Source organism: Vanessa cardui, chromosome 7 (genome assembly GCF_905220365.1).
Source record: "Vanessa cardui chromosome 7, ilVanCard2.1, whole genome shotgun sequence".
In the NCBI taxonomy this organism is placed as follows: Eukaryota; Metazoa; Arthropoda; class Insecta; order Lepidoptera; family Nymphalidae; genus Vanessa; species Vanessa cardui.
The window spans coordinates 11785170-11846117 of NC_061129.1; the positions used below are offsets into that span (position 1 = coordinate 11785170).

Here is a 60948-nt window from a genome sequence, read left to right on the forward strand (position 1 = left end):
GTTCTATATGGTCTTGACTTAACCTGTATGTAGACAAGTAATTCATTACTTTATTTTTTTTAATCAATTCCGCGTATAAATATTTCAAACTTTGAATGTCTATCAAAAAACCAAGAAATCCCATTTTGCATTTTGCTCTCGTGACAGGAGTTTTATTGATACTTAATTTTATTCTATTTCCTCTAGTTCTTTTTACTTTATTGTAAATGTTAAGCGACTTTATGTAAACTTCTGCTTCATTCAGAAAGTTAAATATATCAGTTTCGTTTTCTTCACTAATTGGTCGTTTAAGTCCTTGTTTATAGGTGGTAGAATTAAAGATGTCAAATAAATTGTTAAACATTTCTATAAATTTTACAGTACCTTCAACATCTTTGAAAGAACTTCCAGTGAGCATGTCTGAGCATAAGATCAGCGCCTTTGCTACACTTCGACTCAATAATTGGGTTGCTAGGTTGACTTTCATAACTTGATTTCTAAAAAATATATGACGTACGGTCAATTTGTTTGCAAACTTGAAACCCTCTTTCTCTTGAAGTTTTTGCAATTTAACTAGGTACAGCCATGCAACGCGTTCACCGTTACTAAATAAAACCTTTTTTGACTCAAACGTATTCCTCACTAGTTTGAGCATATGACATGCATCAAATATAATAGCCACTTTTTTGTTTTTGACCGCCGGATGAGGAAATGTGGTTATTAAATTATCAATGTCATGAAAATTGCAACCTAGAATTTCAGCAGCCGCTACATTTGCTGAACAACCATCAAAAGTAAGAGCAACGATATCGACACCAACGTCATAACACTTTTTTATACACATTTGTATTAGGCTGGCACGTTGTTCAGCTCGTAGGCCGTTAATGAAAAAGAAACCTAATGGGATTTTCCAGTTTTCAGTATTCGATACTAGCATGAAAACGTAAACTTGGGTTGCTACTTCATCTTTTGGGCCTAAGCCTTCATTTACAAGTCCCAAAGTTTTACAACCATTCCAGGTTGTCCTTTGGCGTATTGCCATTTCATCGACTACTAAAGTTGCGATAACCTGATGCTGTGCAGATTTCTTACGGAGTTTTTCAAAAGCCTGTTGGGTGAATCCTGGGGTGAATTTATCTTTCTCATACCATTTGCCTATAGTTCGGGGATGCGGTAAGGTGTTTTTACATTTAGATCTAAGGTACTTATAGGCAGCCGGTGAATAATAATGTAAGGTCGCGCAGAATTTTTTCACAGACGGCGGAATTATTCTCCTTTTTTTTGCAATTGAAAGTAAGAAATCATTATTTGCTTCATCAGCCTTCTGTGTCAATTCATTAAAATTTACTTTGTTAAGATATTTGTTGTTTTTTAAAGACTTTACTAACTCTCGTAGAGAAGTATTTTTGGATTTTAAATACTTGTTTTGCTTCTTCAGCTTAATAATTTCTTTTCTGCATTTTTCTCTTTTGCTTTTTTCAATTTTCAATTTCTGTTTAAGATTAATTTTTCTTGGTGAGTCAAAAATAGAGTCTGTGTCTGACACGTATACTTCACGAAGGGGTGAACTAGGGGTAGTTTCTTCATTTAGGTCAGTGTTCAAATCTTGCAAAGTACGATGAAAAGCTGGTATAGCATGAATTTTAATTTTTCGTCGTCCCAGTGGTGTTAAAAAAATTTCATCTTCCTTGAAATGCGCGGAACAAACTCGACTAAATTTCGTAGGTAACCACGCCTCATCTCCCTGGTCTCGCTGTATTACCTTTATCCACTTTTCTTTCCAACGTATGTCTTGCGGAAATCTAAATAATAAAAACGTAATTTAAGAAAGGTATTTTCAATTATGTAAATTTTATTCTAGCACCAAATGAGTTACTCTTGACTGAACCACTGACTCATTGTTACGGTACGGTACGGTACGGTGCAATTTAAAAAAAATAATTTAATATAATATTTATTTATAAAACATAATTTAATATAATATTTATTTATAAAACATAATATGCCAACGCTACCACAGGATTGTCGCTGTTAATGTCCATTTATAGATGATCCCTTTCCAAACCGCTTCCGTAGTACTTCCGTGTATCTAGTAATATTAGTTAATAGAGTGGTACTGAGACAATAGTTTCATCTCTGTTAATTACATACATTATGCAATACTACTTTCTCTATCGCACATTTCTTTCAATTCGTCGTATTTTCTGACATCGGAATAAAATAAATTAAATATTAAAATAAATATAATTACTTACGAGTGAAATGTTACACCCTGGGCTTTATTAGTATTTCTAGAGTTGTGATTGCACTTTCGAAAGGCACATGACGGCATTTTGCCTTTTTTTTTGGATTATAATTAGCGCATTAATTATGAAGGATGACGTCTGTCTGTCACTGCATATAAATGAACACTGATTGCGAATGAGTTTGCTCACTCATTCGAGGATTGACACATTTTATAGCGGTTATACTATGGCAGGGGCGCATCTAACGATTTAAATCTTTGGTATAACCTATAATATTTTTAGTAAAGTAAGGTGAAGTCTATAAATGTCCAACTGCTTCACAAAGATTCTGTTGAGAAGGTTTGAAGCTGTTTTACCATGCTGATCCACAAGAGTGATGGGCTTATGTGTAGACGGATTTCAACCGACAGATGTGTATTTTTTATGTTTTCCTTCACCACTGAACACGAGATGTATTATAAACAAAATTAAATATCTATGTAAAAAACTTTGTTGCGTCTGTCCGCAATCTGCGGTTAAGACTGGTCTTTCAACCACTTAGACACTGCGGCTCATTAAAGACATTTTGATATTTTTAAATTAAAGTAGAAAAAAGGACTATTGACTTATAATAATAACTACTGACACAGCAGATGCTTGTTACGAGCGATCATAGTGAGTAATATAAGGGTAATGTTAATATATGCTGTATTAATATTCTCAAGTCTGGAAAACTTCGTTTCTTATTGTGTTCAAAACACAATGATACTAAGCAATGTAGATGAATTATAATACGATCTTTACTAAGGAGGTTTTTATCTAGTGTCACAAGTTATTTGTAACATTTGTAAAAATATTTTAAACGCTGTTACAAGTTATCACTTATTATTATATAATATTTCGCTGTTGTCCTTTTATAATGTATTTTCAACCGACTTCAAAAAGAAGGAGGTTATCAATTCGTCTGTATTTTTTATTTTTTTTTTATGTTTGTTACCTCGTAACTTTTTACTGCGTGGACCGATTTTGATAATTTTTTTTGTTTGAAAGGTAGTGCTTCCCGTGGGGTCCCATTTTAATTTTATTTTTTTCCGATGATGGTATCCGTATGAAAACGACATAAGTCTTAAATTTGCATTATGTATGTGCGCAATAAATAGGTGAATAACTCAAAATTGGTTGGCACAATTTTGATGATTCTTTTTTTATTATAAAGGATAAACTTTAAGGGTAGTTTGGTGAAAGTTTGGTAAGGTTCTGAGCATAGGATCCATGACCAATTAAGGGAACGGGAGGGAACGGAACAATTCTGAGGAGCACGTTAGCAATACTGGGTCGAATCTTTTATTTATGGGTTACTTGGATATTTGAATCACCTTCCGGAACGTGGTTATGTTCATGTGATTGTCATAATCGAATATTATAATCAACTAGCGACCCGCTCCGACTTCTCACGGGTGCAATACTGATACTAAATATACTAAAGAATTTGTTTATTTACGACATCACATTGCAAACTTCTAAAATTGTCAGTGTTTCTTTACTATATTGTTCATTTATTATATACATAAACCTTCCTCTTGAATTACACTATCTATTAAAAAAATCCTCATCCAAATCCGATGCATAGTTTTAAAGATATAGGGACAGAGATAGCGACTTTGTTTTATACTATGTATTGACGGAACTCCTAAACGGCTTACAGTTAGGGTGCGACTTGGGGCAGAATTTCTTACTGTCTTTAATCAAATTTTGTGTATATGATGTGATGTTATATGATGTACGACATAGCATACGAATAGCTCTTTTGTAAAGTTTTTTTACTGAGGTCGATTACAGCTCTTTCGAGGGTACCTTGTAGTTTATGCCGCATGACGTATTAAAGCCGCATTTTCGAAAGTCTATTTTTGCTTTATTCGAAAGTTTCTTTTGAAATTGTCCCCGAAGTAGTTTCTGATTAATATAAACGGCACGCTTAATCTATCCATATTAAGAAAAAAATGTTAGTCTACATCAGCTTCACTTAAAATCAAAAAATAAATAAAATTTTAACAAAAAGAAAAACCGACTTCAAACAAAACACTATTTTAAAACAAATAAAAATGTACTAAAAAGTAATAAAAATAATTGCACATTTAACATATTTTTGAGAGTCCTCCTAGGTAAAATGAAATGAAAAATATTAGACTACTTAAAAGTCGATTTACGATTATATAATGTAGTTATAATTATTGCTATATTTGGAGTCGGTGACAGCCAACCCTATACTATATCTATCAAAAAACAATACGAAAATACTTTAAGAAATATGTTTCTTACAAATTACCTTTTATTCGATATTATACTGGGTAAATCAAGACGCTCTTATCGCTTTTTTCTTTTGATTGTTGAAGCGTGTGCCCGTGGCTGACACCGGCTCCAAATATAACAATAACTACGTTATATAATCGTAAATCGACTTTTAAGTAGTCTAATATTTTTCATTTCATTTTACCTAGGAGGACTCTCAAAAATATGTTAAATATGCAATTATTTTTATTACTTTTTAGTACATTTTTATTTGTTTTAAAATAGTGTTTTGTTTGAAGTCGGTTTTTCTTTTTGTTAAAAATTTATTCAGTAGCAGTGTGTGTTACAAATAAAGTTATTGCAATTTAAATTTCTATGTGGATTATAAATACATAAAATATACATAATAGGAATTTCAAAAGATCGAGAATTAGTAAGTTATGTGTAGTATGTGTATTATATATTCATTAACATACATAAAACAAAGTTATATTTAAAAATAACAGCCATGTGACTAAATTATTTTAATAACCAGTAACATTTCAACTATTTTGCATCACTCGATGCGGATGTATGACTAAGTGTGTCTATAATTATAATAATAACTAACAAACGTCCCTTACTTTACCTGTACTGATTATATCAATGAATCAATCGACGAGCAGGGCTTTCAATACGCGATTTTATTGAATGTAAATCTTTGCTTTCTACGAAATTAAGTTTTTAACATTTTTTCCAAAATAATAGTATATCAAAATTACTATTGATCGTTTATACAGCCGTTTTTATAAAAAATATTATTTTTTAATAAAGATATATATATTTATTCGTTTATTATATTAATAAGAACGATTTAAATCTCGTTAAAGACATAATTAATTCGCACTGTTCAAACATTATTTGCATGCGGATTTCCATATTTGTGAATCAAATTATTGAATTAACAGAATTTTTATGTTATTGATGTTTAAACTATTTAAAACTACTTCACATTAAACACGGATATGTACTTGAATTATAGATTAAAAACTCTTATATATGTAGTTATTTTTATTTTAAAAATGTTGCATTGATTAGTAATATCCTTTGGATGTGAATTATACTAAAATATAAGTCTAATACGTAATTAATAAATCTGGAGTTCAAACCAGGTCGAAGCATTAAAATTATATATATATATATTTTCCCGTCAATAAATTGTTAGTAGCAACAAGTAGATTGGATGCTGACGGGGTTAGCCAACGTTCCTGCCAAGATACTCCCATATCTTGGCAAGAACGTTGGCAATGGTGATTCGTCTGAAATGACTCTTATCGAATTGCCATTTCACCTGATTATGAAAATAAGGAAATATAGAGTGTACTGTATCCCTATAGCACCTGGTCTGGAATTGGTAGCTTCACTTAATTGTAAAATGACGATTCAAAAGTGCTTATAAAAGCCTACTTGAATAAAGTTTATTTTGATTTTGATTTTGAATGTATGCATCACCTTTGGAGACAATATAAAAATTGTTTTAAATTGCCATAAAACCTTAAACTCTTTGCAAAATTGTCTGTCAATACGACCGTTTTTTAAAATTTATCACCATATTATGATCTCTATAGAAAATAGAGTCCTTTTAGAAGCCTCTATTTTAGAAGTAGGTGAAATTATTTTGGCATAACTTGATTTATTTTTAAATCAAAAATATAGCCTGACTATTACCGCTTGAACAATAAAGATGCGGTCTTGACACTCGCTTAACCTCAACCCGGTTCCTCATGGTATACAACAATACAACTCGTTATATTTATTGCATAAATCTGCATAACGGTCGTAAGTATCGTGACTAATCGTGGCACAAGCACGGACCGGCAGCCTTCTTGTTTTTTTGTCTGACAAAATTAATTGGCCTGCTTATGTGAAGATACATGCATAGATAATAAATACAAGGATGTTAGGTTGCCAACAAGTCTGGTGAAATCGAAAACAGGTGGCCAGATATTATTTTGTGTTTATCATTTGTATTTTATTGATGTGCAACATCTTCCTTCTCGCTTACATACAGTATGTGGATCTGATTTCGTGAAAACGGAAAGGAGTTTGTAACATGATGTCGGGGACCAATGAGCGTACTCTGAAAGAATAGGAGCAAAATAATTGAATTAAATAATGAATTATTTAAGATTTGCTATGATACTAATAAGAAGAATGTTTAAAAAAATTCTGCATCCTCAAAACTCCTAGGAATTATATTCTAAAGTCGGAGTTAATGAAAAGTCCGTAAAGTCATTTTATCATTTGACTTTTCTACTCAGGCTTGTAATTCTCTCTCTCTCTTTAAATTATATAATAAGACTCAGGACAAATGTCTGTGCGACAAAAGTCTGTGACGTGTGGACCATAAGACTATTTTTTTAAGAAATCAAACCACTTTATTACAAACTTTTATTAATCTTTTTGGTCAATTCTTACAAGCTGAATTAGAACCTGTTCAAGATGATCTTTACTGTTTATTTATTTTATTATATAATAAATACCTATTTATCATTTTATTTTTTTCAAGTTAATCGAAAATAATCTATATCTAACAATAAATAAAATTGATGGATCTATCTGCAATTTTAGGGTAACTGCTTATTTTCAAGTTAGCTTTTCATATGGCGAGTTAGCAGCAAAAAACCTTATGTTTTATTTTAGATGACGTGGTACCACCTCCTTAGACATGAGCACTGCTACTAAACTTGGGAACTAATATATTTTGTCTCTGGTGCCTGTAATTGCGCTACTTCGCACACCATTCAAACAGGAATAAAATTATATCAAGTTTTTGTGGTTTAGCAGTAGAATATAAGTTGACTGGGTGCACCTACCCAAGGCACTGTCTTCGACGGTATAATAGCAACAATGTCAAAATAGGGAAACATGTATATTAAATCAGCTCATCTAGATACTCATCAATGCCACTGAGTAAGTAAAAATGTAGCCCATAGTTAGCCACGCTGACCCAGTACGAGTTGGTGGTATAAGTTTGCTAACGAAAACTTCACAGTTATTAGGGATCGAAATTTGTTTACGATGTATCCTTCAATCATGAAATTAAAGAAAACACTATGAATGAATATTTATAATTTTAATATTTGATATATTTGTTATAAAAATTAATTATTAATAATCTTAAGAAAAATATTATAAAAATGATCTTAAGGTTTCGACAGAACAGAATTCTACGTTGGTTCAATTAGTTCATAATTTTCTGTGTATATAAAACGTAAAGAAATAAACAATTAAAAGAAAACCCTATGACGGTACGTAAAATCACTGAGAATACTACATTATGCAGTGAGGAACAAAAGTCATGGGAACTAAAGTTTACATTAGCAATATCATGGCTAACTAATTAATACCCATACTATTATATTATATTGCGTTTTGTTATATTTTTTTCTATGCTCAGTACGTAACCCAGACCAGATTTACCAAAGAAGTATACAAATACGGATACTTCTTTTTCTTCTTTTATTTCTTTATTAAAATATGATTAATAGAATTATTCATAATAATTCAATTAATCATATTCTGATATAATTTAAAGATTATATATTATGTAACATTTTTTTATAGAAAATTAAATCTGAAAGATGAAAATGCATAATATGGCCAAAGCTGTATTTAAAACAAGCGCGTTCAACTGTCTGAATAAATTGGTTCCACGTAATTTTTAAACATAATATTTTCATACTATTTCTTTTTTATTTGACATAAGTCGTAAGGTGATTTGTGAAAATGAATTTTCGCGAAAGCCCTGAAAAAAATTAGACAATTGTGGTATTGATTGGTAATATATAATTAGGATTTATTTAGATACGTAACGTACGTGTAGTTGTACCCCGGGAATTCCCAGGTATTGGAGAGCCAAGTAGTGCCACATAACCCCCACATACTGAGAGGTAATCGCCATTTTTTTTATTTCTAGCGACATAAAAAATGTACATAATAAATTATATTTAATTCTATAATTTCGAAACTCGGTGGCCTTTGCTGCGGGATGTGTAACACTTTAGTTTCTTAAGAAACTTTCTGGTTGTAAGATGGACGAGACCATATAGAGACAGAATTAACAGAAGAGTTTTGTGTCATTTTTGCACAATCAAATGTTTTGAGAAATTATTGAGAAATACTTATTTCATCATCGTATACACGGATTATTAGATTATCTGTATTTTGCGCAATTCATAATTAGACTTTACGAAAATTCGAAATACAAAATCCGTATATGGAAAAACGTCTCGGCTTTGCCGAGAAGCTTCGCGCGCCCCATCTCTAAGAAAACTCCCCCATTAAAAAACTAGTGGAATCCAGACCGCCTCTTCAGGAGGGCGTCACGGGTTCGCTAGCGCAGCTTGGACGGTTGACAAACCTTTGCTGGTCTCCAAGTTAGAGGGGTTTCCGGGGTACAGAGAGCCCTCATATTCCCGGCGAGGTTTAACGAGGGGAGAAGGTGCGCATAACGCTGACGATTTCTCCCAGGACTTAACAGAAGCACTCTGATCACGCGTTTGCTCGGCGACATCCTTCTGATAAATGATGATTTCGTACGAAGAGACCATCCCTATCCAGCACCTCACGTTGCAAAGCGTGGCGGCTATCACGCTCAGCAACCATCACTACTATCACCATCAGGGAATCAGGGAATCCCAAGTGGCACACGCCATCAGGGTGGTGATATTCAATTCGTGGTTGTCGGGCGTCAACTCCTGCCTCACTATCCAGTGCAGGTTAACCTGCCGGTACAACCATGTTCAGTACTTCCATATACAAATTATATTGCACTCGATTGTAATATCATTTCTAAAATAAATTTAATAATTATTTTTTAAATAAAATAAATTAAATGACATTGATGAATTTAATATGTACATACATGTATTATTATTACTATTCAGTTATCGTCTTGTTAAATAAGTAATCAAAGATGTATTTATGTATTTTATATTTTTACTCAACAGTCAAACTTAAAAACAAATATTTTACAAATATAATCGCCTGAAATGGGAGCATTTCTCCGTTGAAATAGACAAACCGATTCTCTCGATGAAAAAACACAGCAATATGATAAAGAAAGATCGACAAAACATTTCTTTTCACTTCATAATTATATTGAAAACACTCAAACAGGTTTAATGTCCAGGGATCTGTAAGATCTGTTAGATCAAACATATATAATATTTATGTGGACGTAGGATTTTTTACGACTTCTAAAGCCTATATTTAGCTTTAAGCGTTGTTTTTATATAATAGCTTTATTTGGTATTGAGATGTAGTTTATATAACTTATTACTATAGTCAGTCCACTACGACCCTTTCTACTGGATAGATTAAGTTTCAATACAATTATCTTGCAGTATCTAGATGTATGATAAAAGTATGTACGGAATTTGTTTATTAAAAAAAACTTTCAAATATTATAGTAACGTATATTCAAAGACATTTTGGCGCGTGGTCGGAGTCGGATAATCCGATAAATAATAAATAATTAACAATTAACCAATTACTCTTAAGGGCTCTGCATAGACTAGGGACACGTAGGCAGGCTAATCTTGTGAAATAAGGGTTTAAAATTTATAATTAATGAAATTATTAAAGAAAAATATTGTAATATAAAAAAATACACAGAAAGATGGACGGAAAGGCTAGGGATTAAAAGTTGATCTGGCTGGGGGCCTCGACTTCCTTTAAGTAGCCCTGTATCGTATGAAACTCTGAATGAATTATAATGAAACAACGCATCATGATCTTTGCTGCGAAAAGGCTATCTGTACACAACATTTAATTTCGCCTATGTCTGATACAACAAGCTTAAGAGACACAGTGTGAATTTGTTACAGTCGATTCATGACACTTATTAGATGAAAATAGAATATATTTTAAATCTTCGTAGTACTCTATTTAATAAGACAAGTGCATTCAAATATACAAATACAAAAGTTTGATATATATTTTAATTGAAATAAATTGAAGACTTCTTTTCGCTTTATATAAATAATTCGCGTATAAACTCGCGAGTGCTGCGCGTAAAACATAAGCAATACGTAACTTATGATTTGTGGATCTCCAATAAACTGGTTTTTATTATAAAATGGTTATAATTCACGAAACATAGTATTTACATATGATACGAGCTTAATTTGGTTACATCCTGTTTCGCATATATAAATTTTGTCTTTTTGGCACAGGTGCTTAAGTTTTATGGTTGCAAGAACACGCAATAATATCGATGTGATATCAAGCGATGCATGCTTAATTAAAATATTAAATTGCGTCATACAGTTCTTGCAATAGAAACACACATTATTTATTAATTTATAAGAAATATAAGTTACATAAAAAAGTAAAATGGAATGTTCTGGATAGTAATCAAGTAGTTATGTTATTGGATATGCTTTTTTTAGTAATTTTAGTATGATCGCATTTTTTTATTTGTGACGATTCGTGATTTAAGCCTACGCATGATGGATGAAGATCTGCCTTATACGTATCTACTGACGCGCATTACAGCTGCGTGGTGAAATATGGTGCAAATCATATCTTCAATAGAAGGGGGCCGTCTCTCTGAGGTATGCAAAGCGTACGCAATACTTATATGATATGAACTTACATACTGGTACTTTGTACTTTACTTCATGGTACACTTATCAGAAGTATTAATTCCAAACAACAGTACATAGTATTGTTGTGTTCCGGTTTGCAGGGTGAGTGAGTCACTGTAACTACAGGCAAGAGAGACGTAAAATCGTGGCTCCAAAGGTCGGTGGCCATCAGTGGTGTAAGGTGTAGGTAATATTTCTTGCATTGTCATTGTTTATGGGCAGTGGTGACTTACCAGATCGCCCGTTTACACGTCCGCTTGATTCATACAAAAAAAACAGTCAACAACAATATAGATCTTTTAAACTGTATGGGCTTATTCTACAAAAGTATCATAAGTTACGGAGTACGTAGAGTAAGTTAAGGAGAGAAAAATGTTCTCGAAGGGCGATATTCAATTATCATTATTAGAGCTTTTAACCTGTTACCTTATAGAGATGTTATCTTTCTTACTTAGCACTATTTATTTCTGTTTTGACTATTCTCGACTAGTCTTTTTGTCACACTGACTTACTGTTGTTTATCAATTTATATAACACATACATAAACTTAAATTATAAAATGTATAATAACTATATCTCTTGAGCAGCACTTTCCGGTGAATGATCAATCATTGCTAGTACGGGGACTCAAACTAATGTTTCATACTTTGTTTTCATCCTTTTTACTAAATTAATTTGGTACCAAACGCTCATTAGATATTCTACTGCAAAACAGCAACACTAAGGCACAGAGAACATAACAGGCATAATTTGACTTTGTAAAATATAATCACGGACAACTTCGACGTCTGTGTATCGGTCCAGGTTCGACTTGCATGTCTGAGTACCAAAGCCGTCAGCTCGACAAACACATCTCCTTGGTGTTAAATAGCTTTTCAGCGAGTGCTATAAGTGAAAATATTATGAGCAAATCACTTGGTAAGGCTTTGTCCAATCATTCCCATCAAAAAAGTTGTTTGCCCGTCTGGATATCACCCACTGATTATATATTCTACCGCCAAAAAGTAAAACTCTGATTTTGGCTTGACTAAATTACATCCTTATTGTACTGCGAAGCTACTGCTACACTCGCTTCGGTTAACTTGTTGATACTGAACTGGTATTATTGGTAAAGCAGGTGCTTCGCACATGGACTAGAGTATAAAATAAAGACAGTAGCTATGCTCTATTATTATATCTGTCTATCAAATGAATATATTAATATTTAAAATCTGGCGCCAAACAGTAGTACTTAGTATAATATTGCTTAGGATTGCTATGATACGTTTGCAGAGTAAGTAAGTCCAACAATAGCACTAGGTACACAACATCTTATTTCTCAAGGTCGATGGTGCATTGGCAATGTGACCAGTTTCGATCAGGTAGCCGCGTAAAAAAAGACAAATTTAAAAAAAGTTAAAAGTTTAAAAAAAGATACATCAATTGGGGTTTATATACATTGATATCGCAGTCCAATTTAGGATCACGAATACGTCTTCTCGTTCTTAAAGTGTTATTTGTTATCTCAGTTGTTCTCACAGCGCAGTTGAATCTTATTCCTTGAATTTACGAATTTAAAAGTGCTTGAATTTAAGAAAAACAAAAGATTTGTTGTTATGTTTTGATAGAATACATTAATAATATAATTATTTCTGCGTCTTATAACTCAACACCCAATCTATTAAAAAGCTATAAAACTATTTATTGCAAATCTGATTGATTTTAGACGTATAATTTATTAAAATGATTTCTTGCTTAATGGTTATTACAAAAACGTGTCCGTTATTTTGTAATAATTTAGTAACGAATACACTATTATTACTCGGTACGAGCGTTTGTTCAATGAATATAATGTCGTCACTTATAATTAATTGTTGCCTTAAATGCGGATCTACGATTCTACGTATCGTCTTGGTCATCGCCAGGGCCTCGGACGAGCATCAGTCACAAAATAAGATGTGATGCGGATGTGTAAATGCTAATAAATCTTTCGATTAAAATGTTTATCGTGTCGTTAATCTAATTATGTAGTCTAACGGTCACACGTGTCGCAGAAAGAATTTAGAATAGTCGAGGAATGTAAACATTGGCTGCGGATATATGTGAAGCCTTTGCGGTCAGTGGTGCCATCTAGCGGAAAATCCATACATTTTATCAATCGATAACTTGTAAGTTTTACAGGTAGTCAGAACTTATTACTTAAATTAAATTATGCACATAACAAAACCCCACAAATAAATTGCAGGATACTTATTTATATAACTTATATAAATATTTATGTGTGGACAAGATCTATTAAGATTTTTATTTCGAAGTGATAGCTTAACTTTAACTTAACTAATTTAATTATGTTTCCTAATTACAATAGATGGCGTTATGAGTGTTGGTTAATCAGCTAATATATTTATCTTAAGCTAATTATTTTCTTTATTATCACTAGTAAATCGTAAACTTAACATTATTTTAATATGATAATAGCTCTACATTAATTAACTTCAAATTATATACGTTAAGGCTTTTTTTTATTTTTAAGGTTGTATCAAACATGGCGGCGCAGGCGGTCGGCCGGTCGGTAAAGCAGTCGCCCCGGTCCGGTGCCGACAGGCGACACGCAAGCGCTACAGGTAGGTTAACATTCACGGTCTGTCGCATTTGGTGGTCCTGTGCGCTCTCCGTCGCGGCTCCAGCATCGAAACCGTACGTTAACGATAAAATGTCCGAGGATTTGTGACTGGTGATCGTGGGTGTTTCAACCGTGTGCTCTGTTTATCAAGTGATTGTGATATGACGACGGGCGCTGGCATTTGATCGTGCGACTCAGTGGATCTTAACGGTAAATTTTGTTAACCGACACTATGACCTGTCGCTGTTTACTCTGCGGTCAGGTGATTGAAGTCCATATATTACAGCGGTGCTGACTTCGACGAGAGGAATGTTTCATTATTTAACGAATTTCATGATTAGCTTTATAGAAAAAGCAAGCGTCGGTGCCTTCCACGTAGTATGTAGCGGTGTTTACACGTGAATTATGACACCGATAGCTGATGCGCGTGAGGCTGTAACTCGTAAGTCAATAGTGGATTTCTCGTGTAATGTGAGATATATCATAATAGCGAAATATCGAGTTGAATTCGTAATTTACCGTTGCCATGGAAAGTTTAGAACGCATGTGAGTTAAAACTTCACGTTCTAAAATTTCACTCGTCTAAGAATCCTATTAGAATTTAATTGACTTATTCTAGAACGTTAATGAAACAATTTTACATCCATATATCATTCTATAATGACTAAAACATCACAATATCTCTAATTAGTTGAGAACACTTGGAGAGAATATCTATACCGAGAACTTGTAACTTAAACTTTTACAACATTGATATTCGCGGCGGTGTGACTCAGCTCAACATTTTTAAATAATATAAAATAATGATTTTAGTATTGTAGCTGTGAATATTCATTAATATGTTTTAATATAGTAGACGTATTTTGGTTCCTTTTGCTGCAACATGATTTGTTTATTGGTTATAAGATCTAGAGTTTAGTACATTATGCATATGATGTTCAATCGAATAGAACCATTGCATACATACGATACAAACAATCTATGAAAACATATCAAACGTTCGACAGATTATATCCGATACCCGTGCGAAGCTTGTGTTTGCAACGCACAATCAACCATCGATGTTTATAAAGTAACGAGAGCATACAAATTATTCATTCACGTATCTTTTCATCTAGATGACAACGAATTAAAACGAACAGAGTAATAATCCAAATTTCGTTGTTAACATACTCGTATCAACTTGTGCTACATTCAAAACGGTTTATACAAAATAACACTGTTTCCCTTGCTATTCGTAAATTTAGTTTCTCGTTAAACTCGTTATTTCTATATTTGGTTGAAATTGCCGGTAGCTATAGTTGTAATATAGGTATTTTGTTTGGGGCTCCCGGGAAACAAACCCTAAAACCCTATGACCGTCATCGTTACGGATCGTTGAATATTGTTTTGTAACACGCATGTGTCGTGTCTGCCTTGCTCCGCTCGTAAGATACCTGCATGTGTATAGATAGGTTGGGCTAATATATCAGATTTCATAAAGATCGGTGCAGTAGTCTAGTTTTGTTGAGATGCCTTACATTAGATACATAAAAAACAAAGTTCAATCATTTTATTAATAAGTAAAAATAACAAAAAAAGTAAAAGTAACAGCATGTAAATTTCCCACTGCTGGGCTAATGGCCTCCTCTCCCATTAAGGAGAGGGCTTAGAACATATTCCACCACGCTGTTCCTATGAGGGTTGGTGGAATGCACATGTGGCAGAATTTCAATGAAATTAGACACATGCAGGTTTTCACACTATGTTTTCCTTCACCGCTGAGCACGATATGAATTATAAACACAAATTAAGTACATATATATTTATATATATAGTGGTGCTTGCCTGGGTTTGAACCCGAAATCATCGGTTAAGATGCACGTGTTCTAAACACTCGGCCATTTCGGCTCTCTTTTTTAATAACAAGCTTAATATTAATAATGTATACATTTTTTTTTATTAGGTACAAAGCTCGTATCGATACGATAATATCGCTATAAATCTTTTATCGTCTGATGATAGTAAAGTATGATTTAATCGCTCTTGTTGAACGGAAGAGTGGTCACTGTTCGTAAAAAATTATGAACACTTTTGTTTCATTATAGGTATTTTTTTTTATTATTCACGTAGGTAATTGTTTTAATTTTTTTTGTTATCTTATGTTTTGAAAACAATTTTAAATATATTGCATTTGCATTATGAAATATTATTTAAGGGTAGAGACATACCGTTTAATAAATGATAACGCATTCCCATATAAAAGATATCAACGCGTCAACGTTTCTTACATCGATTTTGTTAGTAAATTATAACTGTATATAATAGTTTCGCGTAATTTTGGAAAAGCCCGATATTTAATAATAAAACTGTTTACTTACGAAATAGAATAAAAACGAATGGTAATCAAAACGTAAAGTGATCTCAGCTGGTTCATGTTTCTATATTTGCACATACATCTATGTATGTGTACTAATATTATAAACACGAAAGTAACTCTTTTGTCTGTCTGTGTTTCTTTTTCCAGATCAAATGACTGAACCGATTTTCATGAAATTTAGTATGTAACAAATTTGAACCGCAAAGAAGGACATAAGGTACGTGTTTTATTTTTATCTAACGAACAAACCCCTAACATACGAGTGAAGTGGTGGGCAACAACTAAGTAGATATATAAACTTAAGTATCTTACTTAGGCAATACATCAGTGACGTCACAAGTACAGACAGCGTGACTATGAGACACGATACTGATAAACTGAAAAAAATAATTTCTAGTAGACAATTAATGTTTATCACGCCACTGAAAATATTATACTCTCCTGATTTGTAATTGATAAAGGTATGTGTTACATTCAAAACTCTATTGTTAAAAATTTGCTATCGGAATAACAATGGTCATTGAAATCGAAGCCTACCATCGATAAATAGCGATGAGAATTATTAAATTGTTTCGATCAATTATAATGCAGCTCAACTTTCACTGGAAAAGGGACGCGAGGTCAAGTATATTCTTTATTAGTTTGTCCGACAAAATTACTTCGTTAAATATTGATGTATAACTAGTTGACACTCGCGGCTTCTCTCGTGTTTTCGGCGGTTGGTTGTCACGTGTAAGGCAAAAAACGTAGCCTATGTCCTTCCTTGTAGTCTAAGTTTGTTTCACATAAGATTTCATCAAATTCGGTTCAGCGGTTTGGTCGTGAAAGAGCGACAGACAGACAGAGTTACTTTCACATTTTTAATATTAATGTAGATAAAAGATATCCGATTAGATAAGATATATTGAGAAAGATATGAACGTAAACTAGATCGGGAAGGCATGTTAAATAGTATCTTGAATGCTCAAAATAGCATGGCATGTTAAACATTTTCGCGGTTACGTGTTGTCTGAGACATATCATTTTGTTTAATACTAGCGACACCAACCCGCATTGGAACAGCGTGGTGGAATATGTTCCAAGCCGTCTCCTCAAAGGGAGAAGAGGCCTTTAGCCCGGCAGAGGGAATTTACAGGCTGTTGCTGTTATTGTTGTTCTTGTTGTAGCGACAATCACTGGCTTTGCTAGAATTTATTAATAATTATGATATGATATACAATTTATACTCGATTCATTTCAGTAATCGGTTATTAGTTCAGGACCTGACCTACATACAAACAAAACAAATTTTGCCTCTTTATAACATTAGCACTGAGTAAAGGTTAATTTATATTTTATCTTAAAAATTTTGATAACTTTACAGTTCATAATATAATAGTATAAAAATGCCGCAATTTTATAATTGAGTGAGACAAAAATTTTACATGATCGGATATACATCGAGACTTAACGTGCTATAGAGGCATGGAAATGTAAAACTACCCAATTTCTAATCACGAGTTGAAAATGTTGAGTAGAGAATGTTGAAAATCCTTTAAAAAAAATAATAATCTGGGAGATTTCAATCTAGTATTTTAGAATTTTTAAATTTTGTAATTTTGACCACACAGAGAATCGAATGAGTGAATAGGCATATCGGCTATTGAAATATCTGTTAAAATGTAGAATATTTCTAAAGGTTAGTAGTAACTAATTATCATAATAAAAAAAAATCACAGCGAGATTATAAAATATCGCATATTATTTCAAGACGACTGCAGTTTCTGAATAGCTTGTTATGATCATCAGGGCCGTAGCCAGGATTTCATTTCGGGGGGGGTTCGTGCTCCAGGAAAAAAAAGCAACAGGTTTATTCTATAATAAGCATAAATATATTAAAATTACAGATACATAATTTATACACATTTATTTAAAAGACAACCGACGACGTATTTTATGTTATACGGCAAACGATGGAAAGTGATTACCACCGCCCATGGACATCTGTGGGGCTTGCAGGTGCGTTGCCGGCCTTTAAGGAAGAAGTACGCTCTTTTTTTTAAGGTTCCGAAGTCGTATCGGTTCGGAAAAAGCGTCGGCGAAAGCTGGTTCAACAGAGTGGTTGTGCAAATGTCTTAAAAATCGTGCTATTGTGGATTTTTGAACATTAAGGTGGTGAAACTTCGAATTTCGACAAGATGTCCGAAGGTGAAATTCAGCAGCCGGAATTATTCCGAACAATGCCCACAAACATTTTCCGTGAAAAATTCGGTATAAGATGCAGAGCGATCTAACATCTCTTCGCAAAGCCAAAGGATCAAGCAGGTCGAAAAGGGCTTGATCGTCGATAATTCGAGTCGCTCTGTGTTGGATACGGACAAATGGAAGGAGCTAGTACTGAGGAGCACGCACACAAGAGTGAGAGAAGTATTCGGGACAGCATTTGCGCCTTGTATAGTCTTGGGCGATGGGCTGACGTGAAATACTGTCTTGTCTTGGTGAGCACATCGAGCTTTTTTTGTGCCAATTTGGTTTTGCGTTTCAATTGACTGCGGAACTGAATAAAGTTCTAAATATCCACGCCAAGTATTCCGATACTAGCTGTAGCGGCTATTGGAATCTTCTGAAATCGTGGAGATACGAGAAATGGTATTTTTTTAGCGGCTAACGCGCAAACTTGCCTCTTTTTGGGGTTGAAGTGAACTAATTTTAGCCGGGGGGTCCGAAACTACTTAGTGAGCCTAAGGGACTGCTAAGGGAGAGTTCTTCCCAGCAATCAGATATTTTAATAGCAAAATAGCAATCATATATCAATTATGTTTAGCCGGCCCCAGTTCGTGACTTTGTTTAATGAAGACTCGATTTCATTCGATTACCGGAATACAGGTTTGTTCCGGTTTTCTCCGACGTTTTCCCGAGAAATATTAACCCAGCCGGTGTATGAGTTGTCTACAGTACTGTCGTCTGCATAGCAGTAAATGTTATAAATTTGCAACAAGCCACTGATATGCAGAAGAAACAGAGTGGGTTATTACCCACGCAGCCTTGTGCAACATAGGCATTACCGAATTTTAAATCAGAACATGCACCATATATAATAACTTTAAAGTTCCGATCTGCCAAAAAGCTGGTAATCCAATTGCATAATTTCCCGGGAAGCCCATAGGAAGGAAGCTTCGAAAGAAGCGCTTTGTGCCACACGCGATCGAAGGCCTTCGCTATGTCCAAGCTGGCTGCTGATGCCTCAACTCTCAACTGCTTCAGCACATCTATGAGTAAGGTAAACTAGAAGATCACCGGCCGACCGACCCCGACGGAAACTGTACTGGGGGTCGCTAATCAGCTGGTTCTCCTCTAGATACCGCAGGAGCTGTCAGTTTATAAGGGACTCTTGGAGAGCAAGGAGGTGATGGCTATAGGCCTATAATTGGACGGTTCTGAGCGGTTGCCTTTTTTAGAGATCGGAGGCACCAAAGCTGTCTTCCAGGAGTTCGGGACGACGCCTGTCACATGTCCGTAGCACTATTGGAGGGATGCCATCGGGTCCATTCGACTTATGAATGTCCAAGGAAAGAAGTGCTTTCCGAATTGCACTTTGCCGAAATTTAACCTCCGGCATCGTCGTATCACACCGCGGGATTGATGGTGGTGACTTTCCTTGGTCATCCAGAGTCGAGTTCGACGCGAAGAGAGAGCCTAAAAGATCGGCCTTCTCCTTCGCGGTATGACTGCCAATGACTCACCGTCCCTGTGCAGAGCTGGTAAGGAAGGCTGACAGAAATTCCCTAGGACAGCCTTAGCGAGAACCAGAAAATCAGAACGCTCGTGTTCCTGAAGGGAAGCGTACCAGTCTCTCGCCAATTCTGCCATTGTACTTCGACTTCGCCTGAGCAATCACGTTTTTGAAGGACCTAGAAGCAGAGTTATATTCCTTTCTGAATGTGCTGGTGTTTGCATCACGAGACGCCGATACGTTAGCCCAGTCTTGGTAGCGTTCCCATTTTCGGCGTGAAGCCGTTTTACAGAAATGACTATACCAGGGCTGGGACTTGCCACCAATGGGCACCGCAGAATTTGGAATGAAAAGTTCCATACCCTGAAGCACCACATCAGCGACAGAGTCAGCAACAATGCTCGGATCATCCAACGAGAAACGAACCCGCCCCCATGGGTAAGATGCAAAGAAGGACCGCATCCCATCCTAATCTGCTGACTTGTAGTGCCACACGCGACGGCAGCCCGCGAATCGAGGTCGTGAGTAGTGTAACCGGCACTGTACTCCGGACGAGACAGTGGTCCGACGAGCCCAGAGGGGAATCGACGAAAATGTTGAAAAAATGAGGTGATGGCTATTGGCCTATAATTAGTACTCGGTAAAGAGCACTGACTATTCCTTTTTTAACAATATAGTATGAATATTCTCAATAAAATATACAGGGTTATTGGTAATTCGACGTATATCCGTTAGGAGGTGATAGGGGGACTATTTGCAATAATTTTAACCCCCATATGCATGATCCAAAAGTGAACCAATTTTGAGTAATCACGTTTTTTAGCTTTTTTCAAACTTTACTTAACCTTCCTTTCGGAGATTTCTTAGTGCGTAAAATGATTCATTTTGTTTAGATTTATTGTCGTATCTAGACCAAACGGCTTAATTTTCTGAAGAAATCAATAAATACCTACGTTTTGTTTCTTTAATTAGCGCAAAATATTTTTTTGATAATACGATAGTGGTTATCGAAAAAATTTCGGGGGGGGTTTGAACCCCCAAAACCCCCGCCTGCCTACGGCCATGATGATCATATTTATGTACCTGCCTTTATTACTATATAATGTAAATGATAGACACAGATTGGTGATCTTTCACATCATCAGCTGTTATCGACCATTTCAAATTCACGTTTTTGCATTCAGTTATTTTTAGATGGACACTCTCACTGCACGTCAGAACAGTAGTAATATTTATCAGTATCAATTATATTTAATTACGTTTAGTTATTTCGTTAGTATTTTGTTTAGTTCTAACAATACAGTGCAGGTTTAATTCTTGGCATATCAGCTTGTGGTATTGATCCGCAGTATTTGTAAGACTTCTTTTGAGTAATATGTTAACTCCGACTTAACGTTAACCGATTCGGCTAACACTCGGATATTTGAGGCAAAGACGGCTACGATAAGACAGTATTACAGAGGTAGTTACATATATTATTAGGACTTAATGGTATTTTATAAGTATTAGTTTCATATTAATTATATTCTTCAATAGTTCATTCAAACTTCTAAGCATAAATGCGAAATGTTTCTGTGAACATTTCAAAGTTAAGCCACTGGAGATTTGATGATATTTGGTACTGCGTATGTTTAAGCCATAACAAATGACATGGGTTAGTTTTTTTAATTCACTCATCGAGAGAGGTAAAATAAAGGATCGTTTACGATTGCATGCAAAAGCGATCCCGTGGCGCCAACCGAAAAAGCTGAGAGGGTACCATAGCGAGGGTATACGGTTTTTTAGTGAATATTCCGGTTTAGAAGTTCGTACTAGGTATCATAGGTAACAGAGAGTCTTACATAACCCCATTACATGTGGGGAAACGCGTAATGCGTTTTTCGCGAAAGAAAAAAATGGTAAAATTGAAGACTAAGTTTTGTGTGCTACAAATTTAGTTTCATAAATTTCGTGCAGGTAAAATCAAATAAATGTAATAATAAAAACTGTGAGTTGCAAATAAATAAAAATATAATTTTTGTTTTTCATTACTTTTATATTATATAAATATGTAGACACAGAGATGGTGACGCTAAAATAAAATATAAAAAATATAAACGACAGTTAAAGAATTATTATGAGTTACCGGAAACGGTCCGTGTACCTTTATGCATTTTTGAATAAATTTAGTTAAATTAAAAAGTTGGTTTATCTATGTGGTTGGTTGGGCGACATATTTTGAGCGAAATTAGTTAATGCGTTTATTATTTATAACCTTTTCCAATGGAAGTAGGAAAAAAGATAAAGAAAACTTAGATTTACGTATTTCATACGATTTGCTAATAACTCAGCTATATTGTGCGCTATTAAGAGTTTATGATTAATATATTTTTGTCTTTGATAGAACATTAATACACTCAATTACCAATTTAACTTAAAAAATCTAATCACAGTTTCGTCGACGTTCAAAACGCCATTTTTTCGCAAATACATAGTGAATATCATCGATTAATCAACCAATAATATCGCGTCAATAGGTTTGCGGACGAGCATATGAGCCACCTGATGATAAGTGGTCATCATCACCCATAGACAATGACGCTGTAAAAATATTAACTATTCCTTACACCGTCAATGCGCCACCAACTTTGGGAACTAAGATGCTATGTCCCTTGTGCCTGTAGTTACACTGGCTCACTCACCCTTTAAATCGGAATACAACAATATGTACGTACTGCTTGCTTGCTTAGCTGTACAATATTTAATGAGTGGGTGGTACCTATCCGGGCGGACCAAGTAAATGTTGCTTATTTGGCTTTTTTCCTGTAATGGTTGAAATAGAGATAATTTGTGCAAGTCTCGAGGGAGTTGATGGACTTAGCGATGTTCCTAGACGGTAACAGTGTCGTGTATCTGGCCACTGTCCACGAGAAGTGGTGACTAATTGCGATCAGATGGCGCGTGCTTCGTCTGTCTTCCTCAGTAAAAAAGTATGTTGCGTTTTATGAATACATTGTTATGATGCGTTTTGATACTGTTCAATGCACATTCAATAAACTCGTAAACTAATGTGATCTATAGCGTCTAGATATGATCGCTTTATAAAAAAAATTTTTGGTAAAATAAAAAAAATTAAGATACAAACGCATAAAAAACGCTCACACAGACAGAATTCTACAGAAGAACTTAACTTCTAATAATAATGTAATATGCTCATTTATTTTACGGTTAAACATAATTTAAAATAATAATCAGTTTTAAAATAGATTTCCCAATTTCTGGACGTTGCCCATTGGATGATAGACATAAAGAACATTGTAGCGTAAGACCACAGATCGGAAAACGAAAGGCAGAGTATTATTATTCGCCTAATTTTCCTTCACTTTAATATGCACACAATCTACTTTTTGTTACCATCTGACGCATTCGTTTTAGTTACTTAAATAGTCTTAGGTCATAAGTCTTGGTGGTAGGGCTTTGTGCAAGCCCGCCATGGTAGGTACCACCCACTCATCAGATATTTTACCGCTAAGCAACAATACGCAGTATTTTTGTGTTCCGGTTTGAAGGGTGAGTGAGCCAGTTTAACTACAGGCACAAGGGACATAACATCTTAGTTCCAAAGGTTGGTGGCACATTGACGATGTAAGGAATAGTTAATATTTCTTATAGCGTCAACGTCTAAGGTTGATGGTGACCACTTTCAATCAGGTGGCCCGTCATCATCAGTTTCATACGCTCGTCCGCCAACCTATACCATAAAAAAATATACGAGTATACGCTAAATTATTTGACATAACAACGTTGACAGGTATTATTGTACCAAAGTGGTCGGGTATTGCAAACTGTATTCATTAAAGTATTATATTACGTAATCTGTTGTTAATCTGTAATTATGTGTTGATACAACACGTTTACATTGTTAGATTCTTAGCAGCACCGCGGAATTTGTCTCCTTGTCTCCAGATTATTATCTTTATATCGCACTACAAAAGAACTGAAAACAACGGGTCAACTTTATTATTTCGATATGACAGTTACGCTCAAAACTCGCCAAACGTCAGGCTACGTTATTAGTGTTCTTGTACTTAATAGCTTACTGCACCATCCCAGTTTCAAAGAGCGTGTAGCCGCTTCTTTTACATTGCCATGCGAAAACTTATTCAATAGTTACGTAAATAAACATATGAATAGTTAGATACTACAATATAATATCTCATGCGTTTCAAGCGATAATAAAGTACTACTAAACTACGAAAATGTTTTAGAGAGTTGCGTTTGTTTATCGTTCGGTTTTTGATGGTATATGTTGACGGCCGAACATATGGGCCACCTAATGGTAAGTGGTCACCACCGCCCATTGACAATGGCGCTGCAAGAAATAATAACCATTCCTTGCTTTACCACTGCACCACCAACCTTGGGAAATAAGATGTTATGACCCTTTGTGCCTGTAGATGCACTAGCTCACTGACCTTTCAAACCGGAACACAACAATATTGAATACTGTTGTTTGAATAATAAAAACTGATAAGTGGGTGGTACCTTCTCAGATGTGCTTGCAAAAAGCCCTAACACTAAGTATCTGTGCGCTTCATCTTTCTTTCGTTTTATAATGACAGGCTGAATTTTTCTTTTTTTTGTGTTATGTCAACGTTACTTTTTTCTTTATTGAATATGTAAATGTGCCAAGCGAATTGAATATGTGCAGCTTATTACGTGTATCACGTCAAGGCTGCATATACATTAAATTAATATCCAGTGTATTTGTAGCTGTATTAATACAATGACCTTCACATTAAAACATATTCATATAAGACATATATACCTACTGTTTTTCAATTTAACTCAATACAAGGTAATAAAATCGAGTATCTTATATTATCCTAACGTATTTTAAACTAACATTATTATCCTAGAAACTAACTTACTTTAAAATTAAATAATTTAACCATAATACTAATAAATAATTCTTAACATTCTTGTCGTTTAAATGTTTTTTTTTTTTTTTTATTTAAAAAGATAGATTAATACAATTTTTTGTCCTTTATTTTACGACATCACTGTCGTAAACATTCTTCTGCAATTATCAACTCAATCGAACGAATGATACATTAAGTACAGCTCTAATCAATTGATTGTAAGTTATAAACCGATTTCCTCGAACAATTTATCTATCTACGTCTTTGATTAACTCTACACATAACAGTTTTGATCTCATCATTATGTTCGATTGTTCATTTATCAATTCTAAATTTATACAGCTATGTATAATTATTTGCTAAATTATTTTTCTTCCTTCTTAAAGGCATCCCTTGTGTTTTTTAATTATCTGTATCTGTTTAATTTTTAGTTATTATATTCTGAAAAGAGTTATATGTATCTATGATAAAGTTTTTAATATAGATAAATACTAGATAATCCATTAGACAAGACTTTCGTTGACGCAAAGTGCTTTTAACATCATAATACATCGTATACTACAAGTCCATTAAAATTGATCACGTTAAGAAACTCATGTGAGGCCTAGAGAAATTCCACACATAAACTTTCTTTGTAAAATAGGTATTCTCAGTGATTTGCTTTCACCTGCTTGCGGAATAACGAACAAATATTAAATTAAATAATTACCGTTTAAAAGACCCGTTGAGAAATTACTCATTTAACAAGTAAACTATACAATACATTGTAATCTTCTACATGTTACTAAAGTTTAACTTTTATATATTTTGTTAAAAATTTCAATATGCTTTACAATACTGTACGGACTTTTTTTGGTCTTGTAATTTAAAATTATATATGAAAAAAAAATATTACAGGCGCCAACTTCTAGGTTATTTACGCGCGAAATATTCTATCAATTTGACAATTCAAATTTTTGAAAAACAATGCAACACCACGCTATACATTAATTACTCTTTAATAAATATATTTTTTTAGTAATATTTTTTACAATATTTCTAAGTTATATCTAACAAAATAGACTTTACTGTCAGGAATTTAATTTTTTGTGTACAAGACACTAAACGTTAGAGGGAAAATGATCGTATAACGAAATGTTCTTATTAAAAGGATTAAATAATATTAAAATATTTATATATATAGATATATTGTGCGTTAACATTTAAAAGCGTTAACGCCTAACGGTTACACAGATCAAACATACTTTCTAAATTATATTTTTACTCTGTATAGCTATAATAATATCCCCTCTCCGAAATGTGTTTTCATAAAATAGTTCATGTAAGGCTATAGCGCCGTTAAAGTCTACTTGAATATTGCATTAATATGTAAAAAAATTCGACGCTAAGATATGCAACATGTTTCGCTGTAACTTCCGTTATTGTACGCATGTAGGTATTAGATATTTTGTAATGGCAGTGCCCTATATGGATACTGAATACTAGGCATAGGTGCATTTAATTATTTACTTAGTATGATAAATATTTATCCCTATAAAATGAAACATAAAAAATTACTCAATATTAATTTATAACATAATAAATGGCAATTTTTTTCAAAGATATATATGTATAGGTACATATACTGTAATGTCTATCTTATTTTATTGGATTACCTACTATGATACGTGCAGAAGCGTATATCCTTTAATTTGACTATAAAAATTAAATTCCAGAACCATATTGTCAACGGTGCTTATCATTTGAGTTCTGTGTGTGATTTCTGATGAAAAATATATGGGTATCAATAAAAACTAAAAGCAAAACCTAAAGAACATTAAAGAATACATTTTGGACGTATTAAAGCAAACAGTTTAATTTTTACGTAAATACAGGAATTTCCTCCAAAGGATCTAAACTAAGCAATATCCTTTTCGATTACTATAAACTATGACCTGAATCGAGTAAATTTAAGTCGATATTAGAATCATTGCATTATTTCGATACCTTGCACGCACGCACGCACCCGATCCTGTTCATCCGTGACTGATACTACCGACAGGTGACATGAACGGTTGAATCATTCTTCATTCAAATATAACATCTGTGTTCAAAATCCTTAAATATAAAACAATAATTGTTGTACAGGATTTTAAATTAACATTTTTTTTTTTTATTATTCTCGTGAACAATACATTCGTAGATAATGTCGAAATATGGAGCTATGCCGAATAATAATAAAAAACATGGTTAAAATACCGAAATTAATAACTTTAGTAATAATTGTTGTGTAAAAACACATTTCACAAAATGTAGACTTTTAATCTTTAATTTATTTTTATTTTCCTCAAAGTAGGTTACAACATTTAAAGACAACCTCTTTATTAATCAAAGCAATCATAGAGTATAGAAAACTGTCTGCTATTTTGTATTCAAAATAATTGTATCTCATCTGCTTTATAATAAATACTAATTATAATTGATAAATTCTAATAATATCATCAGAACTAAGGAATATAAATGTAATTTCAATTTTACGCGGGTTGCAAGTGATAAGACGACCTTGGCACAGTAATTCCTATAAGATTACTCGTATCGTCACGGCATTGTTTGTTCTAAACTGCGATAAGACTAGCAACGGTACAACTATGAGGCTGTTTGAACAACCTGTCTCGTCTCGGTAACCCGTCTTGCCGTTACATAGCGGCACAGCTCGTGACATATATGGAACGATTCTGCTGTCAGTGATACCACATGTTTGAAATAAATTGCCAACTAGTAGTCGCTTGCGGCTTCGTTCGTGATTAAGGGTGTTGATTGTCATGACTTAGAAGAAATAAAGTCTATGTCTATAACCTTTCTTGGAGTTCTAGTTTGCTTCATATCAAATTTCATCAAATCGGTTTGGTCCTGAAAACGTACTTTCAAATTTATAATATTAATATGGATATAGATGATTGATGAAACCTATAATAAATATTTTTAAACTTCTAAAGAAACAAGTTAAAACATTCGTGTTTAACTTACTATAATTTCATTATATGTGTCCCACAAAAAGTGTTATGCTATATTAAATATGAACCATTTACCACAAGACAATACGATTTTCCAATGTAATTAAGCTCAAGGCTTTTCTAAACAATAGTTTACAGCCGTGATTACCAGCGCTATGTCAATGAAAGGCATATCATTTCTAGCTGTCTTAAAACATAGTACCTTTTGAAAAAGTTACATAATTTTACATAAAAAACATATTCTAGACACGTGTATAATAAATCGTGGTATCCATGAATACATCAATAAATAGTAAATTATTTTTCTTTCAAATATTTGAACGGTATTTTATAAATCTCAATGAAGCATCAAAGCCCAGTCCGAGTGAATGGCCGTTGATAAAGAACTTCCGATACGATTAGTTCTGGTCGTCAACTACTACCAACCATCGTGTTCACTCGTAGCGTTATGTGTATTGAATGCGCGAGAGCACGCCCTTTTCTCTCCTTACCTGTTTAATGATTTCACCATGACATGCATGAAAGACACAATTGAAATACTATTATTTTGATACATTTTATATAACAATATTTAAAAGATTAAGATAATGGAAAATAAACTTTGATTTCAGTGCGATTTAAATTATTATGATATATCAAAGACAATTACTCTGTAATAGACCAATTCTTATGTAGATTCATCGCGTGCATTTATAATCTATGTTTATATACTACGGCTTTACCAAAAATTTTGTAAAGTGGATGAAAAATTAAACATTACTTTATCTGTTCAATCAAACATGAATCATGAATCAATCAATTAAACTATGGCATGAGAGAGATAAATCAGTATTTAAGTATTCGCTAGGCCACCTTTATATGATAGACCTTCGTCAAACTTATCGCAGTTGTTAATTTGAATGACTACCTCACAAGCGTAAGGGATTGTTCTTTGTTGAACGCATGTTCACCGAGCTAATGAAAGTAAAAGGCGTTTCTGAGTTTGTATAACGAACGAAGGTGTTGAGTTCGCAATTGTTAGGCTTCTCGGGAATGCTCAAAAACATTGCAAACTTCCTCTCCATCTCAAACAATACACGTATAATTACGTTGCGTTTGTTTTCAAAACAATGAAAAGAATATTAACAAACGTGCACACAAGTTAACGTGTAATAATTTTTGTAACATTATTTGTTCACAGTTTCGCATAAGGATATTTACTGGTTGTAAAATAATAGTATTTTTCAACATTATATTTTATATTTTTAGCACCTTTTCCTTTTGGATATTTTCATTGACAAGTATATTTTATTTAAGTCATCAAACTTAAATGAATACACAGCATAGAAATATTATAAAAATATTTGCTAATTTGAAAAGATACGACATACAAAACGACAACATATAAATATGAGTTAATAATATATAAAGGAAAATAAGTAGGTATATGTAATGAAATGATACTGGTTACCATACAGCCATTTCGTAAAAAAAGCATCGAATGGTATAAAAAAGTTTGTATGGTTATATACAATTGGTAATCACGTAATGATTGATTGAACAAGCAAAGTGATTGATGTTTTTTTGCTTGCCATTAAGTTTATCTAAATAAATAATTGGTTACTTGTTACAAAGTATGTAGGTAAATAATCATTTATTTTAATTCTTAATTTAAATAAAAAAATATATTTACATTGTTATTTTCTGAGAAAAAAATAGTACTCAAGGCTTAACTTTAATAGCTGTATCATCTGTATTAAGATATTATACCGCGGGAAATACTCCGATGACAAATGTCATGATGGCACCGTACGGGTGTCTGATGCAGGTAATAATACCTATTACATACATACAGCCAGCGTGAGCTGATTCTAAATAAAAGTAATGCGTTAAGTCATATGTTAATGATATGCATTCACAGTAATGTTTTAATCTTATAAAGGACCTACAGTTTCGAGGTTAGAGGATATTAAGGAAAAATCGACTACAAAGTTTCTTGCGGTTTTTAAAATTTTGTATATACCGCATCGAGTAAGAACGACAATGATGGTATTTTATACTTACTTTACAAAAAGGCAAAGTCGCCACAAACGTGCTTCGTTATTTGAGTCGCTGTATTGCGATACGAAAAAAATAGCCGTACTATATGTATTTGATCTGCATGCCTATACCACAAAGAGCTTAAAATTAATTAAATTAATATGTCAAACTACATCGAAGTCTGTATATTGTACTATGAATTTATGATTGATTTTATTTTTTAAGGTTTACTTAGTTTTAACTTTATGTTCTTAAGATTTGAAAAATGGTTTTATAAAAATAATAATCCATCAAGTTTTAACATAAGTCCAACTGTGGTATATATATAATTAGTCTATTTATTCTAACTAGGTGTTTTATTTCTAAAATAAAAGATATTTGGCCTCTTTTGTTTGTGTTTTATGTTGTAAACTTTTTCTTGGTTAGTAAGTTCTTCTTATATGATAATGTATATGTAAAGAGCCATTTTAACGTTTCAGATCGAGCCGGTGACCACATGTCGGCGCCATCATGGTGATCGTTACCAGAGTAAGTATATCATACATTTATCGTTATCATTTGGTATACTATTCCTATTCACACTAATACGCTAAGCTGAAACGTCACTGAGGCGCTACGTGACTCCGTAATTTGGACGCGTCAATCTCTCTGAAAATAAAACATGAGACATACCAGATTCGTTCATATTCTTCATTCATAACTAAAAATTGAATGTAGAAAAAAAAGTTACGTAATTTAATGCAATTGTTGTTAGATTATGTAGATATATAATAAATTATTTTAAACATTTAAATAATATTGAAAAATAATAGTGCCTCGAATGTTTTAATTTCGAATATCTAAGGATTAAGGATATTCAATCAATCCGGTCGCTTGAACATATTGATAGTAAGTGCCTCTTAATTGTCTGTAATAAAAATCGTTTAATTAAAGATGGTCGATGATTATTTAATTACAGAACCGCTTTTTGTAATATATTCTCTTCTTTCCTTTCTTTTTTCCTTTCCTTTCCTGTGTGTTTCGTGTGTAATTAACTAAGGTTTGTAAATTAATTAAGAATATATTAAAATCAGAAAACCTGTTTAAAACTTTCTAAAAATCGGTTACCTACTGATAATTCAATTGTAATACGTATAAACATGAAACTCAATATATGAAAACTGATTACAATTACAACTGTATAGAAGAAAGTGAAATGCAGTATTTTTCCAACTGAAGGCATAAAATGTTTACTCGAACTCGAGATCAGAGTTCAAGGGAACCTTGAATTCACCTTGAATAACATTAACCCCTTTGAATGAGTTGTGTACGTGCGAAGCGAGAGGTACTCGTGAGAAGTAAATACAAATAATAAAAATGTACAGCGCTTACAAAGCGCTGAGTAATCATGTTCTCGCTTGAACCTTTGTTCGAAGTGTGTACAAACCGTGTGTCATATTTAAATGCTCTTTAGATATGTTATAGTAATTTAGAATGGTTATTATACTCGTAGTTTTTGACACATTTATAATTAAGATAAGGTAAATTTTGAATATGAATATAGACTTTAGACATCGTTATATGCTTATATTATCTATATAGTTTTTGCTGTGTGTTAGGACTGGAATTAGGTTTATTGTATTTTCGTAAAAAATTAGTAAATGTCCTTTCTTGCGGTTCAAACTGACTTTATACTAAATTAGCTAAAATTAACCTTATTGTTTTAGCCGCGAAAGCAACAGTCAGATAGACAGGCAAAGAATTTATAATATTAGTATAGATTGAAAACAAGAGACATTAATTATTTTACTAATTACACACTTAACAAAGTTTATATTTAAAGCCTGTTTAAAGTATTCTGTTTTTAGGTCCATTTAAAAAAACATTACAATTATCAGAAACAAATTAACGTTCTAAATATAATTCCTTTATATACTTAGCTCAACGATAAAAACTAATGAAATATAAATAACGTCGAAAATATACTTTGAACATTAAAAAAAACATTCAAAAATTATACAGGAAAGTGAAACACGGCAAGCGAGTTCCGATCAATGCGTTTAGCAAGCACATTCCGGCAGCAGACAGAATCTAGCACTGCAGGGCATTCACCTTTTCACACACAAGCACATTTAATTTATAATTTGGCCACAGATTAAAAATAAATATTTAATTAAAAGCCTTCACACTGTTTCAAGGGACATCGACGTTGGTATAATTGGTGCCATCAAACTTGTTTTATCTTGGTACTTTACTTGCCGTAAGATTGTCGAAGTCTAATTAATACAGTAAATTATATCAAATTATTACGAAACAATATTATTACTTTTTTTTTATTTATTCATTACATAGTATAAAAAAGTCGCTTATCGCTGTCTTTTTTTATTGATAGATTGATTCAAGAGGAAATGTATAATACATACACAATATAGTCATTCTTTAATGACTGAATAACTGTTAACATTGTAAGACATACTGCAGTAATGCTGTTAGCATTGCAACCGTGCGAAGAAGTGCGGGTCGGTAGAGTAATTCTTATAGAAAAATTATACAGGATTTGATGCTTTATTGCTTCATGCAACACTGAAAAATTAATTCGAATAGTAGACCCATTATATTTACGGAACCCTAGACTGTGTCCGTGATGTGGTAACAAACAGGTCATACCAAATTAAGAGGGAGAGTGGAATCATGTCTGCGTGTTGTACAGTGCACTATTTAAGGCTTGCGTGGGAGGGACTCTAGTTTCAAAATCGAACCAGTTTTATGACTTAATCTTATATGTTGTTATGCCGTATAAGTAAATAATGGTACGATTTTTTTGTTGATCAATCCTTAACTTTTCTTACTATTTCGATTGATTAGTATACTAATTTGGTCTCTGACTTAAATTATGTATAAAGAATAATTTTATGTCAAATATTAAATATTTGTACCGTAGGTGTAGAACGATAAGATCATTGATAAATGTGAATTAAAACTTTTTGGCCAAATTATTTTATAATACCGCTGACCGGTTACAAAAGTTTTTCCATTTTCAAACGTTATTTTAATATAAAATATAAAAAATATTCTAATGTGTGATAACGATACATTTTGTCTAGTATAGCCCAGCTGTTTTTCGAGTCACGTATGCATGTCCGTTAGTAGTGGACAACTTTTGAACAAACGACAGTGAATTCTCAATAGTAAATAAACTTTGCTTGCTTTCCGAGGCAGGGACATGTCATAACATCATAGCAAATATGGATTGCTGAGAATTCCTTGTCAAAAAATTCATAAACAATATTAGCTATGATTCGTGTGGTTTGGGAGTAGGTACGGTATCTGCATCCGTGTAAGCCACTATTAGATTAAAGATTCAGTCAACGAATAGTCGATATACCAAAGTCCTAAGTACGCAACATTTGTTGTATTGAAATACTTTCGACAGACATGTCTATTTAGAAAGTTATAAATAATTAATGTCAAGTTCTCAATAAGTGTACTGACGAAATTATAAAGGAACAGGATTCTGGCTGACTGATAATATTTTATTGAAGTATGAATTAAAAATAAAAACGATATCGAAGTAAAATAAAAAAGGATGCTTCTGCAACTAAAATAGATAGATAATTGGTAGGTTATCTTAATTGAGTTATCAGATATTTATATTTCTTCTAACCAATTTGGTTAGAGATAACAGGAATTCGGGAGTTTAGTAAAGTCTGCTAATTGAACAAATTTCATAGACATTTTTTATAGCTCCGTAATCATTAATAAAAAATAATTAATTATTTTTCTCAATTAATTAATGTTAAATAAATGTGCGATGGTACAAATTTGAAAAGGTCATGTTTAGGTATTACAAAAATAAAGCATGTAAATGCACCAAACAGTTGTTGGCAGTAAACAAAATAATATTCGGCAGTCGAATAGTGCAGACGTGTTTCTGATTAATAGCTAAAACTTTAACTTTCCTTTAAGCAACAATAAGCCATAAATCCTAAGCGCGTTATTACTAATATCGAGTGAACAGTTTAATCAACCGACCTCGTTATAAGCGCCCCGCCTCACCTCGGGTAAAAGAAATAGTTGCATTTTTCATCCTCTTCACACCTCCGTGCCTGTGCAAGCCACATCTAAACAATAGACCATGGATACGCAGCGGTCGCCACAGAGTACAAAAAAGGTAAATCGACCAGTAGGTCAAAAACTATGCTCACAATCGCAACCAGACTTATCTCGGGATAGTGACGATGATTCGGGAAGTCAAATTACTTATCGTAAAAGAAAACAAAGAGAATGTTGTGACATCGTAACCGAAATCAACAACTTCCGTGGGGAATTAATCTCAATACTCGAGAGCAATTTGTCAATTATGCGCGATGATATATCTGCAATGAAATATCAAATTAATGAAATCAAAACATCAACTAGTAAAATGCTAGCAGAACAAAAAAGTGTAAAATCCGAAATCATAGAACTGAAGAAGAATAACTCCATTGCAGAATCCAAAATATCTGAGCTTGAGGCAAAATTGAGCAAGCTTGAGTGTACCAAACCCTGTACCCTAGATGTTCTTGATAACGAGAAAATCATCAATGAACTGCAGGAAAGGGCTAACAGAAGTAAGAATATTATAGTCTTTGGTATAAATGAACAAACTAATGCTGATAGTTCTGCACGCCAAGCCATGGATCTGAGTCTTGCTCAAAAAATTTTTCAGAATGTGACAGCTGAAAATCCTAAGATACATAAAACTATGCGACTCGGCAAATACTCTACAGGAAAAAATCGACCGCTTAAGGTATGTTTTGAAAATCAACATGAAGTTAAATATATATTACAAAACAAGAATAAACTACCTGATAACGTAAAAATATACTCAGATCAGACTCCTACTCAAAGAACTATAATCAAGGAACTTAGTGAAGAACTCAATCGCCGGAAAGCAAACGGAGAAGAAAACTTAACTATAAAATACATCAAAGGGACACCAAGAATTATACAAAACTTAGCAAAAAACTCGAAACATTAAGTTTACAGGACAAAGAAACTATTACACACGAAAATATTTCATACCAGTATAGCCACACATATCAGGATCTTATTGTATCGCAGTCTCAACTAAATTTCTTCTATGCTAATGTACGAAGTATCCGTAAAGATGGTAAATTTGATGAAATAAAATGTATAATTCAATCGATTCAGTGTCAAATTCACATAATTCTCTTGACCGAAACATGGTTAAGATCCATAGATGACGTTAAGTTGTACCAATTACCGAATTACACTCATTATTACAACCTCAGAACAGATTCAAGAGGTGGCGGCGTGTCTATATTTATACACGATAATTTAAAACACAGTTTAATTGAAGAAGTATACGCTGGAGGGGTTAATTACCTCTGGATATATCTTGAAAAATACGCACTGGACATAGGACTTGTTTACAATCCCGGAACAACAAATATATCTGACTTTTTTGAGCTTTACTCGACACAATTGGTTCAAAAGAAACGAGCAATTGTATTCGGTGACTTTAATATAGACTTATTATCACAGAGTCGTAATATCAAACGGTATAAAAGTATTATAAAAGAATCTGGATACATATTCATCAATAACATTGATCAAGATTATTGCACACGAGAAACGACACTGTCTAAGACTATTCTTGACCATATATGCTCAAATCTAAAAGATAAACGCTTTCATATGGCCATTATTGAAAGCCCCATGTCCGACCACAAGCAAATTTACTTATCTATAAAAAAATATAAACCACCTGCAAAAAAGCGAATAAATTACGAAGCAATTAATTATGAAACACTTAATAGCTATATTAGCAATACGAAATTATGTTCTACAAATTATAGCTATGAAAATTTAGAAAAAATAATACAAGCTGGAATTAACAACAGCAAAGTAACCAAGACAAAAATTATAAATCCTCCTCGACAAGACTGGATATGCAAAGATATCATAACTAGTATTCAAGATAGAAATATATTTTGGTTTAAATTAAAGCAAGATCCTAAAAATGAAGAAGTTGACAAGCAGTTCAAAATTGAAAGATCGAAAACAGCAGAAAAAATCAGAAGTGCTAAAGAGAAATACTATAAGAAGAAATTTATAAATTATCTAGGAAATACTAAGAAAATGTGGAATTTATTAAATACTTTGTCAAATAATACAATCAAGGCTGACAATACTCCTCCAAAGCTTCAAACTGAATCCGGCCCTATACTTGAAGGTAATGAGATTTGTGAAACATTCAATCACTTCTTCGCTACTATTGGTTCTGTTCTTGCAGAGACTATCTTAGCTAAACAAAATCACAACACTTCAAATTCATCTATCACACAAACACAAATACGCCATTCATCAAATTTTTCCTCATTCAAACCTTGTGATGCCGCTGAAGTCTCCAAAATTATCCATAATCTTGATATAAACTGTAGTACTGGGATCGACGGTATAACTACTAAAGCTGTAAAGTGCATTGGTAACCTAATAACAGACACTTTAACAAAATGTATAAACTATCACCTTGCTGAAGGAATCTTTCCAGATGCCTTAAAAGTAGCCAAAGTCACTCCTATACACAAATCTGGGTCTAAAAGTGATCCGAACAATTACCGGCCTATATCCGTACTTCCAGTAATTTCAAAAATTTTTGAAAAAGTTATATTTAAACGTTTAGACGACTACCTTACGTCTGTCGACTTTATTTACAAAAGACAATATGGCTTTCGCTCCCAATCTAGCACTCTCTCAGCCACAATTGATATAATAACAAAATTGCACACTAATATCGATAAAAAAAACATTGCTTTGGGGCTATTCATAGACCTCAAAAAAGCTTTCGATACGATAAGCCATTCGATATTGTTGAGTAAACTTCGTGACGTAGGAGTATCAGGAATAGCATACAAAATGTTTGAATCATATTTATCGAACCGTTTTCAGTTAGTTAAAATCGGGGAGTATCAAAGTAAACCTCACAGTACTGGTAAGTTTGGTGTACCCCAAGGTTCCATATTGGGTCCACTACTGTTCTTAATTTACATAAATTCCATACATAAGACTCCAATACAAGGTCATCTTTCTCTATACGCAGACGACACATGTCTATTTTATTTTGGTAGTAATTTAAACGAAATAATAAATCAAGCTCAACAAGATATTAACACACTAGTTCATTGGTTTCAACAAAATTTACTAACGATCAATGCATCTAAAACTAGTTACGTCATTTTTAAATCCAAGAACAAAAACATTCCAGTACACACTCCTCTCGAAATTAATAATCAAAAACTGCAACAATTACAATCTGAAAAATATTTAGGACTTCGATTAGACGATTGTTTGAACTGGAAGGTACAGATTGACCACGTAAGATCAAAGCTCTGTTCTTTAATGGGCAAGCTACGTAACTTCGTTCACTGTGTTCCGCGACAAGTGCGACTGATAATATACAATTCCTTAGTAAAACCACATTTACAATATTTAATTGAAATTTGGGGTTTTGCTCCAAAAAGCAACTTAAAGGACCTACAAATTGCACAAAATAAAATCATTAAAATATTATTTAATTACGATTATTTAACATCCACAGTCAAATTGTATAAGGAGACAAAGCTCATGAACATAAAACAATTACACGCATATGGCACTTGTATATTAATAAGAAAAATCCTGAATAAATCAATTAATTCACAAATCTCATTCACAAAAGTTCATCAGGCTCACACCCGTAGTAGCCGAAGGGGAGACCATATCCTATTACCTCAAGTCCGAACCGGTTTAGGTATGCGCACCGTGATCTTTGCTGGAGTACAAATCTATAATAAATTACCTAAAGAGATAAAAAATGCAAATTCATTCAACATCTTTAAAATTAAACTAAAAAAACATATACTACATGACAATACGTTATTAAAATAAAATAAATAATATAAGCTAATACAAAAATAAAAAAAATTAAATTAAATTAAATTAAATAGAATAAAAATAAAGTATGAAATAAATAACTGATGATCAAACTGTTTTTGTTACTCTGTGTCTATTAGTTTGCATTTCTTATCGCTGTTTTGTACACAATTATTGTTGCTTTGAGGGTATGTTTTAAATTTCTTGTTTAAAGCAAAATTTATTATAAGAATATGTTAAACTAGTGATACATTTATTATGATTGTCGAATTTATAATTTAAAAAATGTTTATAGTCATAATTTTCTCAAGTAAGTGAAATGTAATTTCTTTTTGAGAAATAAAGTATCTTTAACCATAAACAAAATATGAAGACGATCACTACAATCAAATATTGCCTACAAAAACTGTCTAACCGGGCGTTGCTAGAGGCACGCGACCGACTTTTTGCTGGTTGCACTTGGTAACATTCACCTACTTTTTTAACCGTCTGTATCGCGAGCCGCTTACACAGCACAAACATACTGACCGTAACATTATAATGATATGAGATGATTAAAAAAGTTCATACAATTAATGTTATAAATTAATTAATAATATAAACAATTTTCGACAATTTCTCTAGGCAGATTCAAGTAGATTTTTTTTAATTGAATAAAATTGTTAATATTTTAATATATTGTACATAAATAGACTTCAGGTCTTTTTTTTTTTTTTTTTTTTTTTTTTTTTTTATTACGCTGGAAAAACGCTTTGCGCGCTTCCCCCACGTGATGGAAAGTGGGGGGGTGTGTGGGACTCCCCGGAGCCCTGAACGCCTAGTGCGCCCAAGCACACCGGGTTTACCCACTAAAAAACCAGCGGTACCCAGCGGCGGACGCCACGGGATCGCTTACGCATGCTACCGTGACGCCCTGACGGTCGGCCCGCTTATACGGGCCTCCAACAGCTAGGGGGGATTCCCAGGGTACTGGGACCCCCCCTGGTCCCTACGGCGCCTATTGAGGCGGAGGGAGAAGATGCGCGTAGCGCCTTTTCCTTCTCCCCGGTCGTCTTCTGCGGAGCGAGTCAGCGGCGGCATTTTTTTCCCGCTCCCGCTCCGCTGCTTCCTTCTGCGACATGACACTTTCGCAGAAGGAGCGCATCTCTGACCAGCACACCTCGCTACCGAGCATGGTGATGATAACGCTCGGTAGCGAGAGGTCTCCGCCCATAGTCGCCGCAAGGATGTGCCTCTGGGGCCCCCACGCAGCACACTCGTACAGGGTGTGGTACGCCGTGTCCACTGGCGCACCACACTCGTGGCAGGAGGGTGACTCCTCCCGCCGCGCTATCCCGTGCAGGTACTTACCGAAGCATCCGTGTCCGGTAAGTACCTGCGTCATTCTATACGACAGTGTGCCGTGCTTCCTCTCGACCCAGTGACTCAAGTGGGGACGGATCGCCTCCACTGTCGCTAGGCCCGCCGTGGGAGTCCCCAGATCCTCCTGCCATCGGGCGATCAGGGCTTGCTGGGCTAGAGCCCTGATCCGCCCGATCTCCGCCGACCCTGGACGGTCGCCGCGGTCCCTCGCCTCGACCCGGAACCGGTACACTTCCGCGAGCACCTCCGCCTGGAGCTCCCAGGGCGGATCGCCCGCGAGAAGTGTCGCCGCAGTCCACGACACCGTACGGTACCCTCTGATGCCTCTCACCGCTATGACCCTCTGTGGCTTTCGCAGCAGAGCCCGATTTTTAGCGGTGAGGGCGTCTATCCAGATCGGGGCACCATCGACTTCACTACGCCGGAATAGAGACGCCGGCATAGCGACCCCGGCCCTCCCACATTCGGAAGGAGGCGACCAAGAGCGGCAGCGGCGTTGATGAGCCTTGGGCCGAGATGAACAAAATGCTGCCCGAAGCTCCATCGTCCGTCCAGAATCAGGCCCAGATACTTCATCTGGGCCTGCACCTTGATAACCGTCCCCTGGACGGTTATACTCGCCCCTCGTGGGGGTCCTTTTCGTGGACCGTGAAAGAGGAGGGCCTCCGTTTTGGATATGGAGACCCTCAAGCCCAGCATTCCCATGCGGTCCACGGTGAGAGCCGTTCCGACTTCGGCAAGGCGAGCCGCCTCCCGGAAGTCCCGTCCAATCGCCGTGACGAGAGTGTCGTCAGCATAACACAACACCCCCATCCCGGGAAGGACGGGAGCCCGCAGGAGCCAGTCGAAACCGACGTTCCATAGAATTGGGCCGAGGACCGACCCCTGTGGAACGCCGCAGCCCACTCGATGCCGGACGATCCTCCCATCGACCCCCGCCCAGAGGATCTCCCTGTCCTGGAGGTACGCCTCCAGCAGTCTCCTCAGATAGGTCGGCACCCCATGGTATCGGAGTGCCTCCCGTATCGTCTCGAAAGGGAGACTGTTGAAGGCGTTCGCCACGTCAAGCGACACAGCCAGGACGACCTGCCCCCGGGCCACCGCTTCCGTCGTCCGAGTCTTCAGGGCATTCAGGGCGTCGACTGTCGATCGGCCCGCCCTGAATCCGTACTGCGCCTCCGAGAGACCCGGACCGACCTCCTCGAGGTGCTGAACGAGACGGGCTGCGAGGACCTTCTCGAAGAGTTTTCCCGTCTCGTTCAGCAGCACAATTGGCCTGTATGCCGAAGGGGAATCCAACGGCCGACCTTCCTTCGGCAACAGGACCAACTTCCCTTCTTTCCAAGGCTTCGGAAACTGCCCGCTGCACAGACACTCGTCGAATAGCTCCCGAAGCCTTGCACCTAGGTATTCCAGGGCGTCGCATAGAATACGCCCTGGAACCCCGTCCGGACCCGGCGCCGTCTTCCTGGCCCTCAAGCGACCGAGGGCCATCTCCATCTCTCGCTCCGTAATCAGTGGTGAAACCACTGGGTCTTCGGTCACGGAGCGGGGCGCCATCTGCGGAGGGACGTGCTCGCCTGGATGGGGGAAGAGTTCCCCAACCAGGCGAAGGAGGAGTTCCGGTGGCATCGTCTCGATGACGGGGGCGCCTTGGGTGCGGAACTTCCCGCGTACACCGCGGTACGGGCGCCCCCACGGGTCTCGATTGAGGCTCGCCAGAAGTTCCTCCCTGGCCTTCTCCTTGGCCTTGCGTATCGCCAACTGCAGCTCTTTTTTCAGCTGGCGATAGGCGTCCAGCAACTGTCCCTCCAAATCCGTGTCGAGGCCGTTGCGTCTTCGACTACGGACGTAGGCCCTCCGTGCCCGACAGCACGTCGCCCGAAGGTCGGCGATTTCGGGCGACCACCAGTATACGTGTCGGCGCGGAACTCTGCGCCGGGTCCGAGGCATGGCCGCATCGCAGACTTCCTTGAGTGAACTGCGCATCCGGCCTGCCAGCTCCTCTACGCTGGCGCCCTCCCTCCTCGCTGCGGAACCCCACCGCTGCACGATTGCGGCCTCCTTGACCAGCTCTCGATCGACCTGGCCGAGAGACCACCTCGGCAACGTGGTCGGCACCCTCTGGGGTTCCGCCGGCCTGCGAGAAGTGGAGATCTCAAATCGGATGTACCGGTGATCCGATAGAGTCTCCACCTCCTCCTCCACTCTCCAATCAACCACTCTGCGTGCTACGACAGCAGTGGCGAACGAAACGTCCACCACGGAACCCCCGTGATGGCGAACGCAGGTGTGAACCTGTCCCCTGTTGAGAAGGGACAGGTTGGAGAGCAGGGCCCACACCTGGACGGCCCTCCCTCGCGGATTCGTGACAGGGTTACCCCAGGCACGCGACTTCGCGTTTAAGTCGCCGAGAACCATTATCGGTTTCGGCGACTGCCTGGCCACCGCAGCTCTGACCAAGCCGAGATAGGTCTCGAACTCAGCCAGGCTGCGGTTAGGGGAGAAGTACGTCCCGACGACGACGTACTCCCCCCACCCCACGACTACGTAGCCCGAACCCCTTTCGATGAGTGAGAGGGGGGGGCCCGTTCCGCTCCTCGTGAGGACCGCTACGGTGTCGTCCAAGTCTCCCAGCCAGTGAGGTAGGGGAGGGACGTAGTAGGGTTCACAGGCCACCGCCAGGTCTACCTGCCACTCCGCCATGGACTGCAGTAGAAGATCCTGAGCCCCGGCGCAGTGGTTGATATTCGTCTGAAGGAAGCTGAAGTCTGCGCTCATGTTGACATTGCAGCTTCCTCCTCAGCCTGGCGTCGTCCGACGTTATTGGTAGTCTGAGTAGCGAGGGCCACCTTACCTTTCGTGATGGGGGGGCTACATTCTTTAGACCCCATCACGTGCCCGGAGGGCTTGCCGGCGTCTGCGCATACTACGCAGCGCAGCTTCCCGGTACATGTAGACGATTTGTGTCCATCAACGCCGCACCGGTAGCAAAGGCTTCCTCGTTCCGCACTGAATGGGCAGAGCAACCTTGTATGGCCTAGACCCATGCACTTGTAGCAGCGCAGAGGGCGCTGCTCCATCACGTACACTCTGGCCGAGCTCCACCCAACCAAAAGACGACCGGTGTCAGCCAGCTTTTTTGCCGCAGTTATTGGACAAGACACGAAGACCATACCCATGGAACCAGGTCCTCGTGAAATATCCCCGCACCTTACCGTTTCAGCGGGGCAACTCCCCTCGCGAACGACTGCGGCAATAATTTTATCTTTAGTGACGGAGTCGTCTAACCCCGTCACCTTGATGTCCACCTTTCTTATGGGGCGAGCAACGTTGGCCACTCCATCCAGCACCGTACGGAGCTTGTCGGCTAGTTTCTCTGCCTGTTCCGTCTGTGCTTTCGGCAGCTCCAACACTCTGGCCCCCGTCGCTGAGCGTCGAACTTTGAGCCCACCATTGATCCCAAGGTCTTGGAGTTTCACGCTCTGCTCAGCGCGCTCCAAGACCTGAGCATACGTGATGCCTTTCTTCTCTGCTTCCGGCTGCAGAGTTAATACCACTGCAGCTGTACGAGGCGCGGACAGCTTAGGCTTAGTTGCCTGTCCTGCCTTAGGCACCATAGGCGCAACTGTGGTGGTTGCAACAGTCGGAAGGGAAGCCTGCTTTCCCTTCTTTCCTTTTTTTACCACAGTGGACCAGGACACCTCCTGGACCATCTGTGGCGGAATTATCTCCGACGTAGGCTGGACGCCTGAGGGACCAGCAATAGATGCCGTCGGAACAGCAGGTGGCGCCCGTTTTGGCGCGGGTGCATCTTTCGGCGGTGGAGCAGGCTGGACAGCCTGCGTGTAGGTCGTAGCAATCTGCTGCGCCACCTCCCGCCTCTTATCCGCAGCTAACGGAGGGCGATGTATTTTTGCGGGAGGCAACCGTTCCTCTAGTGCGGCAAACCGTGCGTTGATCATGTCGCCGACCGAAGAAATTATGGAGGCTTTAAATCTCTCCATTTGAGCATCCTGTGCCGAGCCGGAAGCATCACTTGCCCCTGCCACCTTGGTCCGCATTTCTGCAAACTCGCGGCGATGAGCCTTTACCTCGGCCTTGAGGCTGTCCACCTCCTTGCGCAGGCGGCCATTATCGGCACGGAGCTTTTGCGTCTCCTCGGCTTCTGTCCGAGCTGCTAAGGCGTCTACAATGCCCTGTAGTGCAGCCGCCGACTCCTTCAGCCTCTTTGCAAAGCCACCTTTTAAATTGGTGGACTTTTGGGCCACCTCCAAAATTAGGGCTGCGCTTCGGCCAGCTTGTGCCCGGAGTTCCTCTGCTCCCATCTTCGTGGGATCTTCGGTGTGTACATCCGAGGATGAGGATTCCTCGGAGTCCACGACTACCTGTGGAGCGTCCTTTCGAAACGCCCGACTACGCAGGGACCGCTCGAAAGCCTCCTCTCTGGCCTCGCTGGCCTTGGCTTTCAGCTCAGCCTTTGCCCGAGCGAGGCCACTACCCCGTCCTTTCGCGGTTTTGCCGCGAATCGCAGGCTTGCTCTTCGCAGCCAACCTCACCTCCGTCTCCGTTTCAGAGTCGGAGTTATAAATAGCAAGGCCCCCATAAGGCCGTTTTCTACGAACTAGGGCGTCGGACGACAGCTCAGTGTCGACGTCCATCGCCGAAAACGAAAAACATCTATAAACAAAACAATAAAACAAACGAAAATATTTATAAACAATAATAAATATTAAACTGAAACAATTAAGATCTAAAAAGATCTATTCCACAACAACAATAGGACCAATCCTTAAACAAAACAAGTGTCCGATAAACAAAGCCAATAGTCCAGATGTTACGCGTCAGAGATAACGAAAACCGGCAAGCAGGTGTCGTTTTAAATCTTCAATCGTAAAATCTTATCGCACAATTCAATACAACCTCAGTCGACGACGTCCGAACGTTGAATCAAATAGACTTCAGGTCTAGTTGAGCTCTAGGAGTGCTGATAAAATTAAAATTTGTTACAACATAGCTCAAATGAGTTTATATATTACCATTAGACGCTATTATTCTCGAAATACCATTTGGCGATGATTAGGCTCTCACTCTTTTCATTAAAACTCCCAAGGTATCAAGTGTCACAACTTCAGAACAGACTCAGTAACCTAACGAACCTCACCTCTTCATTATGACGTTTAATTTCAGAAGGCTCAATAAAGGACCAACTTTGATTGTGGTTAAAGTTCTTCAAATTGTATCGTAAAGAGAATGTTGAGCACTCTCTTTAGACAAGAAAGATGTAAAAGAGATAATCTCATAAATGGCACAAACAACTGACATATGTGCTAGACTCAAAGCGGTGTTCCCATACAAAATAAAGCATAATCTTGATTTTAATACAACAAATTAGATGAGACAACTTTGTAATGAGACATACAAAAATGTAGCAAACACTGTTAAAAATTAATATATCAGTATATTATTTTTTATTTTTTATTTTATGGAATAGGTTGGCGGACGAGCATATGAGCCACCTGATGATAAGTGGTCATCATCACCCATAGACAATGACGCTGTAAGAAATATTAACTATTCCTTACATCGCCGATGCGCCACCAACCTTGGGAACTAAGATGATATGTCCCTTGTGTCTGTAGTTACACTGGCTCACTCACCCTTCAAACCGGAACACAACAATACTGCGTATTCTTGTTTAGCGGTAGAATATCTGATGAGTGGGTGGTACCTACCCAGGTGGGCTTGCACAAAGCCGTACTACCAAGTAGGTGGTAGTAGGGCTTTGTGTGGTAGGAAATTTTAAAATATTAAAAATTCATACCAGAAACGGAAAAAATAGTAATGCGAATATATTTAATTAACGTCATTTTATCTTCCCGCTCGTATTGAACGAATATATAGATAATAAAGTACTCTAATTTACGAAATCAATGATCGACCTCAGAGACGCGCGGTCATTGATAAAATAATCTATATCAACTCCATACACTCTACAATAAACACGAAATGGAATTAATAATTAAAATACATTGTGCTAAAATACTATAAGAATTATGTCACATGAAGTGGAGAATATATTCGAGGTATGTGAAATAAAACGATACTGCATATTTATGTGATTGTGTCCTTTACAGAAACATATGATTTATAATATTGCAAATACTACATAAATATAAAAATAGAATGTACAATGAAAATTTGTGGAATAAAATATTATATCATTATTTAATTTTGCCTCCAAACATATTATGAGCTCAACTGAAGTTTTGTTACTAAATCTTTATTTAGTATTTTAATAAATTAATGATTCAATAGCTTACTTTATATAGTAGGGTTAGTTTATTATAATCAAAGATATAAACAAGGTCTTCCCATACTTTTGCAATATAAAAACAATAACAGATATAGACGAGAATCATTTTTTTTAAATTATGAACAAGACAAATGCAATTCTTAAACATGCATGAATGAAATACCAACAATTACTTTCACCGAAACTTTGATAACAATCGATTTTCAACGAATAAGGAGGGACACTTTTTATTTAATTCGACAGTATCGATTCAGCTTACTTTCTGTAGCACACATCAGACACTGTTTGAATTTATGAATTTTAATAAGATTGTTCATTGGCGATAGTATCTTTTGTTGGTTGGTTAATAATTTAATTTAAATGTTGTCTTCTATATAGTATCACATTATGGTAGTTTAGATTATGCTTGATTATCGGTTTTTGTCACGAATGCTATAAAATCAATTAACACAATACTGCACAAACACTAGCTTATAAGGGCTCTATTTTAATGATATGTAAAGGAATATTTACAATAAAGTAATTATCTATGCGATTTCTTAGATATTACTATTAATACTATTGTTATTATAGACTAAAGTACTGGTTTTTATGGTAAATACATGATTTTACTTATATAAGCAGTACAAGGTTAGGTTACGTATACAATATCGGTATAGGTATTTATATATGTTTGAACTTTTTGTTTTCGTTTAGAGTTCTTCATGTATTAAATGGAATTAAAAGTAAAATATATAGTTTCCTGCTGGTTATTTTTCGTATATGGTATAATTCGCATTCCGAACTCGTGATAGCATCATTTACAATTTGAAAATATTGAAGGTACTAGAATAATTAATGTTTATGTGGATATAACAATTAAAAAACAAAACTTATCCATTCCAGGGTGATTACATATGGATCGAGCCGGTGTCAGGGCGCGAGTTCGACGTCGCCATCGGAGCACGCGTGCTCGCCGCGGAGGGGCGGCGCATACGCGTGCGCGACGACGATGGCAACGAGCAGTGGCTGCCGCCGGAGAGGCGCATCAAGGCGATGCACGCCACCTCAGTGCACGGCGTCGAGGACATGATCTCCTTGGGCGATCTCCACGAAGCCGGCATACTGAGGAATCTGCTCATCCGATACAATGACAACCTCATTTATGTGAGTAGGGATGATGTTGATGATAATATAATACAATCCATCGCTATAAACAAATTTATATTATACATATATTTTTAAATGTCATAATATTTTTCTATTATAATAAAAAAAAAACAAATATATTTTACTGCGTAACTTCTCCCTAAACAATAAGTTTTGACATAATTCGTGGGTATATTTTTAAGACAATTACATCACCGACATTTTCGTACAGTGTCTAAAAGATATATTTTGTGATTTGAAGAAATCAATAAAAGTTATGGTCGATGTTTCCAGACGTATACGGGTTCAATATTGGTGGCCGTGAATCCCTACCAAATATTACCAATTTATACAGCAGACCAAATCAAGTTATATAAGGAGAGGAAAATAGGTGAACTACCCCCACATATCTTTGCCATCGGTGATAATGCCTACGCACACATGCGTCGGTACGGGCAGGATCAGTGCATTGTTATCAGCGGGGAGTCGGGGGCGGGGAAGACCGAATCAACGAAGTTAATTCTGCAGTACCTCGCCGCTATTAGTGGAAAACATTCTTGGATAGAACAACAGGTACATTTCCAATTTTGTTTCTTGGAGAAAAAAAAAACAGTTATAAACGTCATTATTTAAATAATAATTAATAATTCTATCCTACAATATGTGATTACAAAATTATAGAAATATAAAAGTATTGTTTTATTATTTCAGATTTTGGAGGCAAATCCTATTCTAGAAGCTTTTGGTAACGCTAAAACCGTGCGGAACGATAATTCGTCGCGTTTTGGTAAATATATCGACATCCACTTCAACAACAACGGTGTCATCGAAGGAGCCAAAATAGAACAATATTTATTAGAAAAGTCTAGGATAGTGTCGCAAGGGACAGATGAGAGAAATTATCACGTATTTTATTGTCTGCTCGCGGGTTTATCGAGAGAAGAAAAGAAGAAACTAGAGTTAACGGAACCATCAGAGTACCGCTATTTATCAGGGGTGAGCAAGACCACTCATAATATTATTAGATTAAAAACAATTGTGAATTAAAAATATAATAATCTCAATCTAACAGAATATACTCTAAATAATTATAAATAAATGCATCATTTTCAGGGTGGCAGCTTCACTTGCGAAGGCAGAGATGACGCTGCTGAATTTGCAGATATCCGCTCCGCGATGAAAGTGCTATTATTTACTGAAGCGGAAATATGGGAAATTTTAAGACTGCTTGCAGCTGTATTACATACTGGAAATATCAAATACGAGGCAACTGTAGTTGATAATTTAGATGCAACAGAAATTATAGAACAAGCAAACGTTAAGAGAGTCGCGCATCTTTTAGGGGTACCAACACAGTCTCTTATTGATGCCCTAACTAGAAAAACTTTATTTGCTCACGGAGAAACAGTTGTGTCTACTCTAAGTAGGGACCAGTCGGTTGATATAAGAGATGCTTTTGTTAAAGGTATTTATGGACGTTTGTTCGTGACTATCGTAAGAAAAATTAACGCTGCAATTTATAAACCCAAATCAACAACACGAACAGCTATCGGTGTACTTGATATATTCGGTTTTGAAAACTTTGATCAGAATAGTTTCGAACAATTTTGTATTAACTTTGCAAATGAAAATCTTCAACAGTTCTTTGTAAGGCACATATTTAAGTTAGAACAGGAGGAATACAATCATGAGGGGATCAATTGGCAACACATAGAATTCGTTGACAACCAAGACGCTTTAGATCTGATTGCTTTGAAACAGTTAAACATAATGGCGTTAATAGACGAAGAGTCCAAATTCCCAAAAGGTACAGATCAAACTATGTTAGCGAAGTTACATAAAACGCATGGCTCACATAGAAACTACCTCAAACCTAAGTCAGACATAAACACAAGCTTTGGCCTGAATCATTTTGCTGGTATCGTGTTTTACGACACACGAGGTTTCCTGGAAAAAAATCGTGACACTTTTAGTGCTGACTTATTACAGTTGATTCACATTTCAACAAATAAGTTCCTACAGCAAATATTTCAAGAAGACATAATTATGGGTTCGGAAACGCGAAAACGAACTCCAACATTATCTACACAATTTAAAAAATCATTAGACTTACTCATGAGAACTCTAGGAACTTGTCAACCGTTCTTCATACGATGCATCAAGCCAAATGAGTTTAAAAAACCCATGATGTTCGATCGAGGATTGTGCTGCAGGCAGTTGAGATATTCTGGAATGATGGAAACCATCAGAATCAGAAGAGCCGGGTATCCAATTAGGCATAGTTTTAAGGAATTTGTTGAACGGTATAGATTTTTGATATCTGGAGTACCGCCTGCCCATAAAACCGAATGTCGGGCTGCAACTGCAAAAATTTGCGCAACTGTCCTCGGCAAATCTGATTACCAGCTAGGTCACACCAAAGTATTTTTGAAAGATGCTCATGATTTATTCCTCGAACAAGAAAGAGATAGAGTGCTCACTCGTAAGATACTAATATTGCAAAGATCTATTCGCGGGTGGGTGTACAGGAGACGCTTTTTGAAAATGAGAGCGGCCGCTATTTTAATACAGCGTCACTGGAGAGGAAAATTACAAAGAATTCGTTACAACAAAATGAAGGTCGGATACGCGAGATTGCAAGCACTTATTCGCGCTAGAGTTTTGGCTCATCGGTTTAGACATTTACGCGGACATATAGTTTCATTACAGGTATGTGCAATTCTTTATTAACAAACATTAGAATATTAAATGAAAGTATACTTACTTATTAAAATATTTTCAGGCAGCCGCTCGTGGTTATCTGGTCCGACGCTCATACGGTCACAAGATGTGGGCGATAGTGAAGATACAAAGCCACGTGAGACGTCTAATTGCTATGCGTCGTTACCGAAGACTGAAACAGGAGGCCAAAGCACACAACGAGGCCTTGCGCTTGCGCAGGCAGGAGGAGCAGCGCTTGCAGCACCAGGGGAACACGCGCGCCAAAGAGATTGCGGAGCAGAATTACAGGGTAAGTGGAATATTAAACAAAAACTTCACAAATATGCTCTTCGAAATTGTGATATAGAGTGAAATGTGATAGTTGTGATTCATGTAGTAGCATATTCTATTATATATCTATAAAAATAGTTAACTTGTGTTTCAAATTCATTAAAACAGACTTTTAAACTTTGCTATCAAACATCATAAATTCTTGTCTAAAAAATTTGTAATCGGTGTTATTTGCAAAAAAAATGCTGTAACAATGTAAATACATTAACGACGGTGAGATATTTTTTATTAAATATGCAACTGATATTCACATATAGTTACGTAGATTATCTGATAACATGATTATCGCTGATTTCAAAGATATAATATAGATAATCGATTTGAAATCAGTCAATCAATGCAGTTGGCATTTGTTCCGCTTGAAACTACAGTCAAATTTAATTTGATAGAAATTGGTGTTGTAGTCGATTGTAAGATTATCTAATTTAATAAGTATGAGTTTGGAATTTACATTTTCTTTTGTTATTTCTTGAAGGTAAGTATATACATTTTGTATTTATGCTTATAGTAATAGCCTTTATTTAACAATCTTGCATAATTCATTTTTTTATATCTGATACTACTTTCGCCAATATTATAAGCCAAACCGAAAGCTCAACAAAAAGTGTGACCTTCTTTGGGATCACAAAGTGTCGTCCTTCTCCATGTAATACCTGATCTTTTTATAGCATCTTCCAACCTACGCAGTTGTATTCCTTTCTTTCTTTTGTTTTGGAAACTATTCAGTTACGTCCTTGGTCCCTTGTGATGTGACCCTCTTAACTCCATTTTATTTTTTTAATGCAATAGTACATCAGTAACACCGATTTGATTCCAAATCGTTTCGAGTTTTACATTCTTTCCATACCATCTTGACGAATCTCTAGTTTGCGTATATTCTTTAGCATCCATTTGTACTAACGAATACAATATCTAATCGAATCAATTATTTTTTATATATATTAGCGGTTCGTCGGGATTTTTCACTACTTCTTTTATAATAGTAATGATAAATAAATATTAGACAACATCACAGACATTACTCTGATCTGATCCCAGTGTAAGCAGCTTAAGCACTTGTGCTATGGAAAATCAGATGTAACGACGATACCACAAACACCCAGACCCAAGACAACATAGAAAACTAATTAACTTTTTTTCCTTCGATTTGGCTGGAAATCGAAAACCGGTGTGCACACTACTCGACCACGGAGGATGTCAAAATCTTATATACCCTTCTATTCCCTTTGTCTAGTGCTTGATTATTAATGGTTATACGTCTAGCGACTAGTCGTATAAAATATTATTAATTTCAAATTTAGCCTATATAATATATAATTACATTCATTATTTTTAATCAGAATTGTATAATAGATCATAAAAATAAATCAAACGATGATTAATTTTATATTTATCGTATTATTCTTTCATCGTATATTATAAGTTAACTTAAAATGCACTCTACACGTTCGATCGTAAATTAAATTTTACGACTGCCCAACGTAACTAACGAAATAGATTACCTAAAACATCATACACCTGATATATACTAAGCTTACGTAAGCTATCGATCTTAATCGAGCATATAGTGTTATACAATTACCGACCTGGATGTGGTTGGATAACGCTCTGGCCAGTCGAACTACGTAAATCGAACCTCTTTTATTTAGTATAGTCTTTAGCAACGATCAGACGTATTATACGTTAACATGTGGTTAAATCACGATGATATTGATGAAACACAGAATTATGGTTTCATACTTCACGACCATAAAAGGCAACCAGAAAACTGGGCGAGTAATACTTGTCGATATATGTCACTTTCTCTACTTATTAACACATGTGCTGAAGTAATTTAAAACTATTAAACGGCTTATGTTGTAATAGGATAGAAGTAAAGACTATAAGTAGATCGAATGCCAATTTTAATGCAGTATTGGTTCCTTTGTCATATTGTTTGCATCCACGATTTTGTATCTAGGTTAAGTTGTTTTAAACAACAGATGTTTAATATATTGTATAAAATGTTGCCATCAGGAACGTATGTATGAACTGGAGAGGCGTGAAGCTGAATTAGTTCAAGAGGAAAAACGGCAACTAGAAGCTAAAAGAACGTTACTACAAGAGGCAGCTCGTAAACAAGACGAGCCAGTAGATGACAGTAAATTAGTGGAAGCCATGTTCGATTTTCTTCCCGACTCTAGCAGTGAGGCACCTGCTCCGAAAGATACATCTGTATTTAGCGATCTACCGCAACAGAGAGCCGATCAACAAGAGGTAAATATAGTTATCTAAACAAAGAACTAAGGGACAATAAAAATAAACAACTATTTTATTTTTTTTCAATGATCTGCAGATGGTGACACCAATGCAAACGACCTCAGAAGATGAAGAGGATCTATCAGAGTTCAAATTCCAAAAGTTTGCAGCTACATATTTCCAGGGCAATGTCACACATCAATATTCTAGAAAACCTTTAAAACATCCATTGTTACCACTACATACACAAGGAGATCAACTGGTAAATATAAAAATGTCATTGATAATAATTAAAAATAAGCCTTAAATATTTTAATGACTAGGCAATTTTAATAAGACTTACGTATTTTTTTCAGTACGATTAGATATTATTCAAATTGTTTACTAGACTTTACACAGCCTTAATTATTTGTGACTTATTAATTATATTTAACACACGTAATTGCTTTTGAATAACAAAATACAATAACGTAACATATTATCGCGATAAGCGAATAAATCAGATAAGTCTAATGGACTATAGTAATAACGTGCTTACGAGAGATTGTGATCTGCTTTTAGGCGGCCCAAGCGCTATGGATTACAATTCTGCGTTTCACTGGAGACTTACCGGAGCCAAGGTATCATACAATGGATAGAGATAACACATCAGTAATGTCTAAAGTAACCGCTACACTTGGCCGGAATTTCATAAGGTCCAAGGAATTCCAGGAAGCGCAAATGATGGGCGTCGACCCTGATGCGTATATGAACAAACAAAAACCGAGATCCATCAGGCATAAGCTGGTTTCATTAACTTTAAAGAGAAAAAATAAACTTGGCGAAGACGTCAGAAGAAAATTACAGGTTCAGTATACTTTTATTACAAACTTTAAATGTTTATTATCCAGCTAAGTCAACTTAAATATCAAATCGTTTTCAGGATGAAGAATATACGGCTGATAGTTATCAGTCATGGTTAGAATCTCGGCCGACGTCGAATTTAGAAAAACTTCATTTCATTATAGGTCATGGTATCCTACGAGCGGAATTGAGGGACGAGATATACTGTCAAATATGCAAGCAATTAACAAACAATCCGTCTAAATCGTCTCACGCTCGTGGCTGGATTTTACTATCATTGTGCGTTGGTTGTTTCGCTCCAAGTGAAAAGTTCGTGAATTACCTTAGAGCCTTTATTAGAGAAGGCCCTCCTGGTTATGCACCATACTGTGAAGACCGACTTAAAAGAACATTCAACAATGGAACAAGGAATCAGCCCCCATCTTGGCTAGAACTTCAAGCTACAAAATCTAAAAAACCTATAATGTTACCCATTACATTCATGGATGGCAATACGAAGACATTATTGGCTGACTCAGCGACGACCGCGAGAGAACTTTGTAATCAGCTATCGGATAAGATTGGTCTTCGTGATCAATTTGGATTTTCATTATACATTGCATTGTTTGATAAAGTAAGTTCACTTGGCAGTGGTGGTGACCACGTTATGGATGCCATATCGCAGTGCGAGCAGTATGCGAAAGAACAAGGTGCACAAGAACGAAATGCTCCGTGGAGGTTGTTCTTCCGGAAAGAAATATTTGCTCCATGGCACGATCCTACGGAAGATCAAGTAGCAACAAATCTTATTTACCAGCAAGTTGTTAGAGGTGTAAAGTTTGGAGAATATAGATGTGATAAGGAAGAAGACTTAGCAATGATCGCTGCTCAGCAGTATTATATCGAGTACAGCCAAGACATGAACACGGAACGTCTTTATACTTTATTGCCAAACTACATTCCCGATTACTGTTTGACTGGAGTCGAAAAGGCAGTTGATCGATGGGGTGCTCTAGTGGTTACAGCGTATAAAAAAAGTTACTATGTGAAAGAAAAAGTTCCTGCGTATAGAGTTAAAGAAGACGTAGTTAGCTATGCGAAGTTCAAATGGCCTTTACTATTTTCTAGGTTTTATGAAGCTTACAGAAATTCGGGACCAAATCTACCTAAGAACGATGTGATTATAGCTGTTAATTGGACCGGTGTGTACGTTGTAGACGATCAAGAGCAGGTTCTGCTTGAACTATCATTCCCTGAAATAACAACGGTTTCAAGTCAGAAAACTAATAAAGTATTCACACAGACATTTAGTTTATCTACGGTGCGTGGTGAAGAATTCACCTTCCAAAGTCCTAATGCAGAAGATATTCGTGATTTGGTTGTTTATTTCTTAGAAGGCTTAAAGAAAAGGTCTAAATTTGTTATTGCGTTGCAAGATTATAAAGCACCTGGAGAAGGTTCTAGTTTCTTGACTTTCCAAAAGGGAGACCTGATTGTTCTGGAAGAAGATAGTACAGGTGAATCGGTTCTAAATAATGGATGGTGTATTGGTCGTTGCGAAAGGTCTATGGAGAGAGGTGATTTTCCAGCCGAAACTGTTTACGTATTACCTGCCTTAAGTAAGCCACCACCGGATATATTAGCATTATTCTGTCAAGAGGGTGCACAGCACGGAAGACGAGCTCCCACGAGTACATTTAATGGTACAGAATCTAGAGATAAACCTCATAATTTGTTAGAATACGCTTTAGACCATTTTAGATTACCGCCAAAAAGAACAACGTCGAAAGCTCTTACGCTGTCAACAGCGAAGCGGGGAGCTGAGGAGTTATGGAGACATGCAAGAGAGCCTATCAAACAACCATTACTTAAAAAATTACAAGCCAAAGAGGAATTAGCTGAGGAAGCTTGTTTTGCCTTTACAGCCATACTCAAGTATATGGGAGATCTTCCCTCGAAACGACCTCGTATTGGTAACGAATACACAGACCACATCTTTGATGGCCCACTTAAGCATGAAATCTTACGGGACGAAATTTACTGTCAGGTAATGAAACAACTAACAGACAACAGAAATAGAATGTCAGAAGAACGAGGTTGGGAGCTAATGTGGCTGGCCACAGGGCTTTTCGCGTGTAGTCAAGGTCTCCTGAGGGAATTAACATTGTTCCTTAGGACTAGAAGATATCCAATTGCTCAAGATTCATTACAAAGACTTCAGAAAACATTACGGAATGGACAAAGGAAATATCCTCCCCATCAAGTCGAAGTAGAAGCAATACAACACAAAACGACTCAGATATTCCACAAAGTCTATTTCCCAGACGATACAGACGAGGCGTTTGAAGTCGATTCATCCACGAGAGCAAAGGACTTCTGTCAAAACATCGCGCAAAGATTAAATCTTAGATCTAGTGAAGGCTTTAGTTTGTTTGTTAAAATAGCGGATAAGGTGATATCTGTGCCGGAGGGCGATTTTTTCTTCGACTTTGTTCGTCATCTCACTGATTGGATTAAAAAAGCTCGACCGACAAGAGACGGCATCACTCCTCAATTCACGTACCAGGTAAGACATTTATACAAATTGAATTGATATACCAACAATCATTTCAATTCAATTCATTACTTGGTGGTAGGGCTTTGTGCGAGCCCGTCTGGGTAGGCACCACCCACTCATCTGTTATTCTACCGCCAAATAACAGTAGTCAGTATTGTTGTGTTCCGGTTTGAAGGGTGAGTGAGCCAGTGTAACTACAGGCACAAGGGACATAACATCTTAGTTCCCAAGGTTAGTGGCGCAGTGACGATGTAAGGAATAATTAATATTTCTCACAGCGTCATTGTCTATGGGTGATGGTGACCACTTACCATCAGGTGGCCCATATGCTCGTCCGCCAACCTATACCATAAAAAAAAAATCAATATTATTCACACAATCATTTTGCTTAACGTTCAAATAAAAATCTTATAAATATTAAAGTTATAACCTTATCCTCATAACAGGTGTTCTTCATGAAGAAACTCTGGACAAATACGGTGCCTGGCAAGGACCGCGCCGCGGACGTCATCTTCCACTTCCACCAAGAGCTGCCCAAGCTGCTGCGCGGCTACCACCGCTGCGGGCGCGACGAGGCCGCCCGACTCGCCGCTCTGGCCTACCGCGCTCGCTTCGGAGAAAACAAGCAGGAGCTGCAGGCTATTCCGTATGTATTCGTACTCCTCATTGTTCTTTATTCTTATAAATATCGGAATAAACTTAGAAAGTCCAAGACTTTATTTGTTATCATACGGTTAATTTTCATATTTTGAGTCGTCTTGTTTTCGATACTGTTTTTGGCACGAGTAGCTATTTTATTTTGTCAAGTTTTACATTCTTATCTTTGTACAAGACAAGTCTATCGTTAGATAAGTGACAAGTCTTAACTAGTTAAGACTTATCACTTATTCAGTAGTAAGGGTGTCATAATTTAATATATTATTTAGTTTTTTAAAAAAATTATATATGACAGGCATATTGAATGTAACTTTAAAAAATGGCATCATATAAGTATCATCTACAAAAAGAGTAACTACTGAGTTTTGCCGTAGCCGAGAGTTGTCGGTACTTCTCGATAGAATCTTCATTAGGGACCGGTGGAAGCTTTACTTAATATAGTTGTTAAATGACGATTCAAAAGTGCTTGAAAAAACCTACTTAATAAAGTATGTTTAGATTTGATTTATATGCAATACGAATAGTTTAGAAGTTATAATGTCTTAGATAATTCGATGGAATAGGATCTTAAAGGAATTTGCTTTCATAATATAGAAATAATACGATTTAGAGTACAACAATTAAAACGGTTTATTGAAAAAAGTGCAAGTGACATAACGAATTGACAAGCGCATAGAAAAAGTTAAGAGATGGACAATAAGAATTATTAAAGAGGTTAGGCGTTGTTTATATTCTTCCAATACATAAGAACATTTGTCAAAAACATAAAATACATGAATGTAGGTACGTGGAATACAAATATCTAAATATTCAAAAACAGATCAAGTGGGCGTCAGGATGACGTGGAGATGGTTCTGTTTATCTTCTATTTTATGCAGATTAATGTTTTAATAATAAATATTAATGGGAACTCGAAAATTTCATACAATTAACAAGTCTAGTGTCAAATGCAGTGTAAGATACAAGATATTGATTTACTAAAGAATTGTTACTTAATTATTATTATTTAAGACCTTAGATATACACAAAGATGAATTAAAAATAGTTACTGCTTAAATCTTGACTGCGTAAAATGGTGGTAAGATTATTAGCAGTATATTCCCTTTGAATCAATTCCCATCCTCTGGATAAAAAGCGAACCAGCCCTTCTTTTTGTCACTAGTGGAGGCAATAAGGCGAGTTATGCTAATAGCATATTTTGTTGGGATACAATTAACAATGTAATACACAAAAATAAATAAAATACTGCATAAGTGTTAGGCACAATATGCGGTAGAAGAGAAAGGCGAGCTACGAAAGCGTCACTGCTATTGACGCGTTCCTTAGAGCTAAGAGCTAGCAGGCACTGGTGATTTTTGTCATGGTGACTGTTTCGTCACTCTTGTCAAGTCCGTGAATATGTATGGAGTTGCGCGCATGTTACGACGTCACAATTGGGTGACATTTGTGTACGCTGACCGGCGAAGAAGCCCGTGACGAAACTGTCAGCGTCTTTACGTTTTTTCATAGCAATACGCGCACTAGCGACAAATTTGTCAATTTCGTCGTCAGTCTTTCGCCACTTGCATTTTGACTGCCGACTTTGGCGCGCGAAAAATGGCGTCATCATCTTTTCAAAACGTAAACATTCGTGAAGACGATATTGATAATGATGTTCGAATAGAAGAAGTAGAAAAGAGACCAGCTCTTTATGATAAAAAATTGAAAGAGTATTCAGATATTCATGAAAATTAAAGCTTGGAAAGAAATTAATACCCAATATTCTCTTCGAAATCCATGGTGGCAAATGACACTTAGATTTCGAAAATGTTTTGTCACTGTCTCTATTAATGAATGCATTCCACTTTGGAAACGTGACAAACACTTTAAAGTCACCGTGACAAAAATCACCAGTGCGCGCTAGCTCTAAGTTGTCATTAATATACGTACATATTAAATACAGTCCATACCAAAATATTTAAACAATCCTTTATTTTTAAAAATATAAGCGTGTTCATTTTCATTTTTGTATAACAAAAAATATTGTTGTCGCAAACATTTCTTTAGTTTTTTTTCTCGTACTGCCGTGTAAGTAGGTTTTATAAATACCACAACACCCTATAATTGATAGAATTCAAGTTCTGAACCTAAATTGGGAATATATTTGTATTAACAACTGTAATAGCGCTAAAACCTGTGTATATGGGTATACACTTTACCAGATAATATAAATTAATAATAATAAATGAAATGTATTGATATTATTTAAAATCAGAATTCATTTGGCAACGCTATTCATTTGTGATTACATTAATAAATGTGTAAATTTGGCTTCTTTCTTCAGACTACTCATATCATTGTCCGTAACAAGACAGGGTATATAATTGAGAATTTTAAATACGTCATCAAAAATACATAGTAAGGACACTAAAAGATAGGCTTTTAATATGTCATATTTCACTTTTTTTATAGACAAATGCTTCGTGAATTGATCCCAGCGGATCTGATTAAACTCCAAAGCTCAGCTGACTGGAAACGAGCGATAGTAGCCTCCTACAACCAGGACGCTGGAATGACACCAGAGGACGCCAAGATCACTTTCCTCAAGGTCATATACCGGTGGCCGACGTTCGGTTCCGCATTCTTCGAAGTTAAGCAGACCACGGAACCGAATTATCCAGAACTGCTACTCATTGCCATCAACAAGCACGGTGTCAGCTTAATACACCCTCAGTCAAAGGTAAACAGCTATTTTTCAATTTATCATATTATTATTTATTTACTGTTTTAGAATATTCAATATGTTAAGATAGCTTTCCGTATAAATTCAAATATATACATATATTTAAGGAACCTATTAAAACCTCCTTTAACTAATTTTATTGGTAATTTTGTAATTTCAGGATATTCTGGTCACACATCCGTTTACAAGGATTTCGAATTGGTCATCTGGCAACACATACTTCCACATGACCATCGGTAACCTCGTTCGAGGTTCGAAGCTCCTCTGTGAGACATCGCTCGGATACAAAATGGACGATTTGCTCACGTCGTATATTTCCCTCATGCTTACTAACATGAATAAACAACGATCCATGCGAGTAAAATAAATAAATTATTGAGGATCTCGAACGATAAAAAATACGTATAAAATTGAACTGTTATTTTTTTAACGCGTAGTGATAAGTTCTCTCGCTTTTTGGCGGAATATTTAATATCTGTGGTTGCTTGAATAAATTTACCGTTTAGTGCTACGGAGTGTGTGCGATACAAATTAAAATTTATACGATATTAACAATCGCATTTCAATATATACACATCACATTATATACCAGTTAATTTGTTAAAGAAAATAGTACCGCTTATGGGTAACATCAATTTATACTGAGTCTAAGGAATTGTATGAAAAATATATTTATATACTTCTTATAAATAATCCGTCCAGAATGAGATATATTCTTATTAAAAATTAATATTAATATATTATCTACGAAAAATATTCCAATACCTAATTTTTTTATCGAACGTATTAACGATTTTAATTTTAGTACAATAATTTTGATATTAACGATATAAACAAATTTAGAAAATAATATTTAAGTTATACGATATAGGATATGTACACGTTTCTATGATAAAGCCGAAACATCTCGTCCTATATCTTGAGTTATATATCTATAATAACCCAATTTTTCTCGTATTATGCGACATTGTGTATATTAATATAAGGAAAGATCTGTTATTTCTATCTCTATAATCGGTTATGGTTGAATTACGTGAATATTTGGATTTCGTTTTGATGTCTGGAAGTGGCATAACTACATATAACATGGCCCCCAAATATTTTTATGATTCGTAAAAATGTTGCTTATATTTTCAGTAAGCATTTCTTGGATATACCGTTTTTCTTTGTTTTATTATATAACTGCATGCTAATGAGAAGGCCCTCTGATATAGAGGGACGTGGGGGCCTTGTTATTTTACTAGTAAAACCACTAGAACAATTGCTGATAAATGCTATTTTTTTTTAATAAAACTGTTAATTATCGGACATAAAAATGATTAAACATTAATTTTGAATGAAGTACTTAAAAGGTTCGCGCGTAATTGATTTCAGCTACAAAATTTGAATAATAATGTAATTTGAGGTTGTTTACGAAACCGCCTTAACGAAGTTAGCGTTGACATTTATAAATTGATTTCTCATTAACGCTATTATAATGCTATTCACTTACAACTTACCAGCATAAACAAATTATATTTATTTGTATTAGCTAAGAAATATATATTGTAAAATTATCGATGTTATGCCATGAGTTCGGAGACAATATTCCTTTGTTTTATATTTTGCTTAAAAATAAATGTGGTATTTGTGAGTGGTTGTAAACATGAGTCACAATGATGTCTGCCTTTTATTTACCCCTGTTTATTCAATGACTATTAAGGGGACTACAGGAGCTAATTGCCCTTGAGAATCACGCGCACACACTTACACTAACGACAAAAACGGCATGTCCCCGCGCGCACTACGCTTAGCGAGGCGGCGAGGTTACGCCTGAATATTCCAATAGATGGCGCCGAACCGCCGCGCGCCGCGCCGAGCGAAAGCGAAGCGAAGTCAATTCTATCAATTCTATCAATCACAGATTTCATAAAAATAGACAGGACAACAGAATTATTTTAATTTCTTTGTGTCATTTAAAAAATTATGATAAAATTAAACTGAATTAATTAAACTTAAATTATTATTATTTTATGTACAAAAAATAGTTAATTTAAACATTTTTTTCTTTAATTTTTACTGTATCAATTCAATTAGTTGTAATACTAAATATTAAATCGTACCTATTTTTAAATTTTGTAAGTTTGTTAAGCGATTTATTAAATAAAATTAGAACTGTTCGTAATTTGTACATTGACAAAAAGCGTAGAGTTTGTTCGTTTTACTAATATCGGTACACAAAGAAAAAAAATTAAGTTAAAAAAGTCAGCATCAAAAAGTTACTATAAAAATAATATCGTCAAGTCGGTTTAGTAGAATTATTGGTTAACTCGGTCAATCACAGTGGGTTTAGTCATAAATCTCATAAAAATAGTTTGGATATTAGAATTATTTGTATTGTTTTTGACTGATATTTGAAATAAAACTGATTCAATTAAATTCAAATATTTTTATTTATTTTTGGTTTAACAAAAAAACAAATAAATTTCGTTTCAATTTTTTTATTAAA

The 60948-nt window shown here is 36.0% G+C and overlaps 1 protein-coding gene across 2 annotated transcripts; it reads left to right on the forward strand.

Moving 5' to 3' along the window:
• The first annotated feature begins 13734 nt into the window (after window positions 1-13734).
• LOC124531125 (myosin-VIIa) lies at window positions 13735-60119 on the forward strand. 2 transcript variants are annotated; one of them, XM_047105588.1, is made up of 14 exons: window positions 13735-13937; window positions 30191-30239; window positions 46171-46431; window positions 46708-46986; window positions 47125-47409; window positions 47527-49122; window positions 49196-49423; window positions 51481-51720; window positions 51800-51964; window positions 52264-52548; window positions 52625-55090; window positions 55528-55727; window positions 58190-58457; window positions 58621-60119. In XM_047105588.1, exons 2-14 carry the CDS (start codon window positions 30222-30224, stop codon window positions 58825-58827), a joined length of 6498 nt encoding a protein of 2165 aa, XP_046961544.1. In that variant the 5' UTR covers window positions 13735-13937; window positions 30191-30221; the 3' UTR covers window positions 58828-60119. The 2 variants fall into 2 exon arrangements, with proteins under 2 accessions (XP_046961544.1, XP_046961543.1); XM_047105587.1 differs by lacking the exons at window positions 13735-13937; window positions 30191-30239 and adding an exon at window positions 44955-45055.
• The last annotated feature ends 829 nt before the right edge of the window (window positions 60120-60948 follow it).

Coding starts and splice junctions, on each gene's coding strand:
- LOC124531125 (XM_047105587.1), top strand. CDS start 45,026: ATGTCACATGAAGTGGAGAATATATTCGAG. Junction 49,123..49,195: donor GACATATAGTTTCATTACAG/GTATGTGCAATT, acceptor AAATATTTTCAG/GCAGCCGCTCGTGGTTATCT. Junction 55,728..58,189: donor CAGGAGCTGCAGGCTATTCC/GTATGTATTCGT, acceptor CTTTTTTTATAG/ACAAATGCTTCGTGAATTGA.